The 72,089-nt window shown below is 36.8% G+C and overlaps 1 protein-coding gene across 1 annotated transcript; it reads left to right on the forward strand.

Annotated features, from left to right (window-relative positions):
• Positions 1-150: 150 nt before the first annotated feature.
• Positions 151-618, forward strand: LOC123572905 (thymosin beta-10). The gene has a single exon (XM_045390558.3). It carries the CDS (start codon positions 209-211, stop codon positions 341-343), a length of 135 nt encoding a protein of 44 aa, XP_045246493.1. The 5' UTR covers positions 151-208; the 3' UTR covers positions 344-618.
• The last annotated feature ends 71,471 nt before the right edge of the window (positions 619-72,089 follow it).

Below are 72,089 nucleotides of genomic sequence, written 5' to 3' on the forward strand. Positions count from 1 at the left end.
CTTTTCAAGCACTTATCACCTTCAAACATACTCTCTTTGTTTGTTGTATTTACTGATCATTATCTTTTTCTTCTCTCTGGATAGTAAGCCTCCTGAAGGCACAGATTTTTAAAAAATTTTACTTATTCTAAGTGTTTAAAACTGCAACGCGAGTGGGAGCACCAGGATCCCGGGCTCGGAACCCGACTACACGGATTGTTTTAAGAAAATGGCAGACAAACCAGACATGGGGGAAATCGCCAGCTTCGATAAGGCCAAGCTGAAGAAAACGGAGACGCAGGAGAAGAACACCCTGCCGACCAAAGAGACCATTGAGCAGGAGAAGCGGAGTGAAATTTCCTAAAATCCTGGAGGATTTCCTACCCCCGTCATCTTCGAGACCCCAGTCGTGATGTGGAGGAAGAGCCACCTGCAAGATGGACACGAGCCACAAGCTGCACTGTGAACCTGGGCACTCCGCGCCGATGCCACCGGCCTGTGGGTCTCTGAAGGGACCCCCCCAATCGGACTGCCAAATTCTCCGGTTTGCCCTGGAATATTATAGAAAATTATTTGTATGAATAATGAAAATAAAACACACTTCGTGGCAAAAAAAAAAAAAAAAAAAAAAAACAAAAACTGTACCATATACATAGTTTAAGTATTCAATAAACTCTTATTAAATGATGAAATAAATACTGAAAGTATATAAATCTAAGAACTGCTCAAAAAACAATTGATGTTGTTGACCATTATCTCACTGTAACCTGACTCAAAACAAAGAAACATCATATACTTATAGATCTGACTAGAAACTTAGAATTCTGAAGATGTTTTCCAATATATTTTCTCAGTAGAGTGCATAAAAATATTATGAAGATGGCCAGATGCAGTGGCTCACACCTGTAATCCCAGCACTTTGAGAGGCTGAGGCGGGCGGATCACAAGATCAGGAGTTCAAGACCAACCTGGCCAATATGGTGAAACCCCATCTCTACTACAAATACAAAAATTAGCTGGGCGTGGTGGGGGCGCCTGTAGTCCCAGCTACTCAGGAGGCTGAGGCAGGAGAATTGCTTGAACACGGGAGGCGGAGGTTGCAGTGAGCCAAGATTGCACCACTGCACTCCAGCCTAGGCAACAGAGCAAGACTCTGTCTCAGAGAAAAAAAAAAAAGAAAATTATGAAGACAATAAATTGATTCGGCCAGATAAAGACAATGAGGCCAATGAGGTTAACAAAAGTGTACACAGGTCAATGTACCTGCAGTCGTGCAACCGGGAGAAACTCCAGGTCTCCTGACTCCTGGTTCTTTTGTGTTTTCACTGGAGAGGTAGTAACCAAAATGTGGTTATTTTGATCTGTACCTCAGATTTTTTTAGCACAGGTCTGATCTTGAGGTAGGCTTCCAATGAACACATGATCATCTTTCTATGATAGGTGCCAGGCGAGGTGTCAGAGCCCCAGCATCGAGAAACAGTTGAGTCACGGGTTGGTAAGAAGAATGTATTGATAACAGTATAGGATTGAAAAAGAAAAGTTTATTAGAAAGCAAGAATGCCACAAAAGTGCAGTGGGGAGCCTCAGTGAGAGAGGACTGAGCTCGTGGAGGTGGATTTTTTTCTTATTGGTATTTATGGACCTTAAAATGGAGCTGATAGATAATTTGCATAATAAATTATTACATTTGTAGACATTTCGGTGCTATAATGTCAGCAAGAATTGCAAAATGAGTTTTGGCATGAAATTCCGGAGGTGTTACTTATAAAAGCTGAAAGAGGCCTGGAACCAGGTGCCAACTTAAGATACTAGGGAAGTTTAATTACTTCTAAAGTCTCCATGATGGACTGTTTGGTTGTCACCAGGTGGTCTTTGCTCCCTCTAAATTCTTCATATAAGGAGTTCGGTGTCTCTGGGACCTGTTCAGCGGTCACCAGGTGATTTTCGCTCTCCTCAACAGCTAGCATTATATTTCATCCAACTATTCAAGTTCAAAATCCAGCTACTCTTGTGTTCCTCTTTCATCCACATACTCTCTACCACCGCCACTTACCCCCACCACACACACAAAAACGTTTAATCAGTAAAGTCCTATTACTATCTACTAAATTTATTTTGATTGTATTTTTCTCAACTCTTCAATTTCTCTAATTCAGAAAACAGGCATGTCTCTTCTAACTCTCTAAAAAAACCTTCTCGCTCTTTTCTCCTTCCTTCCTGTTAGAATAAAGGAGCTGTATGTATTTTTTCCAATTCAGGATAACTTCCTCTGTGTACAAGATGGGTTACACCCCTATTTCTAAGTACCTTTCCCTAGTGTATATCCCTTCTTCTTCCCAGTATCTTTTTCTCTCCGCTGATCCTTCCTATTGGCTTTTAAACTTGTGTCAATTCTTCCTTTATTACAAGATAAAATAAAGTAAAATAAAATATACACTCCTTTTGAATCTCCACCCTTTTCTATTTACTGCCTTATCTTTTTTCTTGACAAAGTTGTTTATACACTGTAACCGCATTTTATCACTTTCCATTCTTTTCTGAACCATCTCCAGTCTGGCTTCTGCCCTAATCTCTCCAATAAAGCAGCTTCTGCTACTTTTCACTCACAATTTTTGCATCAAATTTGAATGAGTATTTTCCATTTTTCAACTTAGTGGATTTCTTAAAACTTTGCTTAAACATTGAAGAGATACAAAAAAAATGTATAAAGGCGATTTAATACCAGTGTATCCAACACACAGCTTAAAAAAATAAATTTCTACCATGGCATTTGAAATCCCCATGACTTCTCCCCCTGTCCACTCCTTTTCAAACTTTCCTCAGGTGCCTCTTCAAAATATAAAATAAAATATATCAAAGCAGGAAACCTAGTAAATATTAATTTATAAAGGCTTATTTTCATTGGACCGCTATAAAGAATTTCTTGTTTTTGATGATCATTTTAAATTAAGTAATTGTATAGTGTTTTTATTTTTTAAACACTTTGATCAATAATATGTCTGTATGCTTTTGAATTAAATAATAATTAGTGTTGCAAAAGCTTCAAAATATGTATTCTTATTGGCTGCTACTGTGCAACAAGTATTTTATTTAAAAATCTATCTAGTTAACTTTGAGTGAACCTGTTCTCAGGCCAGATGACAAATAAGGAGTTTCTTAATATATTAATAAGGGACCACTCTCAAGAAAACAATTTCCATTCTTCCTATTTTTAGAATACAGTTTTCCCTGATGATACTGAAATTCTGGCTTAATTTTATTTCAAAACCATTTATATCCCATTCTGTTTGTATGTTACCAAACATCTGGGATAAAAAAATGGAAAAAAAAACCATATTTTTTCTTGAATTCAGAAAATTATCACTTTATAAATCAAATTGTCAAATAAAATGCACAGGGTTTCGCAATATATTTGGTAGGTTTTGTAGAAATTGTTGCCTTGGAAAGAAATAGCAAGGCAATTGTGATGATTAATTGTATGTGTCAACTTGACTGGGCCAGAGAGTGCCCAGATATTTGGTTAAACATTATTCTCAGTGTGTCTGAGAGGATGTTTCTGGATGAGATAAACATTAGAATCAGTAGACTGAGTAAAGCAAATTGCCTTCCTTGGTGTGGGTGGGTGTCATTCAATCCATTGAGGGCCTGAATATAATAAAATGCTAAGTAAGAAAAAATTCTCTCTGCCTGTCTTTGAGCTGGGATATTTATATTCTCCTGCCTTCAGCCTCAGACTAAGACTATAAGGTGTCTCCCATATCTCAGATCTTCTGACTTCTCCCATGTCTCAGGTCTTTTGACTTGGAGTGGAACTGCCATTGGCTCTCCTGGGTCTGAATTTCTCAGCCTTCATAATTGTGTAAGCCTATTCCTCACAGTAAATCTTTTATATACCTATATACAGTATATCCTATTGACTCTGTTTCTCTGGAGAATCCTGAGTAATACAACAATGCACAGAAAAGTTATATAGTTTAGTACATTAATCAGGTTTTCCTAGATTATTCTATACTAACAAAGGTTATTTCTATGGTAAAAAAGACTTCAAAATCTTAATCATTTACAACAATAATAGTTTGTTTGTTTGTTTATTTATTTATTTTACCACAATTCCTATCCATGATGGCTTAATGGAAGCTCTGCTCCACAAATTCTCCATTTTGAACCCTGGCACCTACCAGGTCATGCTGGCCTCATGGGAAAATAAAGAATCTATGTAGTTACTCTTCAGGCTTCTGCGAGAAAGTGATATATGTCAGGTTCATTCACATTTCATTGACCAAAGCAAGTCACATGGCCAAGATTGACTTCCATGTTTCAGGGAGGTATAATTCTCTCATAAGAAGGGGCAGTAAATAATAGAAAACAATAAGGAAATCTTATAAACCTAACCTAATATAGAAGATTATGGTTAGTGCTTCATTTGCATAAGGGGATTTGGAGTCAGTGTCTTCCTTTGAGGCTGAATCAGAGAAGTGGATTCAAATGATAGTGCAGTTTCTAATAGTTAACTTGTTATTAATAAGTAATGTTTGTTTAATGTGAGTTGGCCTTGTGCTAGTGAATTCCACTTAGTATCAGTACTTCTAATAAATATGTTTCTATTTTTTAGATGAGGACATTGTGGCTTAGAAATATTAAGTCAATTGTCCAAGCAAATATAGAAAATGAGTGATAGAGTTTGAGATTACACCCAGGAAACCCATTAGCAGAGGCTATTTTTTAAACTTGTATGAACCTTGGCAAGTCATATAAACAAAAAAATAAGGGAGTTAAGCTAGATAATTTTTTAAGTTCTAAAAACTATATTCCTGGCACACTAATACATGTATTTTTATTTTTTGAGACAGAGTCTTGCTTTGTCACCCAGGCTGGAGTGCAGTGGCATAATCTCGGCTCACAGCAACCTCCATCTCCCAGGTTCAAGTGATTCTCCTGCCTCAGCCTCCCAAGTAGCTGGGATTACAAATGCCCGCCACCATGCCCAGCTAATTTTTGTATTTTTAGTAGAGACGGGGTTTCACCATGCTAGCCAGGCTGGTCTTGAACTCCTGACCTCAGGTGGTCCGCCCACCTCAGCCTCCCAAATTGCTGCAATTACAGGTGTGAAACACCGCGCTGGCCCATAATACATACTTTTTAAGTAAATGAATTTTGAATTTATATGTTAAATACATCTCTGATTAATTATAAAAACAAAAGCCTCTCTTTATGTAATCTGCTATAATGCATCAGAAAGATGCTTTATGTAATCTGCTATGATGCTCAGAAAGAAACTTAATAGGAATTTGTGAGAAAGCATAAAGATTTACTAGGGTTAGTGCATCTTTTATAAATGTCAAACCCTAGCATGCTTCTAGGCAAAAGGGAGGCACCCAGTCAATCTTTATGGAATAGAATGAGTGCATGAGTTAATGAGTGAATGCATGATGGAAAAAGTGTCCCGTTTTGTGTCCCAGATCAACTTCCTGAACTCAGTAATTATCAGTGAGTTAATCACTACTTAATGACATTATTTTTCTGATTATAGAAGTCTTCATTACTGATGAGGTTAAATATTTGTCCCTGCCCAAATCTCATGCTGAAATGCAATCACCAGTGTTGGAAGCAGGGCCTGGTGGGAAGCATTTAGGCCAGGGCAGATCCCTAGTGGCTTGATGGTGTCCTCGTGCTAATTAGTTGAGCACTTGTGAGATCGGGTTGTTTTAAAGTGTGTGACTCCTCCCCTCACTCTGCCTCTTGCTCCTGCTCTTGCCATGTGACAGGCCTGCTCCTGCTTCACCTTTTGCCATAAGTAAAAGCTTCTAGAGGTCTCCCCAGAAGCCTAGCAGATGCTGATGCCATGCTTCCTGTACAGCCTACAGAACAATGGACCAACCAAGCCTCTTTTCTTTATAAATTACCCTGTCTCAGATTTTTTTATTTTAATAGCAACACAGAAGCAGCCTAACATAATTACAATTAGTTTCTTAGGCCAAACTAACAGTATTCCACACCAATATATGTATGCTTAGAGAATACCAGAATTATTATAAATGAGAGTTTTGCCAAATGCATACATAATTACCCTTTTCTTACATCCAAGATGCATGTATTCTGCTGTGCAATATTTAGTACCATAAAATATGAATATATTGGCTGGGTGCGGTGGTTCACACCTGTAATCCCAGCACTTTGGGAGGCCGAGATGGGAAGATCACCTGAGGTCAGGAGTTCAAGACCAGCCTGTCCGACATGGCGAAACCCTGTCTCTACTAAAAATACAAAAATTAGTCAGGTGCAGTGGCATGCGCCTGTAATCTCAGCTACTTGGGAGGCCGAGGTAGTCGAATTGCTTGAACCCAGGAGGCAGAGTTTGCAGTGAGCCAAGTTTGCACCATTGCACTCCAGCCTGGGCAACAAGAGTGAAACTCTGTCTCAAAAAAAAAAAAAAAAACAAGCAAACAAAAAACAAACAAAAAAACATGAATATATTGAAGAACTGATAGCCATCAACAGCAGTATTACTACAGTAGTCATTCTTTATCAGTTCCTAGAAAATAACTGAACACTAAGAGGCTGAGAACAGGTTGGAAAAAGAGAATCTTCCTGGAAAGCTTATTTCTGATAGCAGCAATTATTGCAAAACCAAGAGTCTGATGAGAAAATGCATAAAACAAAAAAAAAAATTTAATCTGCAAGACATATAACATAAAATGTACATAAAATTAAAGAAAATATACTTTCTTTTATACAAATTATATGTATATATAATTTTGGTATAATTTAGGTATATATTTATATATTTTATATATACAAATAAATGTATTTCATATGTATATACTTTTTATATATTATAGATAAATACAAAGTATTACCATAGGAACAAACAAAAGAAAAAATGTAATTAAAGAAAAGATAGCCCTTTATAACAGCATCTATGGCAGTTTAAATATTTGTCCCCCAAAATTAGTATGTTAAAATCTGATTGCCAAGTTGCTGATATAGGAGATGGGGCTTCTGGGAGGTGATTTGGTCATGAGGGCTGTATCCTTACCAAGGGGATTACTGCCCTTATAAAGAGATTCTAGAAAACTAACTAGTCATGTCTACCATGTGAGGACACAGCAAGGAGGGGTTGTTTATGAGAAAGTGGGTCCTCACCACCTATCAAATCTTCCAGAACCTTAATCTTGTACTTCAGAGCCTTCAGAACTGTGAGAAACAATTTTCTCTTGTTGATAAGCCACCCAATGTATGATCTTTTGTTATAGGATGCTGTCTATCCAAAGATAACAAATATTTTGGAGTCTAACAAGAGATATAAAATACTTCCATAAATAATAAGTCATATTAAGATATATTAAAAACATAAATGGTAGGGAAATAAATTATATTTAAGAATGAAGAAATTTGTTAAATAGGTTGGTTTGTCTGAAAGTCAGGGAAATACAAATTAAGACCAAAATTCAATGCCACTTTATACCCATTGAATTGGTAAAAATTAAAAAGTGTAACAATACAAAGTGCTGGAGACATGTGCATTCACAGGATCTTTTAAACTTGCTGGTGGGAGTCTAATATTTTGTACGCATTTTGGAAAGCAATTAATTTTGTGTCCTACATTTAATTACTTATGTAATCTATAATCAATTATGCTCTTAGGCTTAAATAGAAGAGAAAATCTTGCATATATATCGTAGGAGATAATAATAACATTTCTATAACAGTACTGCTCAAAATAGAAAGAAATGCCAAACGGCCATCAAGTAAATGAATTGACTAAAATACACTAAAACAATGTGGTATTATGCTCCACCTAGACATAACATTTCAATGACGTGGATAACCCTAGCAATATGAAATCATGTAAAAACTGAAAGCTTGAAAACATTACTTACAGGAGGATACCCTGTTTCAAGCTAAAAATAAAAGCTACTGACATGACACTGTATACTCATTAGGCATATGTAAAGAAGATTTAAAAAAGATAAAATCATATTAAAGGAAAGCAAGAAGCTTTTGGTCAAGATGAAAAAACAGACACTGAATGTACATTGTCTCTAAATATAACAGTAACAACTGCAAAACAAATGCACACAAAACATTATAGCACTTCAAAGATAGTTAAAATACCAAGTCTCAGAGACAAGAAACGAATATGAACTCTACAATCATGCCATGAGTTCTACCAGATGCTTTCAAGCCATAGTGTAGGAAGGAGAAGCTCAGATAGCACTAGGTCATCTCTCCGAGTTGAGGGAAGCAAGCTGGGACTCTAGTGAGGTCAAGATGGCTTGACTTCATGGAGCAGAGTATGGACAAGAAGGGAGGTACTAGAGAAAAAGTTTCAGAAATCTAAAAAGAGATCTTTTTTGAACATTCAGCTGAGAACTGATTATCAAACACTTGTGAGGAAACTACATGAACCCAGAAAAACACAAACTGAAAGGATTTGAGAGAACAGTGCCAAGCACTGCTACCATGGAAAACCTCATAATTCAGAGGGCATTGCTCAGAGGATACAGAAGGCTCTTGCCTCACTAGTGAGGGAACGTTAGCTTTAGGAAAATGCAGCTCTGGTTTCACTTAGCAGCCCTTAAAAACAAGACCCAAAAGGATCAAACCGCTTAGAAATAACTTAAACATGTCCAAGAATAAAACTTGATAGTATGTGTAGGAATACAAAGCTATACTCGCCCAATAGTGTAAGATCCAAAATGTCTGACATCCAATTAAAAACCACCAGACATACAAAAAAGAAGTAAAATAAAACCAAAATCATTCAATTGAGACAAACCCAGAAAAGACATTGATGGCAGAATTAGTAGACAAGGATGTGAAAACAGTTATTATGACTGTATTCCATATGCTCAGGAAGATAAAGGAAAGATTAAACATATTAAGATGAGAAGAGATAAGGAAAGATAAAAAGAAAGGCACTCATTAAACTTCAGGAAATAAAAATTGCAATGTCTAAGATGAAGAGTATGTTGAATGAGAATGTGTGCAAAAAAAAATTGCAGATGAAAACGTTACTGAATTTGAATGCCTAGCAAAAGGTATTTCCAAAGTGAAACATATAAAGAAAAAAAGACTGAAAAAAATGAACAGAGCATCTGTGATCCCAAAAGGGGGAATGGTAGTATTTGAAAACATAATGGTCAAAAATATTCCAAATTTGGTGAAAATTATAAACCAACTGTAGTAGTTCATTTTCACGTTGCTGATAAAGACATACCTGAGACTGGCTAATGTATAAAGTAAAAGAGGTTTAATGGACTCACAGTTGCACATGGCTGGCGAGGCCTCACAATCATGGCAGAAGGTAAAAGGCACATCTTACATGGTGACAGAGAAGAGGAAAATGAGAGCCAAGGGAAAGGGGAAACCCCTTATAAAACCATCAGATCTCCTGAGACGTATTCACTACCGTGAGAACAGTACGGAGGAAAACCTCCCCGTGATTCAAGTATCTTTCACCCGGTCCCTCCCACAATACATGGAAATTATAGGAGCTACAATTCAAGATGAGATTTGGATGTGGACACAGCAAACCCATATCACCCTCAGATCCAAAAAGCTTATCTATCCCTAGTGTACCCTTTTCCCACCCCCACAAACACTAAATATGATGCAAATTCTATCAAGAACCAATATATTCAACTTGCTTAAAATCAGAGACAATGCAACATTTTTAAAGCACTCAGTGAAAAAGATATGCTAAACACAGAAAAAAACTCATGAGACTGACAGCAGACATGTTTTGGAAATATTGCAAACTAGAATGAAAACAGTGAAGTAACACCTTAAAGTACTGAAGGAAGAACTATTAAGCACAGAATTCTTTTTCATTTTTTATTTTATTTTAAGTTCTGGGATACATGTGCAGAATGTGCAGGTTTGTTACATAGGTATAACTGAAGCACAAAATTATTTACTGAATGAAAATATCTTTCAAAAATAAAAATCAAACACTGTTTTAGAAATTTAAAAAACAAAGAGAATCAGAATCAGATGTGAATGAGAAGAAATGTAAAGAAAGTTCTTCAAACAGAAGGAAAGTAATACCAGAATATATCAATAATTACATTATATGTAAACAATCTAAATATACCAATAAAAAGATGGGTTAGGTGGATGTAACGAAAAACATGACTCAACTGTATAATGTCTAGAAAGGAGTCACTTAAAATATAACATAGGTGAGCTGAAAGTAGATGCAAAAAGATATATCTTGCAAATGTTAATCAAATGAAACAGGGGTACTTATATTGATAGCAGATAAAGTGGAGTTTAGAGCATAAAAAATAGCTAGAGACAGAGAGGAACATTATATTATGATAAATGATCAACTACCAAGAAGTATAAAATAGCAGTTGTCAATGTGAATGCACCAACAGAGTTGCAAAATACGTAAAGCAAAAATTGATTGATAGAAATGAATGAAGAAATAGCTAAGTCCATAATTATAGCTGGACATTTCAATATCCCTTTCTCTAGAATAACTAGATAGAAAATCAGCAAAAGTCTAGAAGAAATTAACACCATAAACCAGTAGTATTTAATTGACTATTATAGAACATTCCACTAAAAGAACAGTAGTATACAACTTCTTTTTTTTTTTTTTTTTTTTGTAAATAATAAACAGTTAACTCTCAGTTTTAATGGAGGAACATAAGGATAAATAAATAAGACAACAATAACAAAAATAAAAATTAGTAAATATATATGACTTGTCAACAGATCCTGGCATTTTGTGAATTATAGAGTCTTCTTTCTTTCCTGAGGGACAAGAAGGCAGTCATTTTGAAATCCTGAAAAAAATGTATTTATGTTTCTCCATTTAATTGTATTGCTAACACCTAAGTGCATTTTTATTTATTTTTTAACTTATTTTATATATATATTAAATTTTACTTTAAGTTCTGGGATACACACATGAATATGCAGGTTTGTTATATAGGTATACATGTGCCATGGTGGTTTGCTGCATCTATCAACCCATCACCTGGGTTTTAAGCCCCACATGCATTAAGTATTTGTCCTAATGCTCTCCCTCCCCTTGCCCCCCACCCCCTGACAGGCCCTGGTGTGTGATGTTTCCCTCCCTGTGTCCATGTATTCTTATTGTTCATCTCCCACTTATGAGTGAGAACATGCGGTGCTTGGGTTTCTGTTCCTGTGTTAGTTTGCTGAGAATGATGGCTTCCAGGTTCATCCATGTCCCAGCAAAGGACATAATCTCATTCTTTTTTATGGCTGCATAGTATTCCATGGTATATATGTGCCACATTTTCTTTTTTGTTGTTGTTGTTTTTTGTTTTTTATTACTATTATTATTTTTATTATACTTTAAGTTCTAGGGTAAATGTGCACAACGTACAGGTTTGTTACATATGTATACATGTACCATGTTGGTGTGCTGCAACCATTAACTCATCATTTACATACGATATATCTCCTAATGCTGTTCCTCCCCCCTCCCCTCACCCCGCAACAGGCCACAGTGTATGATATTCCCCCATCCTGTGTCCAAGTCCTCTCATTGTTCAATTCCTACCTATGAGTGAGAACATGTGGTGTTTGGTTTTCTGTTCTTGTGATAGTTTGCTGAGAATGATGGTTTCCAGCTTCATCCATGTTCCTACAAAGGACATGAACTCATCCTTTTCTATGGCTGCATAGTATTCCATGGTGTATATGTGCCACATTTTCTTTCTTTTTTTTTATTATTTATTTATTTTTTATTATTATTATACTTTAAGTTCTAGGGTACATGTGCATAACATGCAGGTTTGTTACATATGTATACTTGTGCCATGTTGCTGTGCTGCACCCATCAACTCGTCAGCACCCAACTACTCGTCATTTACATCAGGTATAACTCCCAATGCAATCCCTCCCCCCTCCCCCCTCCCCCTTCCCCATGATAGGCCCCGGTGTGTGATGTCCCCCTTCCCGAGTCCAAGTGATCTCATTGTTCATTTCCCACCTATGAGTGAGAACATGTGGTGTTTGGTTTTCTGTTCTTGTGATAGTTTGCTAAGAATGATCGTTTCCAGCTGCATCCATGTGCCTACAAAGCACACAAACTCATCCTTTTTTATGGCTGCATAGTATTCCATGGTGTATATGTGCCACATTTTCTTAATCCAGTCTGTCACTGATGGACATTTGGGTTGATTCCAAGTCTTTGCTATTGTGAATAGTGCCGCAATGAACATACGTGTCCATGTGTCTTTATAGCAGCATGATTTATAATCCTTTGGGTATATCCCCAGTAATGGGATGGCTGGGTCATATGGTACATCTAGTTCTAGATCCTTGAGGAATCGCCATACTGTTTTCCATAATGGTTGAACTAGTTTACAATCCCACCAACAGTGTAAAAGTGTTCCTATTTCTCCACATCCTCTCCAGCACCTGTTGTTTCCTGACTTTTTAATGATTGCCATTCTAACTGGTGTGAAATGGTATCTCATTGTGGTTTTGATTTGCATTTCTCTGATGGCCAGTGATGATGAGCATTTTTTCATGTGTCTGTTGGCTGTATGAATGTCTTCTTTTGAGAAATGTCTGTTCATATCCTTTGCCCACTTTTTGATGGGGTTGTTTGTTTTTTTTCTTGTAAATTTGTTTGAGTTCTTTATAGGTTCTGGATATTAGCCCTTTGTCAGATGAGTAGATTGCAAAAATTTTCTCCCATTCTGTAGGTTGCCTGTTCACTCTGATGGTAGTTTCTTTTGCTGTGCAGAAGCTTTTTAGTTTAACGAGATCCCATTTGTCAATTTTGGCTTTTGCTGCCATTGCTTTTGGTGTTTTAGACATGAAGTCTTTGCCCATGCCTATGTCCTGAATGGTACTACCTAGGTTTTCCTCTAGGGTTTTTATGGTATTAGGTCTAACATTTAAGTCTCTAATCCATCTTGAATTAATTTTCGTATAAGGAGTAAGGAAAGGATCCAGTTTCAGCTTTCTACTTATGGCTAGCCAATTTTCCCAGCACCATTTATTAAATAGGGAATCCTTTCCCCATTTCTTGTTTCTCTCAGGTTTGTCAAAGATCAGATGGCTGTAGATGTGTGGTATTATTTCTGAGGACTCTGTTCTGTTCCATTGGTCTATATCTCTGTTTTGGTACCAGTACCATGCTGTTTTGGTTACTGTAGCCTTGTAGTATAGTTTGAAGTCAGGTAGCGTGATGCCTCCAGCTTTGTTCTTTTGACTTAGGATTGTCTTGGAGATGCGGGCTCTTTTTTGGTTCCATATGAACTTTAAAGCAGTTCTTTCCAATTCTGTGAAGAAACTCATTGGTAGCTTGATGGGGACGGCATTGAATCTATAAATAACCTTGGGCAGTATGGCCATTTTCACGATATTGATTCTTCCTATCCATGAGCATGGTATGTTCTTCCATTTGTTTGTGTCCTCTTCTATTTCACTGAGCAGTGGTTTGTAGTTCTCCTTGAAGAGGTCCTTTACATCCCTTGTAAGTTGGATTCCTAGGTATTTTATTCTCTTTGAAGCAATTGTGAATGGAAGTTCATTGCTGATTTGGCTCTCTGTTTGTCTGTTACTGGTGTATAAGAATGCTTGTGATTTTTGCACATTAATTTTGTATCCTGAGACTTTGCTGAAGTTGCTTATCAGCTTAAGGAGATTTTGGGCTGAGACAATGGGGTTTTCTAAATATACAATCATGTCATCTGCAAACAGGGACAGTTTGACTTCTTCTTTTCCTAACTGAATACCCTTGATTTCTTTCTCTTGCCTGATTGCCCTAGCCAGAACTTCCAACACTATGATGAATAGGAGTGGTGAGAGAGGGCATCCCTGTCTTGTGCCAATTTTCAAAGGGAATTTTTCCAGTTTTTGCCCATTCAGTATGATATTGGCTGTGGGTTTGTCATAAATAGCTGTTATTATTTTGAGGTACGTTCCATCAATACCGAATTTATTGAGCGTTTTTAGCATGAAGGGCTGTTGAATTTTGTCAAAAGCCTTTTCTGCATCTATTGAGATAATCATGTGGTTCTTGTCTTTGGTTCTGTTTATATGCTGGATTATGTTTATTGATTTGTGAATGGTGAACCAGCCTTGCATCCCAGGGATGAAGCCCACTTGATCATGGTGGATAAGCTTTTTGATGTGCTGCTGAATCCGGTTTGCCAGTATTTTATTGAGGATTTTTGCATCGAGGTTCATCAGGGATATTGGTCTAAAATTCTCTTTTTTTGTTGTGTCTCTGCCAGGCTTTGGTATCAGGATGATGCTGGCCTCATAAAATGAGTTAGGGAGGATTCCCTCTTTTTCTATTGATTGGAATAGTTTCAGAAGGAATGGTACCAGCTCCTCCTTATACCTCTGGTAGAATTCAGCTGTGAATCCATCTGGTCCTGGACTTTTTTTCGTTGGTAGGCTATTAATTATTGCCTCAATTTCAGAGCCTGCTATTGGTCTATTCAGGGATTCAACTTCTTCCTGGTTTAGTCTTGGAAGAGTGTAAGTGTCCAGGAAATTATCCATTTCTGCTAGATTTTCTAGTTTATTTGCGTAGAGGTGTTTATATTATTCTCTGATGATAGTTTGTATTTCTGTGGGGTTGGTGGTGATATCCCCTTTATCATTTTTTATTGCATCTATTTTATTCTTCTCTCTTTTCTTCTTTATTAGTCTTGCTAGCGGTCTGTCATTTTTGTTGATCTTTTCAAAAAACCAACTCCTGGATTCATTGATTTTTTGGAGAGTTTTTTGTGTCTCTATCTCCTTCAGTTCTGCTCTGATCTTAGTTATTTCTAGCCTTCTGCTAGCTTTAGAATGTGTTTGCTCTTGCTTCTCTAGTTCTTTTAATTGTGATGTTAGAGTGTCAATTTTAGATCTTTCCCGCTTTCTCTTGTGGGCATTTAGTGCTATAAATTGCCCTCTGCACACTGCTTTAAATGTGTCCCAGAGATTGTGGTATGTTGTATCTTTGTTCTCATTGGTTTCAAAGAACATCTTTATTTCTGCCTTCATTTCGTTATGTACCCAGTAGTCATTCAGGAGCAGGTTGTTCAGTGTCCATGTAGTTGAGCAGTTTTGATTGAGTTTCTTAGTCCTGAGTTCTAGTTTGATTGCACTGTGGTCTGAGAGACAGTTTGTTATAATTTCTGTTCTTCTACATTTGCTGAGGAGTGCTTTACTTCCAATTATGTGGTCAATTTTGGAATAAGTGCGATGTGGTGCTGAGAAGAATGTATATTCTGTTGATTTGGGGTGGAGAGTTCTATACATGTCTATTAGGTCTGCTTGCTGCAGAGATGAGTTCAATTCCTGGATATCCTTGTTAACTTTCTGTCTCGTTGATCTGTCTAATGTTGACAGTGAAGTGTTGAAGTCTCCCATTATTATTGTATGGGAGTCTAAGTCTCTTTGTAAGTCTCTAAGGACTTGCTTTATGAATCTGGGTGCTCCTGTATTGGGTGCATATATATTTAGGATAGTTAGCTCTTCCTGTTGAATTGATCCCTTTACCATTATGTAATGGCCTTCTTTGTCTCTTTTGATCTTTGATGGTTTAAAGTCTATTTTATCAGAGACTAGTATTGCAACCCCTGCTTTCTTTTGTTCTCCATTTGCTTGGTAAACCTTCCTCCATCCCTTTATTTTGAGCCTATGTATGTCTCTGCGTGTGCGATGGGTCTCCTGAATACAGCAGACTGATGGGTCTTGACTCTTTATCCAGTTTGCCAGTCTGTGTCTTTTAATTGGAGCATTTAGTCCATTTACATTTAAGGTTAAGATTGTTATGTGTGAACTTGATCCTGCCATTATGATATTAACTGGTTATTTTGCTCGTTACTTGATGTAGTTTCTTCCTAGCCTTGATGGTCTTTACATTTTGGCATGTTTTTGCAATGGCTGGTACCGGTTGTTCCTTTCCATGTTGAGTGCTTCCTTCTGGGTCTCTTGTAAGGCAGGCCTAGTGGTGACAAAATCTCTAAGCATTTGCTTATCTGTAAAGGATTTTATTTCTCCTTCACTTATGAAACTTAGTTTGGCTGGATATGAAATTCTGGGTTTAAAATTCTTTTCTTTAAGAATGTTGAATATTGGCCCCCACTCTCTTCTGGCTTATAGAGTTTCTGCCGAGAGATCTGCTGTTAGTCTGATGGGCTTCCCTTTGTGGGTAATCCGACCTTTCTCTCTGGCTGCCCTTAAGATTTTTTCCTTCATTTCAACTTTGGTGAATCTGGCAATTATGTGTCTTGGAGTTGCTCTTCTCGAGGAATATCTTTGTGGTGTTCTCTGTATTTCCTGGATTTGAATGTTGGCCTGCCCTACTAGGTTGGGGAAGTACTCCTGGATGATATCCTGAAGAGTGTTTTCCAACTTGGTTCCATTTTCCCCCTCACTTTCAGGCACCCCAATGAGACGTAGATTTGGTCTTTTTACATAATCCCATACTTCTTGCAGGCTTTGTTCATTTCTTTTTCTTCTTTGTTCTTTTGGTTTCTCTTCTCGCTTCATTTCATTCATTTGATCCTCAATCGCTGATACTCTTCCTTCTAGTTGATCGAGTCGGTTACTGAAGCTTGTGCATTTGTCACGTATTTCTCGTGTCATGGTTTTCATCTCTTTCATTTCGTTTATGACCCTCTCTGCATTAATTACTCTAGACATCAATTCTTCCACTTTTATTTCAAGATTTTTAGTTTCTTTGCGCTGGGTACGTAATTCCTCCTTTAGCTCTGAGAAGTTTGATGGACTGAAGCCTTCTTCTCTCATCTCGTCAAAGTCATCCTTCATCAAGCTTTGATCCGTTGCTGGCGATGAGCTGCGCTCCTTTGCCGGGGGAGATGTGCTCTTATTTTTTGAATTTCCAGCTTTTCTGCCCTGCTTTTTCCCCATCTTTGTGATTTTATCTGCCTCTGGTCTTTGATGATGGTGATGTACTGATGGGGTTTTGGTGTAGGTGTCCTTCCTGTTTGATAGTTTTCCTTCTAACAGTCAGGACCCTCAGCTGTAGGTCTGTTGGAGATTGCTTGAGGTCCACTCCAGACCCTGTTTGCCTGGGTGTCAGCAGCAGAGGAGGCAGAAGATAGAATATTGCTGAACAGCGAGTGTACCTGTCTGATTCTTGCTTTGGAGGCTTCCTCTCAGGGGTGTACTCCACCCTGTGCGGTGTGGGATGTCTGACTGCCCCTAGTGGGGGATGTCTCCCAGTTAGGTTACTCAGGGGTCAGAGACCCACTTGAGCAGGGAGTCTGTCCCTTCTCAGATCTCAACCTCCGTGTTGGGAGATCCACTGCTCTCTTCAAAGCTGTCAGACAGAGTTGTTTGCGTCTGCAGAGGTTTCTGCTGCTTTTATTGTTATCTGTGCCCTGTCCCCAGAGGTGGAGTCTACAGAGACAGGCAGGTTTCCTTGAGCTGCTGTGAGCTCCACCCAGTTCGAGCTTCCCAGCGGCTTTGTTTACCTACTTAAGCCTCAGCAATGGCGGGCGCCCCTCCCCAGCCTCCCTGCTGCCTTGCCAGTAGATCACAGACTGCTGTGCTAGCAATGAGGGAGGCTCCTTGGGTGTGGACCCTCCTGGCCAGGTGTGGGATATTATCTCCAGGTGTGCCTGTTTGCTTAAAGTGCAGTATTGGGGTGGGAGTTACCCGATTTTCCAGGTGTTGTGTGTCTCAGTTCCCCTGGCTAGGAAAAGGGATTCCCTTTCCCCTTGCACTTCCCAGGTGAGGCGATGCCTCGCCCTGCTTCAGCTCTCGCTGGTCGGGCTGCAGCAGCTGACCAGCACCGATTGTCCGGCACTCCCTAGTGAGATGAACCCAGTACCTCAGTTGAAAATGCAGAAATCACCGGTCTTCTGCGTCGCTCGCGCTGGGAGTTGGAGACTGGAGCTCTTCCTATTCGGCCATCTTGATCCGCCCCCGTCGCCACATTTTCTTTATCCAGTCTATCATTGATGGGCATTTGGGTTGGTTCCAAATCTTTGCTATTGATACCCCTTCTTTTCAAGTGCCCCTGGAAAGTGTACTAAGATGAGTTATATATTTTGGATTTCTGTATATAACAATTGTATTACTATATCAATACAATTATAGTATAATTCTATATACTAGCAATAACCATATGTTCACCAAAATTAACAATGCAGTATGATTCACAATCAATCAAAAGTGAAATATTGGGGGGGGCGGAGCAAGATGGCCGAATAGGAACAGCTCCAGTCTCCAACTCCCAGCGCGAGCGACACAGAAGACCGGTGATTTCTGCATTTTCAACTGAGGTACTGGGTTCATCTCACTGGGGAGTGTCGGACGATCGGTGCTGGTCAGCTGCTGCAGCCCGACCAGCGAGAGCTGAAGCAGGGCGAGGCATTGCCTCACCTGGGAAGCGCAAGGGGGAAGGGAATCCCTTTTCCTAGCCAGGGGAACTGAGACACACAACACCTGGAAAATCGGGTAACTCCCACCCCAATACTGCGCTTTAAGCAAACAGGCACACCAGGAGATCATATCCCACACCTGGCCGGGAGGGTCCCACACCCACGGAGCCTCCCTCATTGCTAGCACAGCAGTCTGTGATCACCCGGCAAGGCAGCAGGGAGGCTGGGGGAGGGGCGCCCGCCATTGCTGAGGCTTAAGTAGGTAAACAAAGCTGCTGGGAAGCTCGAACTGGGTGGAGCTCACAGCAGCTCAAGGAAACCTGCCTGTCTCTGTAGACTCCACCTCTGGGGACAGGGCAATAACAAACACAGCCGAAACCGCTGCAGACGCAAACGACTCTGTCTAACAGTTTGAAGAGAGCAGTGGATCTCCCAACACGGAGGTTGAGATCTGAGAAGGGACAGACTCCCTGCTCAAGTGGGTCTCTGACCCCTGAGTAGCCTAACTGGGAGACATCCCACACTAGGGGCAGTCTGACACCCCACACCTCACAGGGTGGAGTACACCCCTGAGAGGAAGCTTCCAAAGCAAGAATCAGACAGGTACACTCGCTGTTCAGCAATATTCTATCTTCTGCCTCCTCTGCTGCTGACACCCAGGCAAACAGGGTCTGGAGTGGACCTCAAGCAATCTCCAACAGACCTACAGCTGAGGGTCCTGACTGTTAGAAGGAAAACTATCAAACAGGAAGGACACCTACACCAAAACCCCATCAGTACGTCACCATCATCAAAGACCAGAGGCAGATAAAACCACAAAGATGGGGAAAAAGCAGGGCGGAAAAGCTGGAAATTCAAAAAATAAGAGCGCATCTCCCCCGGCAAAGGAGCACAGCTCATCGCCAGCAACGGATCAAAGCTGGACGGAGAATGACTTTGACGAGATGAGAGAAGAAGGCTTCAGTCCATCAAATTTCTCAGAGCTAAAGGAAGAATTATGTACCCAGCGCAAAGAAACTAAAAATCTTGAAAAAAAAAGTGGAAGAATTGATGGCTAGAGTAATTAATGCAGAGAAGGTCATAAACGAAATGAAAGAGATGAAAACTATGACACGAGAAATACGTGACAAATGCACAAGCTTCAGTAACCGACTCGATCAACTGGAAGAAAGAGTATCTGCGATTGAGGATCAAATGAATGAAATGAAGCGAGAAGAGAAACCAAAAGAACAAAGAAGAAAAAGAAATGAACAAAGCCTGCAAGAAGTATGGGATTATGTAAAAAGACCAAATCTACGTCTCATTGGGGTACCTGAAAGTGAGGGGAAAAATGGAACCAAGTTGGAAAACACTCTTCAGGATATCATCCAGGAGTACTTCCCCAACCTAGTAGGGCAGGCCAACATTCAAATCCAGGAAATACAGAGAACGCCACAAAGATACTCCTCGAGAAGAGCAACTCCAAGACACATAATTGCCAGATTCACCAAAGTTGAAATGAAGGAAAAAATCTTAAGGGCAGCCAGAGAGAAAGGTCGGATTACCCACAAAGGGAAGCCCATCAGACTAACAGCAGATCTCTCGGCAGAAACTCTACAAGCCAGAAGAGAGTGGGGGCCAATATTCAACATTCTTAAAGAAAAGAATTTTAAACCCAGAATTTCATATCCAGCCAAACTAAGTTTCATAAGTGAAGGAGAAATAAAATCCTTTACAGATAAGCAAATGCTTAGAGATTTTGTCACCACTAGGCCTGCCTTACAAGAGACCCTGAAGGAAGCACTCAACATGGAAAGGAACAACCGGTACCAGCCATTGCAAAAACATGCCAAAATGTAAAGACCATCGAGGCTAGGAAGAAACTGCATCAAGTAACGAGCAAAATAACCAGTTAATATCATAATGGCAGGATCAAGTTCACACATAACAATCTTAACCTTAAATGTAAATGGACTAAATGCTCCAATTAAAAGACACAGACTGGCAAACTGGATAAAGAGTCAAGACCCATCAGTCTGCTGTATTCAGGAGACCCATCTCACACGCAGAGACATACATAGGCTCAAAATAAAGGGATGGAGGAAGATTTACCAAGCAAATGGAGAACAAAAAAAAGCAGGGGTTGCAATACTAGTCTCTGATAAAACAGACTTTAAACCATCAAAGATCAAAAGAGACAAAGAAGGCCATTACATAATGGTAAAGGGATCAATTCAACAGGAAGAGCTAACTATCCTAAATATATATGCACCCAATACAGGAGCACCCAGATTCATAAAGCAAGTCCTTAGAGACTTACAAAGAGACTTAGACTCCCATACAATAATAATGGGAGACTTCAACACTCCACTGTCAACATTAGACAGATCAACGAGACAGAAAGTTAACAAGGATATCCAGGAATTGAACTCATCTCTGCAGCAAGCAGACCTAATAGACATGTATAGAACTCTCCACCCCAAATCAACAGAATATACATTCTTCTCAGCACCACATCGTACTTACTCCAAAATCGACCACGTAATTGGAATTAAAGCACTCCTCAGCAAATGTACAAGAACAGAAATTATAACAAACTGTCTCTCAGACCACAGTGCAATCAAACTAGAACTCAGGACTAAGAAACTCAATCAAAACCGCTCAACTACATGGAAACTGAAAAACCTGCTCCTGAATGACTACTGGGTACATAACGAAATGAAGGCAGAAATAAAGATGTTCTTTGAAATCAATGAGAACAAAGATACAACATACCAGAATCTCTGGGACACATTTAAAGCAGTGTGTAGAGGGAAATTTATAGCACTAAATGCCCACAAGAGAAAGCGGGAAAGATCTAAAATTGACACTCTAACATCACAATTAAAAGAACTAGAGAAGCAAGAGCAAACACATTCGAAAGCTAGCAGAAGGCTAGAAATAACTAAGATCAGAGCAGAACTGAAGGAGATAGAGACACAAAAAACTCTCCAAAAAATCAATGAATCCAGGAGTTGATTTTTTGAAAAGATCAACAAAATTGACAGACCACTAGCAAGACTAATAAAGAAGAAAAGAGAGAAGAATCAAATCGACGCAATTAAAAATGATAAAGGGGATATCACCACCAACCCCACACAAATACAAACTACCATCAGAGAATACTATAAACACCTCTACGCAAATAAACTAGAAAATCTAGCAGAAATGGATAATTTCCTGGACACTTACACTCTTCCAAGACTAAACCAGGAAGAAGTTGAATCCCTGAATAGACCAATAGCAGGCTCTGAAATTGAGGCAATAATTAATAGCCTACCAACGAAAAAAAGTCCAGGACCAGATGGATTCACAGCTGAATTCTACCAGAGGTACAAGGAGGAGTTGGTACCATTCCTTCTGAAACTATTCCAATCAATAGAAAAAGAGGGAATCCTCCCTAACTCATTTTATGAGGCCAACATCATCCTGATACCAAAGCCTGGCAGAGACACAACAAAAAAAGAGAATTTTAGACCAATATCCCTGATGAACATCGATGCAAAAATCCTCAATAAAATACTGGCAAACCGGATTCAGCAACACATCAAAAAGCTTATCCACCATGATCAAGTGGGCTTCATCCCTGGGATGCAAGGCTGGTTCACCATTCGCAAATCAATAAACATAATCCAGCATATAAACAGAACCAAAGACAAGAACCACATGATTATCTCAATAGATGCTGAAAAGGCTTTTGACAAAATTCAACAGCCCTTCATGCTAAAAACGCTCAATAAATTCGGTATTGATGGAACGTACCTCAAAATAATAACAGCTATTTATGACAAACCCACAGCCAATATCATACTGAATGGGCAAAAACTGGAAAAATTCCCTTTGAAAATTGGCACAAGACAGGGATGCCCTCTCTCACCACTCCTATTCAACATAGTGTTGGAAGTTCTGGCTAGGGCAATCAGGCAAGAGAAAGAAATCAAGGGTATTCAGTTAGGAAAAGAAGAAATCAAACTGTCCCTGTTTGCAGATGACATGATTGTATATTTAGAAAACCCCATTGTCTCAGCCCAAAATCTCCTTAAGCTGATAAGCAACTTCAGCAAAGTCTCAGGATACAAAATTAATGTGCAAAAATCACAAGCATTCTTATACACCAGTAACAGACAAACAGAGAGCCAAATCAGCAATGAACTTCCATTCACAATTGCTTCAAAGAGAATAAAATACCTAGGAATCCAACTTACAAGGGATGTAAAGGACCTCTTCAAGGAGAACTACAAACCACTGCTCAGTGAAATAAAAGAGGACACAAACAAATGGAAGAACATACCATGCTCATGGATAGGAAGAATCAATATCGTGAAAATGGCCATACTGCCCAAGGTAATTTATAGATTCAATGCCATCCCCATCAAGCTACCAATGAGTTTCTTCACAGAATAGGAAAAAACTGCTTTAAAGTTCATATGGAACCAAAAAAGAGCCCGCATCTCCAAGACAATCCTAAGTCAAAAGAACAAAGCTGGAGGCATCACGCTACCTGACTTCAAACTATACTACAAGGCTACAGTAACCAAAACAGCATGGTACTGGTACCAAAACAGAGATATAGACCAATGGAACAGAACAGAGTCCTCAGAAATAATACCACACATCTACAGCCATCTGATCTTTGACAAATCTGAGAGAAACAAGAAATGGGGAAAGGATTCCCTATTTAATAAATGGTGCTGGGAAAATTGGCTAGCCATAAGTAGAAAGCTGAAACTGGATCCTTTCCTTACTCCTTATACGAAAATTAATTCAAGATGGATTAGAGACTTAAATGTTAGACCTAACACCATAAAAATCCTAGAGGAAAACCTAGGTAGTACCATTCAGGACATAGGCATAGGCAAAGACTTCATGTCTAAAACACCAAAAGCAACGGCAGCAAAAGCCAAAATTGACAAATGGGATCTCATTAAATTAAAGAGCTTCTGCACAGCAAAAGAAACTACCATCAGAGTGAACAGGCAACCTACAGAATGGGAGAAAATTTTTGCAATCTACTCATCTGACAAAGGGCTAATATCCAGAACCTACAAAGAACCCAAACAAATTTACAAGAAAAAAACAAACAACCCCATCAAAAAGTGGGCAAAGGATATGAACAGACATTTCTCAAAAGAAGACATTCATACAGCCAACAGACACATGAAAAAATGCTCATCATCACTGGCCATCAGAGAAATGCAAATCAAAACCACAATGAGATACCATTTCACACCAGTTAGAATGGCAATCATTAAAAAGTCAGGAAACAACAGGTGCTGGAGAGGATGTGGAGAAATAGGAACACTTTTACACTGTTGGTGGGATTGTAAACTAGTTCAACCATTATGGAAAACAGTATGGCGATTCCTCAAGGATCTAGAACTAGATGTACCATATGACCCAGCCATCCCATTACTGGGGATATACCCAAAGGATTATAAATCATGCTGCTATAAAGACACATGCACACGTATGTTTATTGCGGCACTATTCACAATAGCAAAGACTTGGAATCAACCCAAATGTCCATCAGTGACAGATTGGATTAAGAAAATGTGGCACATATACACCATGGAATACTATGCAGCCATAAAAAAGGATGAGTTTGCGTCCTTTGTAGGGACATGGATGCAGCTGGAAACCATCATTCTTAGCAAACTATCACAAGAACAGAAAACCAAACACCGCATGTTCTCACTCATTGGTGGGAACTGAACAATAAGATCACTTGGACTCAGGAAGGGGAACATCACACACAGGGGCCTATCATGGGGAGGGGGGAGGAGGGAGGGATTGCATTGGGAGTTATACCTGATGTAAATGATGAGTTGATGGGTGCAGCACACCAATATGGCACAAGTATACATATGTAACAAACCTGCACGTTATGCACATGTACCCTACAACTTAAAGTATAATAATAATAAATACATTTTAAAAAAAAAGTGAAATATTTAGGTGTACATTTAGCAGAACATGTATAAGATTTGTATAATAAAAATTACAAACACTGATGAAAGAAATCAAAGGAGATTTAAATAAATAGAGAGACCTATTATATTAGTGGATTAAAAGACTCAACATAATAAAGATGTTAATTTTCCTCAAATTAATATACAGTTTTAGCATAATTTTAATCAAATCCCAGGAAGATTTTTTGTAGATATAGACAATATTTTTCTAAAATTTATATGAAAAGGCAAAGGACTTAGAACAGCTAAAACCATTTTTAAAGGGAGCAAAAAGAAATCAGTCTACTCAGTTTTATGTCACATTATATAAAGGCAAAGGAATACATCCATAGATAAATGGAACAAAATAGAGAACCCATTAGAACCACGCAAATACGTCCAACTTATTTTTGTCAAAGGTGCAAATGTAATTAAATCAAGGATACATAGCCTTTTCAAAAGATAGTGCTAGGGCAATTAGACATCCATGGGCAAAACATTACACTTAATGTAAGTCTCACGTTTCACAAAATTTACTTCAAAAAGGATCACAGAAAAAAAATATAAAATGTAAAACTATAAAACTTTAGGAAAAAACACAGATAATTTTTAGGATTCAATGTTAGGCAAGGAATTCTTAGATTTGACACCAAAATCATATAAAAGTGAAAGAAATGACAAATTGAACATCAAAACTTACAGACTTTTGCCCTGGAAAACAGACTTTGAAGAAAATAAAAATACAAGAATCACACTGGGAGAAAATATTTACAAACTACATATATTACAAAAGACTAGCATCTGTAATATATAAAGATCGCTGAAAACTCAACTGCAAAAAATGAACAATCCAATTAGAAAATTTGCAAAAATATGAACAGACATCTCACCAAAGAGGTAAAATAGGTGGCAAATAAGCACAAGAAGATTGAAACAAACACTTAGCCGAGAAGACATATGGATGACAAATAAAAACATGAACATCATTTGTCATAGGGGGAGGCAAATTAAAACCACAATGATATAGCATACACATCTATTAGAATAGCTAAAATAAAAAAATTAGTGGCAACATCAAATGTGAGCAAAGATGCAAGAATCTGGATCACTAATGCATGGTCTGTGGAAGCTATTCTTTATTACTTGAAACAACATGGATGCCTTTCAATGAGTGAATGGTTAAACAAACTGCTGTACATCTGTAACATAGAATACCATTCATTATTTAAAAACTAGACTTTTGATATAGTCAATAACCTGGATGAATCTCCAAATAGTTATGTTGCATGAGAAAAATCAATCCCAAAAGATGATGTACAGTTTGATTTATATAACAATCTTGAAATAACAGAATTACAGAAAATAACAGATTAGTGATTGCCAGTGGTTAAGGGAGGGGTAGGTGCAAAAAGAAGACGTTGTGACTACAGAAGATCAACATGAGGCTTATTTGTGCTGATGGAAATGTTCTGTATCTTGACTGTATTAGCATCTCTATCCTGGCTATAAATTTTACTATAATCTGGCAAGATGTTACCACTAGAAAAAACTGGGTGAAGGGTACAAAATATCTCTATTATATCTTATAAGTATATATAAATCTACAACATTCTAAACACAAAAAGTTTAAATAATAACAATGGTATTTAAATTACACAAAACATAAGTAAATAGTATAAATCTTCCAATTAAAATTACAATGGTATTTAAATCAAACAAAATGTAAGAAAATAGTATAAATCTTCCAATTAAAAGAAATAGATTGTCAGGTTAGATAATATAGTGAGACCCAACTACATAGTGGTCACAAGAAATACACTTTAAATATAAAAACATAAATGAATTAACATTTTAAAATGGAAAAATATATGTCACTCTAATCCTAATCAAAGAAAGCTGAAGGGGCTATGTAATATCAGACAAAGTATTTTTCAAAGCAAAGATTAAAGATGTTTATTATATAATGATCAAAGGGTCAGCTAATCAAGAAGACATAAAAATTCTGAGTTTTTATGAAACTAATTACAGACCTTCAGAATATATAAGGCAAAAGCTGATAGAAATGCAGGAAGAGATGGGGAAATTCGCAAATACTATCAAAGATTTCAATATACTTCTTTCAAGAGATTCTTGAGCAAGTTGATAGAAAATGAACAAGAACATAGATTAGAACAATAATCTGAATAAAATTACCTTAATATTTATAAAATACCCAATGAACAGAAAAGTACACAGTGAATATAATATATACAAAAAATACTCTGGGTTACAAAACAAGTATTAATTTATTTAACATGATTTAGGTCATACAAGGTGTTTTCTAACCACAATGAAATCATATCAGAAATCAAAAACAGAAACATAGTGAAATATTCTCTAAATAATTAGAAACTAAAGAACGTAATGCTGAACAACTTGTGTCAACAAAGAAAGAAAAAGGGAAAATAGAACGTATTTTGAGTTGAACAAGAATGGAGACACAGTATAGCAAAATATATGTTGGCTGACATTAAGAAAATATTTAAGGGAAGTTTTATATTACAAAATGCCTATATTGAAAAGAAGACAGAGAGATGTCCAAACCATTACCTCTGTTTCCACCTTAAGCAAATAGAACAAAAAAAGGAACAAATTAGATCTAAAGTTCTTAAAAGTGATAGTAAAATATTTATTACAGAAAAAAAAATCACTCAAATAGAAGCAGAAAAACAAAAAGTTTGTTAACAGAGAAGATGGAAAAAAAATGAGAAACTTCTAGTCAGACTGATCAGGGGAAAACAATTGAAGTTATCAGTATCAGGAATGAGAGAAGTGCCATCACTTAGATTCTGCAGATATTAAAAGATTAAGGGAATATTATGATCAATTTTATGCAAATAAACTTGAAAATATAAATGAAATGGACAAATTTCTTGAAAGATAGAAACAACCAGGGCACATTTAAGATGAAACAACATGAAAAGTCCTTCATCTACTGCAGAAATTGCGTATGTAGCTAATAGTCTTCCCACAGGAAATTCCAGGCCCAATTAGACCCAATGTTGTATTTTAGCAAATGTTTAGAGAACAAATAACATTGGCAAAACCAGAGACATTACAAGAAAATTACAGTCTTGATTTTTGCAAATAAGTCACGGAGACACACACACACGCAGACAGAGTGAGAAGAGACAGAGACAGAGAGAGAAGGAGAGGGAGACAGAGAGTAATCAATCAAGTGGGGTTGACTGCAGCAATGCAAGGTTAACTGAATATTTGAAAATCAATAAAAATAATTCATTGTTATTAACAGACTCAAAAAGAAAATATATGTAATCATCTCAATTGAGGAAGAAAAAGCATTTCACAAAATCCAACATTAATTCCTGATAAAAATGCATGGCAAACTAGAAATAAAAGTTAATTTCTGCTTGATAAAGAACATTTATGAGAACCCTGTAACTAAAATTATACTTAATGAAGAAATATTAAACATTTTCTCCCTAATATCAGGAATACCAATAAAAACAACAACAAAAAACTTGAATTTTAAAAGCATTTAAAATAGCAGCAAAAATATGCAATATATAGGAATAAACTTTAAAAAGTGTGAAAGATATATATACTGAAAACTACAAAATATTGCTGAGAAATTAAATAATTAAATAGATGGAATACTGTGTTCATAGCTGGAAAAATTCAATACTGATAGGTTTTAAATTATCCTGAAAAGAGTTCCATGTATTAAAATATTTGAAATCAAACTATCAGCAGGGTTCTCTTTGTAGAAAATGGCAAACTGATTATAAATTTCATATGGAAATTCAAAGAACCTAGAAGAATCAAAACAACTTTTAAAAGAAAAAACATCTTCAAAAGACTAATATCTGATTTCAAGTCTTAATCAAAAGTAATCAAGGAAGTGTAGTGTTGTCATCAAGATAGACAAGTAAATCAATAGAACAGAATAGAGAGTCCCAGAAGAGCTGGGCCCAGTTTATACTATAAATTGATTTCTGACAAAGGTGCAAATATAGTTCAGTGGAAAAGAACAGATTTTCAAAGAATAGTGCTGGAACAATTGGATATTCACTTGAAAAGTGAACTTTGATCTATACACCCCAGAAAAATAAATGGATCATAGACCTAAATGTTAAATTTAACCTATAAAACTTCTAGAAAAGATAAACAAAATAAAATCTTTGTGACTTTATTCAAAGATTTTTTAAACATATACCAAAAGCATTATCCATTAATGAAAAATTAACTAATTGAACTTCATAAATATTAAGAACTTATACTCTTTGAAAACACTGTCAAGAAAATGAAATGGCAATCAGAGCATTGGAGAAAACATTTGCAAATAATGTGATCTGACCAGAGATTTGTAAGCAGAACATATGAAGAACTCTCAAAACTCAAAAAGAAAATAAACAGTTCAATTTTTAAAACAAGCAAAGATTTAAACAGACATTTCACCAAAGAGGATATACGAATGGCAAATAGGTAGATAAAACATGTTCAACATCATTTACTTATTAAGGAAAAGCAAATTAAAACTGCAATGAAATAACATTAAACACCTATTAAAATTTGTAAATGTTAAAAAAACTTATAGCAAAGGCTGACTAGGAAGTGTATCAGCTGGAACATTCAAACACTAATGGGACTGTAAAATGATACACATGCTTCAGGAAAGAGCTGGGCGGTTTCTTTAAAAATTATACCTATCATACTATTTAGCCATTCTGCTCCTGGGAAAATTCCCAAGAGAAGTGAAAGCCTGTAGCCATACAAAGACTTGTACACAAATGTTCATAGAAGCTTTCGTTATATTAGCCAAAAATCTGAAGCAATTCAAATACCCACCCACAAGTGAATGGATAAATTGTGGCCTGTCCATATATTGGCATACTACTCAGTAACAAAAAGGAATGAACATTGATACACACAACAAAATGGATGAGTCCCCAAAGCATTATTCTCAGTGAAAGAAGCCAGAGGAAAAAATCCAATATATTTTGTTTGTTTACATTTATACTAAACTCTAGAAAATGTGAGCTAATCTATACTGACAGAAAGTAGATCAGTTATTGCCTGAGGATCAGGGAGTGGTCCAAAAAGGAACAGGAAAAAAGGATTATAAAATTACAGTGGGGCATGAGGAACTTCTGGGGATGATAGTTTGTGTTGATTATTGCACATATATTTGCATGTGTTTATATGTACACACATAAGTAAATGTCAGATTTCACTAAATTGTACACTTGAAACAAGTGCAGTTTATTGTATGTCAATTACATCTCAATAAAGCTGTTTAGAAAATAAAAGCAAGAAAAGAATAAATACACATTTTGGATGATGTTTATCCCACTACAGAGATTGAAGTATATGCACTGCAGGAAGACCTAATGGCCAGCTGTATTTTATTGTTGAGATTTTAGCTTTTCTGTTGAGTGATGTGTTCATGGGTGTTGATTATATTATTAAAAATAAAATAAATAAAACCAGGGCAGAATAATCCAATAATGAGAATGTATTTTAAAGTAACGGTAATGTTTAATAATTCTATTTTCTATACCTCTCTTCCAAAAAGTGAATTATAATAACAATATTTTTATAGGGTCTACTCAAATGTTATTAAACATTCATGATAAATTACAGTAACAAGTTCTATAATATCTTGGAATTGAAGACTATTTTTAGTTCTAGCTCCAGTTCTGATCCAAATAAAAATAAAGATGTACCTAGTTTCCTCAAAGATATGCTTTTAAGCATTTTAGCTGTTCTACTTCAGGATGTTTTTGAATTTAATAACTCTAGTTCACAGAGAATGCCACATGAAAAATCGCTTGTTAAAATGGGTTGTAGGATGCTCTCTCTCACCTATCATTTAAGCCTTTTCATTGTGCATTTGGACATGAAACAACAATCTAGCCTGCCCAGGGTGGTTGTTACTGCCTTGAATTTGGAAAAGGTGGAAAGATGTTAGCCTTGTATTGCCTTATTTTATTTATTTGTGGTGAAGGGTGGAGTGATGTGTGGACATGATGTTTTTCCAAGGTTTCTGGCAACCATTACACCCTCTGACCATGATCTCAACTGGAGGACTTGAGCCAATTATTTCCCCACTGGTTTTTCTTCTCTAATATATGGGCTTGTAACAGGCCTTAAATCATGGTTTTGTAATGTATTTAAAGCTATGACTGTAATAGTCCTGAAAGGCTCAGCTTTTGCTAGAAAGATAATGAAATAAACTAGATAATAGCTACAGATTCTTCAAAACAGATGCTGGTGGAGCCTTTTCTTATTGCACAATTCCAGGCAGAAAACTCACATAGAATACAATCTGAAAGTTGCCCCTGGAGTTGTATAATCGTTCAGCCCTTGAAGGTGAGAAACAGATGAAGAGAACAATTTAAGATACAGCAAAGTCAGTTTCTATTCTGTTGTATACATTCTTAAGTTTTGTACTCTAGAAATAAAATCAGTTGTTGGTTATATAAGGGATCATTACATAAGGTTTTGATTTTATCAGATTATTTGATTCTTTTAGTAAAATCACTTCCTAACAACTTTTGAACACACACACTTAACTTACTGTTCATACTCAAAAATACTCAAAATCTTACATAAGAAATCACATAAATAAATTTCTATTTTGTATTCATCAGGGCTATCACTTTTTCTTCCCACAGTTGTGAAAATAACACATGACTAAACAAAGCAAAACAAAAATGAAACAAAACAAACAAAAACAGCAGTTGAGAACAGAGCTTTGAGGTGGGGCACAAGAGGTTTATAATACACTCCAACTCTGCCTTCTCCCTCATCATCTATGCATATCCAGTTCATTACAGAGTCTTCAGGATGATAGCATGCCTTGATCTCCACAAAAGTCACAATGGAAGAGTGTTGGGGGAGTAAAATATAGTTTCCTCTGCTAATGCCAGCCCTGTGTCATAATTAATATCATCATTTCTCTCCTGTGCCCCTCAGTCTTCTACTTTTTACCCACCTCCAATTAGTACTTTGGCTTTGGTTGATTTTGTGGTTGGAACATTCAGTTCAGTTTTACCTGTTACCCTGTGGTTATTGCAAATTCCAGTTTCCAGTTATTATCAGGCATGGAACCATCAAGAATCCCTTGGTCCCTTAATGTATCTCTTCCTACTAAGGGTTATCAGGGTGATCAGATAATCACTAATGTATAAAATTCCTTACTTGCCTGTTAGTACACCAGAAGAAGCAGCCCCAAATAAGCAGGTAGTTCCTAGTTTCCTCAATTTCACTAGTATTTTTATCTCATCCCCTTGCAGAAATTCCTCCTTCTTCTAACTTTTGCCTCAAGGAGAATCCCACTGGAATCCTGGAGGAGATCTTTCTCAAATGTAAAAGGGAAAGTAGGCCAAGTAACTGTTGTCTATGGAGATATGTCATCCAGATTCCCTTTCAGGAAAAACTTGACGCACAGCTATGAGAAGTGAGGTCAACAGGCAGCCTCAACTTTAGACAGGGTTGGCTGCAACTCCAGACAGCTGCTTCATTTAAGGCCATGCACTCTCCAGGACAGCCTACTTGTGGAGACCAAGCAAGATAAGGGTATAAAAGTCCAGCTATTTTGGTCTTAATGGGATCCCACATACTATTGCCTTAGACTAAGATGAATAAGGTGTGACAATGGGCACATGGCCAGAGCAATATTTGGTTCTGCCATATGCAACATCACCCGGAGTAGCCAGTTAATAAGTTCTGGAAATGGATAACGGGGATGGTTGCACAACAACGTGAATGCACTTAATACCACAAAACTGTGCAGTTAAATTGGTTATAAAGGAAAGTTTTATGTTATGTATAGTTTACCACAATGTTACAAATCAAGGACTTATGTTGGTAAAAGTATGTAGGATCTTAAGGCTCTTTTAGAATATAGAATCGAATTCAAAATATAGATAGCCACTTAAAATTCAGCTATGGTGACAGGTAGGGGAAAACTTTTTGCAGAACTGGGGTAGTATGTTCACATGCACAGTATGTGAAACTGAACTATTTGTGTAACTGGACCTTTATAGCAGTGTATCCCCAACAGCTAAAATACATGAGCCTGAGAACTCAGGAATTGAAATATGATTAACTTCGCTCACCATCACTCATATTGACTCATTTGTGTAATCTATGCTTCCCATTTGTGCAACTTATGGGAACCAAAAAATCTGATAAAATCAAAACCTTATGTAATGATCCCTTAAATAACCACCAACGACCAAGAAATCTTGCCTCTTGGTAGTAGAGTGGGAGTGGAAGAGAAAGAATTTCTGCAATGAATGGCAGTCCCCACTGCTATAGTTGGTTTCAGGGCCACAATTGACATTCATAATTTTCCATTTCCACTATCCATTCTAGATACTCCTTAATTGAAGTTACCATCTCTGTTGTCCTTGGAAAACTATCTGCTAGTATAATGCAGATCCACATCTGTGGGCAGCTTGAGTCCTTGGTTACCATCCCAAGCTAAGGTTGCTCCAACTGCCCTTTTAAAGGCACAGTTGGGCAAGAGAGCACCAAGATGTGTCCAAATGGATCACCTGGGTTCCAGTTCCATAAATATTACCCCCCACCCCAATTTGTAATACTGTCTTTGCTTCATCCTGTTGATCAGGGTCAATTATTCATATAAAATGACAACACTTTGTCTTGCATCTTGATTCCTGTACACACAAAAGTAAAAATATGCCCAGATGGCAACCAAAGCTTATCATTCAGTGGTGCTCTTGCTATGTCCCCTGCTGAAAGTACACTCCTTGATGACCAAGATCTCTAACCTACAGGTCCTAAAATTGTAAGAATGGGAAAAGTCAATTCTTCTCGTGGCTCTTGGTGAGTTGTAAATGCGTCCACCACTGCATTGACTTCCTGCTTTCCAAGACCCATGTAATCTTCATATTTGGGACATGGAGCTATGCAGAAGTTTTGGTTCAACATATGGATGCTGTCCTGTAGAATGGAACTGTTCCCTCCACGTTGACCCATCAGTTGCACCTTTATATTTATTTTATTTTTATTTTTTTGAGATGCAGTTTCACTCTTGTCACCCAGACAATAGTGCAATGGCATGATCTGAGCTCACTGCAACCTCCACCTCCCAAGTTCAAGCAATTCTCCTGCCTCAGCCTTCCAAATAGCTGGGATTACAGGCGCCCGCCACCACTCCCAGCAAATTTTTGTATTTTTAGAGACAAGGTTTCACCATGTTGACCAGGCTGGTCTCGAACTCCTGACTTCAGGTGATCCACCCGCCTCTACCTCCCAAAGTGCTGGGATTTCAGGTGTGAGCCACCGCACTTGGCCCAGTTACACCTTTAGCAGGCCATTTTCATTCTCTATTAAGCCAGCGTTTGGGTGGCCAGTATGGAGCACAAAGAATGAATTTCTTGATTTGGGGCTCACTCTCACATTTCCTTTCATATATAGTGAGTTTCTTAATATAACATGATATTATGTGGAATTCCATGTTGAATACTGGTGCTGGAAAAGGAAACTGTACCTGAAAAAATGAATTCTAAGAATAAAATGCTGGCTCTCTCGGGATGGAGGAAACCAAGTGTAGTCAGTTTCCATGAAGGAGTCAATTGATGTCTTAGAGGCACAGTGCCACATCGTGGGCTCCATGCTAGTTTTTGCGGCTGAAAGGTTAGATAGTGAACGTGAGCAATTGTAGCTCAGCCTCGGTAATTGAGAGTTCATTCTGCTGGGCCCATGTGTAGTGCTTGTCTTGCTGTCATGGTCACTTCATGTGTTCATTATGCCCGCTCTGGGATGGCAGATCACAGAAGCTGGCTGATGTCAACTGGCTGCACCATATTTTATAGTTGGCTGTTTAGTCCCTTTTCTGTGGTGGATGTTGTCTGTGGGTGTTTACATGTCATACATAAATCTATAAATCTACACACTTGATGCTCATTGCCATATATTATTTATCTATTTGCCTCAACTCGGACCTCATTGTCTATTATTTTTTCATCTTTTTCCTTCTAGGCCTTAGACTAATCACTCAGGCCATTTGCAACCATAAATGTACTAACTTCAAGTAACTTCTCTTTGCACATAAAATGGATGACCAGGTGCATTCCTATAGCTCTGCCCATTGGGAAGATTTTTTTGTCACCATTATCTTTCAAGGCTATCTCTGAATCAGCCTACTGTATATTGCAGCTGTTACCTATTTGGGACTAGCTCTCACATAATAAGCTGACCAATGTATAAACCAAAATAGTATTTTTCCCACTCTTCAGTTAATTATTTAGAATCCCTATACAAACATAGACGTGAACTAAGAGAGAGGCAATGATGCAAGAGTGGAACACATGGGGTACTAGAATGAAATGAATGTGTTTTTGTGTCTCTCACAGGTCATTTTCAAGCTTAATTTTATGAACAATTTGAGGTTATGGGCATTGATTTCCTTCAAGTCCTTTAACTTAATTTAAATACTCTGTCAAGTTTCTTCTAAAAGATATATTATTAAAATGCCAAAAGAAAAATAACCAAAGAATAAAATCTACCTAATGGTCTTTAGGCAGCAAAATTTTGAATTGTACCCAGGGAATCATATGCTAGATTAATACTGTGCACATAAGTTTAAGAGTAAGTAGGATAGTGAGAAAATTCTTGAGTGTATATAATACAAATACATGCAATGCACTAAAAGGCAGGCTTGCCCATCTTGAGTACTGGTAGACATTTATAGTAGACACGTTTTAGGTACTGACAGGCACTTAGGATATAATAACCAAACTGACTTTTTTTTTTTTTTTTTTTTTTTTTTTTGAGACGGAGTCTTGCTCTGTCCCCCAGGCTGGAGTGCAGTGGCGCGATCTCGGCTCACTGCAAGCTCCGCCTCCATATATTGGGTGCAATTGAACAAAATGCTAGCAGAAAAATATCATTAGGAGTTTCTATGTTGTTCATTTTTTTTCTTTTTACTTTTGCTTTAAACAAACTTTTTAATTCTCATAAATCATGGGAAGAAGTGCTAATGGGCTACTTTAAACATACAAAAAATTATTGAGAAGCAGGAAGAGCTAGAAGTGCTAAATTATGGTAGAAACTTGATTCACCCCTAAAAGAAACCTATGGGTTTATGCAGATAAATGGCCATGAAAATACACATTTTATTAAAATAAGTGGTTCACAAAACTTTATATTTTCTTTACCTTTTTCTATAAGGTATAATTCTATTTCTCCAAAGATGATATACAAATGGCCAACAAGCATATAAAAAATGTTTAACATCACTAACCATTAGGGAAATGCAAGTAAAAACACACATTGAGATACTATCTCATACCCATTAGGATGGTCACTATCAAAAATAAATAAATAAATAAATAAATAAATAAATAAATAGATAGATAGATAGATAGATAAAGTAACAAGTGTTGGTGTGAATGTGGAGAAATTGGAATACTTGGAGACTCTTGGTGGGAAGTGAAATTGTTCAGACACTATGAAAAACAGTATGGCAGTTCCTCAAAAAACTTAAAAATAGAATTGTTATGTTGTCCAGACAGTCCACTCTGGGTATATATCCAAAAGAATTAAAAGAAGGATCTCAATGAGGTAGCTGTACATTCATGCCCATAAGCAGCACTATTCAGTAGCACAATTCACAATAGCCAAGAGTGAAAGCAACCTCAGTGTCCATCAATGAACAAATAGATTTTAAAAAGCAGTGTATACACACAATAGAATATTATTCAGCCTAAAAGAGGAAATAAATTCTGACACATGCTATAACATAGATAAGCATTAAGTACATTATAGATGAAATAAGCCAGTTAGAAAAACATAAATACTGTATAATTCCACTCATATGAGATATCTAGAGTAGTCAAATTCATAGAGACAAAAGGTAGAATGGTGGTTTCCAGGGGCTGAGAGGGAAATGGGAAGTTAATATTTTATGAATATAGAGTGTTAGTTTTACAAGATGCAAAAGTTCTGGAGATTGGTTGTACAACAATGGGTCCATACTTAACACTAATGAGCTGTACACTTGGAAATGATTAACATGGTACATTTTATGTTCTGCATTTTTACCATAATAAAATATTTTAAATATATAATTGTATTTCTTTGTGAATTGGATGACAATTATTATTCATTGATGTGTGGCCATAAAGCACATGCATTTGGAATAAAGATAGCTACTTACCCAAGAGGGACATTGGAAAACACTGGATCTTGATTTTCACCATTCATTGTTTACCCCCAAGTACATCAATCTCCCTGAAGTTTCTCATCAAAATTTCTTTTGATAGAAATATTAACGTAAGTAAAAAAGGAACTTGCATCTTTAACTACAGTTCACCAAATTTTGAGGATAGAAAAAATTTGCTTTTTCAAATATATAAATTGTTTTTAAGGAAAAAAACCATGAATTTGTAAATTGCAAACACTTTATTTAACATTCATAGAATACAAACTCACTAAGTATGTGCTGAGCTTATGGATCAATGTTTTACAACTACAATCTAGACAGATTTTCTGTCACTGATCACTGTACTGGCCAATCCCAAATGATGTAGGGAAAAAGGTAAGAACAAGTTAAGACATTCTTGTGGCCTCTTCGAGCTGTTTAGCAACTTCAACATAACACAAAGGAGAGTCTAAACAAAGCTACAATCACAATGTAGGTTAAAACTCGTGGTTGGGCACAGTGGCTCACGCCTGTAAGCCCAGCACTTTGGGAGGCCGAGGCGGGTGGATCACAAGGTCGGGAGATCGAGACCATGTTGGCTAACGCGGTGAAACCCCATCTCTACTAAAAATACAAAAAAAATTAGCTGGGGATGGTGGCGGGCGCCTGTAGTTCCAGCTACTCGGGAGGCTGAGTCAGGAGAATTGCTTGAACCCGGGAGGCGGAGGTTGCAGTGAGCCGAGATCAGGCCACTGCACTCCAGCCTGGGCGACAGAGTGAGACTCTGTCTCAAAACAAACAAACAAACAAACAAACAAACTCGTTACTATATGCTACTGATAAGGATTAGCAGCACTTTTTGAGTGCTGAGTTTCAGGCACTGTGCTGAACTAACTGTACGTAACGTATTTCAGTCTTCATGACCAACTTCAGGTTAAAAATTATCAGTACTACTTTACAAAGAGAGTAGCTGAGATCAAGTGGTTGATTAAAATACTCGCAGTTACATTGAAGCTGGGACTCTAGATCAGATGTAAATAAATTTGAATCCCATATCACTGATGAATGCTACACAATAATTTCTTTAGTTAATGTGGTATAAAATAATTGCTAGTGAAAATAATAATTACAGCTCTTATTACCAAAAACTTACATTGTTCTGAGATTTTGTTCTGTGTCAATTTCATTTGAATTTCACAAGAAAACTATGGTTGATACTACCAGCGTCTCCCTCTTATTGGTAAGTAAAGTAAAGCCCAGAATAAAGCCAGTCTGACAAGTTGACACAATCAGTAAGTAGCTGAACTGAAATTAGACTTCCAAACTTTTACTCTTGAACACTACTCAGAGTTTCCTAGTAGTAGGGGCTTAATATCAATAAATACTAACAATAAATGATCTGGGGTCATTTTAATGTTCCACTTAAAAAATAACTTTTGGAGCTTTCACATTCTGATTTATACTATGATGAACGTAGGACTTAAAAGTCATTCTCATCCACCTTCACCAACGAACCAACCAAAAAACTAAATAAACTGAAAATGAATGACTTAGATCCATCAGAATTGAGCTGGACAAACCACTAACCTTAAAAACCAACCTTAAATATTGGAGAAACAGGCAAATACAGAGAATATATTGGCTTCCTTGAAGATGAAGCCTCTGGAACCAGTAATTCATAATAACTTGGACAGTTCTTGGAGACTTACTTCAGACTATTTGGCAGAGAGAAGATTTTGAGGGCCAATTCCCCGGGGCCCCACACTTTTGTGAATTTTGCTTTCAGGAGCCCCCCAAACTGCTCTAGGTAAAGATTTATAAATGGTTCAGCCAGTGGGATGAAAAACATAACCATTCTGAAATATCCTGAGGAAAAGTAACCATTTAAAATAATCCAGAGCATTCCCCACAACAGAAGCCCACCTAGCAAGGGAAATAACTTCACCAGAGCATTGACTTAGGGAAATAAATTACCCAAATCCAGCCCCCTCTAGCCTTGCTGCCTCTCATAAATGGAAAAGCAGGCAAGAAGTACTTGTGAAGGTCACAGCCAAGGAGCACAAATCCATTATAAGACTGAAAAGACTGAGACTTAATCATAAGGTTATACACTGCTTCACCTTTCCTACCCTTGTTCACCATAGAGCTCTAGTATAATAACAGCGTTTATGATTTTCAACATTTCCTTTTGATTCAAGCCTCAGACTCTATTTAAGAAGGAGATTCTAGGGAAATCCAAAAACAGCAAAGAGACAAAAACAAGCACAATAGAGGCTATTGAAGCCTATGACAACTACAGCTACAGAAAACAGTAAACACAGGTGAGCTCTTAGGCAAATAAACATAAAATCTCACACTAAAGGCCTACATACCTTAGTTCCTATTACCCAATACATTATTTATAGTTTACAACAAAAAATTACAAGGCATGCTAAAAGGAAAGAAAAAATGAGCTAAAGAGACAAAGCAAACACCCAACCCAGTGAATATTTTAAAATTATCAGACTGTAAATGTAAAGTAACCCTGATGAATATGCTAAGGAATCAAATGGTGAAAGTAGAATATGTGAGTAATGTAAGCAGAGAAACGGAATCTCTAACAGAATCAAAAGGAAATATTGAAAATCATAAACACTGTCACAGAAATGAAGAATGCCTTTGATAGATCATCAGTAGGCTGGACACAGCCAATATGTTAACAGAAACTTAGCCAAATTAAAAAAAAAAAAGAAAATTAAAAATGGGGTAGAATATCCAAATACTGTAGGACAATTACAAAAGGTATAACATACATATAATGGAAATACTAGAAGGAGAAAAAAGAGAGAAATAAGCAAATACTTGAAATAATAATGATTGAGTATTTTCCAAAATTAAGGTCAGAAATAGAACCACAAATGCGGGAAGTTCAGAGAATGCCAAGCAGAAAAAATTTAAAAGATATACATTGTAGCATATCATATTCAAACTGTAGAAAGATCAAAGGCAAAGAGAAAATTGTAAAAGAAGCCAGAAGGAAAAACAAAAGAAAACAAGAACAACAGCAAACAACACCTTACCTATAGAGAAATAAAGAAAATTGTTATATTGGACTTATCTTCGGAAACATGCAAGCAAGAAAAAAAAAATGAAGAGAAATATTTAAAGTGTCCAAAGAAAATAAAAAGCAAAACACTGGCAGATTAGGATTCTGTACCCAATAAAATTATACTTTGAAGGTGAAGAAGAATAAAGAGTTTCTCAAACAAAAACTGAGTGTAATTGCAGCCATTAGATCAGTCTTGCCAAAAATGGTAAGAGAAGTTCGTCAGAGAGAATAAAAATAATATAGGTCAGAAACTTGAATCTTCTTAAAGAAGGAAGTCCAGAGAAGAAATCATAAAAAGGTAAATACATGTTTTATTTTTCTTATTTCTATCTGATGTAACAGATATCTGTTCACAGTAATAACAACGTTATTTAAATATATGTATGTGTATATGTATTCACACACCCACAGCATATAGATAAGTAAAAAAAAAAAAAAAATGGCAACAATGTTATAAGAATTGAGGGAAGAATTGAAAGTGTTCTGTTGATTTATATGTGCACTATCTTTGAAGCAGAGTAGTTTTTTTGAAAATAGACTTGCATAGTCTTTGTTCACAGAAGACATCATTGTTTATGTAGAAAATATCAATGAATTAGCCCTCTTCATAAAAATCCTATAACTAGTAGGTGATTTTAGCAAGACTGAAGGTACAAGGTCAGTATGCAAAAGTCAATTGCTTTCTTATATAGTAACAATGGACAACTAGAATTTAAAATTTTAAACACACCATTTGTATTAACACCAAAAAAGAGAGACACAGAATATATAGAGAGAGGATACTATACCTATTAGAGGAAATCTACAAAACTCTGATTAATCAAAGATCTTTAAAATTGAAAAGATATTCCATGTTCATGAGTAGACACAAAAAATGTTTAATATGCCAATTTTCCTCAAATTGATCTATAAATACAATATAAGCCCCATCAAAATCCCAGCAAGTTATTTTGTGGATGTCAACAAATTGATTTTCAAGTTTATAAGGAAAGAGAAAAGACCTAGTGTAATCAACACAGTACTGAAGAACAAAGTCAGAAGGATAACACTATCTGACTTTAAGACTTATAAAGCTACAGTGTTCAAGATAGTATGGTATTGGTGAAGTAATAGACAAATTGATAAGTAGAGCAGAATAGAGAGCAACACAAATATTGCCAACTTACCTATTTCAAAAAAGCAAGGACAATTTAATGGAGAAAGAATAATATTTTCAACAAATGGTGCTGGAACAATTTGATATCTATATGCAAAAATATGAATCTAGACATAGCCTTACACATTGCACAAAAATTAATACAAAATAAATCTAAGTGCAAAACACAAAGCTATAAAACTTTTAGAATATAGCATTGGAAAAAACCTAGATGACCTTGGGTTTGTCAATGAGCTTTTAGATATAACACTAACAGTGTGATTAAAGAAAAAAAAAATGATAAATTCGACTTAATTAAAATTCAAAAGTATAAATGATAGTTCTGAAAAACTTAACAGTATTGGCTCATTAATTGTAAGAAATGTACCAAATAAATGCAAGATGTTAATTATAGGAAAATCTGTGTGTCTGGGATGGGTGTGGGATATACTAAATTGTATGTACTTTCTGCTAAATTTTTCTGTAAATATATAAGAATTGAAAAATAAATTTTATTTAAATAAAATAAAAATAAATTGTATGGAAAAATAAATTTTATTAAATATGTTTAAAATTTATTCATTTAATTTCCTCACGCAAAAGCAATATGTTAATTTTAGGACACTCACAAAAAAACATAAACAATAGAAGAAAATATTTATAAACACGTGTTATATATGCATAGTTTTATTATTTTTAATGATATTTTACAAAATGAATTCATAGGGTATATACTAATTTTTATTAGCCTTTTTAATTTAATATCATTTTTGCGATCATTTCATGGGTTGTTAAATATTTTTCCAAAACAGTATAATTTTGGACATTTATATTGTTTTTGTATTTTACTCATAATGAACAACAACATACTGAATGTCTATGTATTTTAAATTATTACCTTGAGTTAAGTAAGAAAATGCATGTTACTAGAGGTATAATTACTATATCTAAAAAAATTTACAACTGTAATGATTTTAGCTTTATATTGTCTAATTTCCTGCCAGTTAAACTAACTTCTATTTCATTAATAGTAAATGAGAGATCAGCCACATTCAGCCCTAACCAACATGGAAATTTTCATTTCTTTTGAAACCTCTCTCTGATTTAGATATTATAATAAAATAAAACCCAGATAATTAAGTTATTAGGTAGCTTGGTCATGAGTCTTTCTACTACAGCTTTCAGGAAAACCTCTTCAATTAACTAGCTTTTGAATATGAAGCTCAGTATTTAAACATCAAAAGCATAATAGAAAAATTTACCCAGAGTGTTCCAGCACTCATCACACATTCTTATTCTCTGGAGGATCAACGATTCAGCACCTTTCTCTTTTCAACTTGGTTTCTCCTATTCTTTAACTTGATGACTTCTACTTTCCTTAAGAAATAACTTTCAGTATTGACCCAAACTGCATGAGTGAATATGCATTATTTATGGGAAGTCTGATAACTAACTAACGTGCACTCCACCTACCAAACTGAGAGCAATATACAGTGCCCCACAGTGATGAAACTCATTAGAAAATGCAGAGAAACTGGTATTAAAATCGAGAAAATCTAATAAAAATTTACATTGGATTACATAATAAAAATGAAAATGATATTCAGTGAGAAACTAAACCTTAGTCTAAGCTTTTCAGTAGGATTGATAAATTAGAATGAAAATAGGAAAGAAGCTGTCAGGCTTCTGAGCCCAAGCCAAGCCTTCGCATCCCGCATCCCCTGTGACTTGCATGTATATGCCCAGATGGCCTGAAGTAACTGAAGAATCACAAAAGACGTGAAAATGCCCTGCCCCCGCCTTAACTGATGACATTCCACCCCAAAAGAAGTGAAAACGGCCGGTCCTTGCCTTAAGTGACGATATTACCTTTTGAAAGTCCTTTTCCCAGCTCATCCTGTCTCAAAAACTCCCCCACTGAGCACCTTGTGACCCCCACTTCTGCCCACCAGAGAACAACCCCCCTTTGACTGTAATTTTCCTTTACCTACCCAAATCCTATAAAACGACCCCACCCTTATCTCCTTGACTTTCTTTTCGGACTTAGCCCACTTGCATCCAGGTGATTAAAAAGCTTTATTGCTCACACAAAGCCTGTTTGGTGGTCTCTTCACATGGACATGCATGACGGAAGTGACAAGAAAAACATGTTAGATCCTCTTTGTACTGGCAGTTTCTTTTTTAATTTTTCTTTTTCTTTTTTTTTTATTTGAGACGGAGTCTCGCTCTGTTGCCAGGCTGGAGTGCAGGGGCGCGATCTCCGCTCACTGCAACCTCTGCCTCCCAGGTTCAAGTGATTATCCTGCCTCAGCCTCCCGAGCAGCAGGGACTACAGGCATGCACCACCACGCCCAGCTAATTTTTGTATTTTTAGTAGAGACAGGGTTTCACCATGTTAGCCAGGATGGTCTTGATCTCTTGACCTCGTGATCCACCCGCCTCGGCCTCCCAAAGTGCTGGAATTACAGGCGTGAGCCACTGCACCCAGCCCAGTTTCTTTTCTTAAACTTTTACTTTAAGTTCTGGGGTACATGTGTAGGTTTCCTTTGTAGGTACACTCACGTCACAGTGGTTGTACAGATTATTTCTTCACCCAGGTATTAAGCCTAGTACCCTTTAGTAATTTTTCCTGCTCCTCTCCCTCTTCCCAGCCTCTATCTTCAGGTCAGCCACAGTGTCTGTTGTTGTCCTCTATGTGTCCATGTGTTCTCATCATTTGGCTCCCACTTAAAAGTGAGAGCAAGTTGTATTTGGCTATTTGGTTTGCTGTTCCTGTGTTAGTTTGCTAAGGATAACGGCCTCCACCTCCATCTATCTTCCTGCAAAGGACACGATCTTGTTCTTTTTATGGCTGCATTCTACTGGAAGTCTTGCTATAAAAATACTCTATTCAATACATTTGCACATGCATACACACACACACACACACACACACACACACATCCTCGAAATCCCAAATAACTGTCTCTATCAATTTTGTATCCATTGTTTAACAAAAACTATTTATATCTTTCCTTGATCAAATTTTAAGTCTTAGATAAGTACATGATAGCAGTTTTAGATCAAGATGGCTTAAAGATTTACATAACTCCATAATCATTTATTCTCCCATTATTTAATAAAACTTTATTTTTTGAATTAATTTCTTTTTCCTCAGTTACTCTTTTTTAGTGACTGTATGTTCAGTCTCTAGTTTTCAGAATGTATTCTATGAATTCTATTTTCAATGAAATCGCTAAGATGCCATGGATGATTGACTCAGAGTATTACTGCCATCAAAAAACATGACTCTCATTACCTTCTTTATTGAGAATTCATTCAAAAGACTGCACCATGTCTTGTATCATACAGAACCTTGCAATATTTACAGAACTATGTTGGTGGATGAAGGAGAGGAAATTTAATTCAGAAAGGCCCTTAAATAGATAAATACCCCCACTTCTTTGCTTGTGTTTCTAAGGTTTAATTATTGAAATTAAAACTAGAATGTGCATTGCAACTTCCATGGTTTCTTGGATATTTACATGTGGCTGCAGCATTCTTACTGCCCCAAAAGAACTTTCTTTCTCGGGCTCCATTTATTGATAGACATTTAGGAAAATGATAACTGGGCAACTCATAATCATTTATAGAACTAGGTAACCAGCACAATAAGCTTGAATAGTCTTACATGTTTGAAGCTTCATGTGCTTCAAGAAAAAATGATCGAATGGAGGATCATCATGGCAGACGGGAGGCAGGGCTAGATTGCAGCTCTAGACTGAGCGGTGTGCAGAGGCTCGCATTGTGAACTTTAGCTCCAGATCGACTGCAAGAACAAACCAGCAATCCTGAGAGGACCCACAGACCCTCTGAAGGAAGTGGGCTGCTCCTGCAGGACCCAGGGGACACCCCAAATTCTGTGAGTGCCCCAACTGTGGAAGTGGGAAAGAGGACCCTCCTCTCCCAAACACACACCCCCACTGGAGAAACTGAAGGGTGTTTGCGGGAGAAATGTCCAAGTTTACCTGGAGCTGAGTCAATTTAGAGAGCCAAGCAAAATATACGGGTAGAGGAAGCAGCAGAAAGGCCCTGGGAGCTCGCTGGGTCCCCAAGCAGGCCATTCCTGCCTGGCACCACAGGGATCCATCAGGAGGGTGGCCAGAGGAGCAGCAGGTAGAACTCTACAGGGAGAAGAAACTCTCTAGCTGAACGTTGTAACAATTTGAATAGGGCGAGAAGCCTGCCGGCCAGAATTCAGAGGAAGAGGCAAGGTGTGTATGCAGGTGGGAGGCGGGGGTAGCTTGGAGCAAATTTTCAAATCCCTCTCGCCCATCACCTGGAAACAGACTCAGGGCTGTTGTAGGGGGTACGGTAGGAGTGAGACCGTCCCTTCACTTTGTGTGAGAGCTGGGTGAGGCCTGTAACTGCTGGCTTTCTTCCACTTCCTTGACAACCAGCATGACTCAGCAGAAGCAGCCATAATCAGTAGGTATACAACTTTAGTGACCTGGGAGTCTCACCCCCATTCCACACAGCAGCCACAGCACGACCTGCCCAAGGAGAGCCTGAGCTCAGACATGCCTAACCGTACCCCAACCTGATGGTCCTTCTCTATTCACCCTGGTAGTGGAAGACAAATGGCATATAATCATGGGAGTTCTAGCGCCCTGCCCATGGCTGGTCCCTCTGCATACTACTACAGCTGATGGTCTCTGGAAAGTACCACCTCCTGGCAAGAGGTCAATCAGCACTAAAACAGAGCACTAAACCACCAAAGCTAAGAGCCCTCATGGAGTCCATTGCAACCCCGCTCCCCACCCCCACGCTGCCCCCACAACCATCTCCACCAGAACAAGTGCTGGTACCAACAGCTGAGAGACCCACAGATGGTTCACATCACAGAACTCTGTGCAGATAACTCCCAGTACCAGCCCAGAGCCGGGTAGACTTGCTGGGTGGCTAGACCCAAAAGAGAGACAACAACCACTGCAGTTAAGTTCACAGGAAGCCATATCCCTAGGAAAAGGGGGGAAATTACTACATCAAGGGAACACCCCGTAGGACAAAAGTATCTGAACGACAACCTTCAGCCCTAGACCTTTCCTCTGACAGAGCCTACCCAAATGAGAAGGAACCAGAAAACCAACCCTGGTAATATGACAAAACAAGGCTCTTTAACATTCCCCAAAAAATCACACTAGTTCACCAGCAATGGATCCAAACCAAGAAGAAATCCTTGATTTACCTGAGAAAGAATTCAGGAGGTTAGTTATTACGGTAATCAGGGAGGCACTAGAGAAAGGCAAAGTCCGATGCAAGGAAATCCAAAAAACGATGCAAGAAATGAAGGTAGAAATATTCAAGGAAATAGATAGCTTAAAGAAAGAAAAAAATTTCAGGAAACTTTTGACACTTTTAGAAATGCAAAATGCTCTGAAAAGTCTCAGTAATAGAATTGAACAAGTAGAAGAAAGAAAATTATACACCAACAGCGACCAAACAGAGAATCAAATGAAGAACTCAACCCCTTTTATGATCACTCCAAAAAAAGAAAAAAGAAAAAATACTTAGGAATATACCTAACCAAGGAGTTGAAAGAGCTCTACAAGGAAAACTACCAAACACTGCTGAAAGAAATCATAGACAACACAAACAAATGGAAACACATCCCATGCTCATGGATGGGTAGAATGAATATTGTGAAAATGACCATACTGCCAAAAGCAATCTACAAATTCAATGCAATCCCTATCGAAATACCACCACCATTTTTCACATTATTAGAAAAAACAATTCTAAAATTCATATGGAACCAAAAAAGAGCCCACATAGCCAAAGCAAGACTAAACAAAAAGAACAAATCTGGAGGCATCACACTACCTGATTTCAAACTATACTACAAGGCCATAGTCACAAAAACAGGGTGATACTGGTATAAAAATAGGCACATAGACCAATGAAACAGAATAGAGAACGCAGAAATAAACCCAAGTACCTACAGCCAACTGATCTTCAACAAAGCAAACAAAAACATAGTGTGGTGAAAGGATACCCTTTTCAACAACAAATGGTGATGGGATAATTGGCTAGACACATGTAGGCGAATGAAACTGGATCCTCATCTCTCACCTTATACAAAAATCAACTCAAGATGGATTAAGGACTTAAACCTAAGGCCTGAAACTATAAAAATTCTAGAAGATAACATTGGAGAAACCCTTCTAGATATTGGCTTAGTCAAAGCTTTCATGACCAAGAATCCAAAAGCAAATGCAATAAAAACAAAGATAAATAGCTGGGACCTAATTAAACTAAAGAGCTATTGCACAGCAAAAGGAACAGTCAGCAGAGTAAACAGACAACCCACAGAGTGGGAGAAAATCTTCACAATCTGTACATCTGACAACTGACTAATATCCAGAATCTACAACGAACTCAAACTAATCATAAGACAAAAACAATCTTATCAAAAAGTGGGCTAAGGACATGAATAGACAATTCTCAAAAGAAGATCTACAAATGGCCAACAAACATATGGAAAAATGCTCAACATCACTAATGATCAAGGAAATGCAAAGCAAAACCACAATGACATACCACCTTACTCCTGCAGGAATGGCCGTAATCAAAAAATAAAAAACAACAGTAGATGTTGGCATGGATGTGTTGATCAGGAAACACTTCTACACTGCTGGTGGGAATGTAAACTACTACAGCCACTATAGAAAACAGTGGGGGGATTCCTTAAAGAACTAGAAGTAGGACTACCATTTGATCCAGCAATCCCACTACTGGGTATCTTCCCAGAGGAAAAGAACTCGTTATTTGAAAAAGATACTTGCACATGCATGTTTATAGCAGCACAATTTACAATTGCAAAATTGTGGAACCAACCAAAATGCCCATCAATCAATGAGTGAATACAAAAACTGTGGTATGGCTGGGTATGGTGCCTCATGCCTCTAATCCCAGCACTTTGGGAGGCCAAGACAGGCAGATCACCCGAGGTCAGGAGTTCAAGACCAGCCTGGTCAACATGGTGAAATGCTGTCTCTACTAAAAATACAAAAATTAGCCTGGTATAGTGGTGGATGCCTATAATTCCAGCTACTTGGGAGGCTGAGGCAGGAGAATCACTTGAACTTGGGGGGCAGAGGTTGCAGTGAGCTGAAATCATGCCACTTCACTCCAGCCTGGGCAAAAGAGTGAGACTTTGCCTCAAAAAAACAACAACAACAACAACAAAAAAAAAAAAAAAAAAAAAAAAAAAAACAAAACTGTGAGAGAGAGAGAGAGAGAGAGAGAGAGAGAGATGATGGAATAGTACTCAGCCGTAAAAAGGAATTAATTAACACTATTTGCAGTAACTGGATGAGATTGGAGACTATTATTATAAGTGAAGTAACTCAAGAATGGAAAACCAAACATGATATGTTCTCACTGACATGTGGGAGCTAAGCTATGAGTACACAAAGGTATGAGAATAATATGATGGACATTGGGGACTCGGGGGGAAGAGTGTCAGGGGGTAAAGGACAACAAATATAGTGCAGTGTATACTGTTTGGATGATGGGTGCACCAAAATCTCACAAATCACCACTAAAGAACCTACTCATGTAACCAAATACCACCTGTACCCCAATAACTTAAGGAAAAAAGAAAAAGATCGGTGTCCTACTCCTGGTATAACAAAGTAATTTCATACAGGACCCAATCCTTATGCATATGAGAACCACGAACAGGTCAATTTCAAAAAAACCAGTCAGCAACAGCAGATGGGTTTTGGGAGGGGTAAAAACTTGGAAGAAAGGATAGCTTGTATGATTTTCTATTTGTTAAGGTTTTAGTCAAAGTGAGCTGCACACAAAGCAGCTAAAACTTTGAAAACATGATTGTGGATCCTGATAAGCAAGAGAACTGAATTTGAGACAATTAACAGATGCATAAAGTACAGGGGATCAAGTAAATGTGAGGCTAGAAAAAAACTAAAGACCAAATTTTTTTGTATAGACTCCGCCCAAATGTGTTTCACTGCTCTTTGTTACACTTTCACACCTGCTAATGACAGACTCCAGCAAAGGATAAACAGACTAGACTAAACTGAGATTTGAGATAAAGAATTTTCAGTTGAATTTCTACACGTTAAATGCCTGTTAAAACAATAAAAAGAACAACAAAAAAATTAAAAATTTTACAAATGAAAAAAGCAAAGTGCTAAGACTCCGTAACTTAATACTCAAAATACAATCTGAAATCATTCTACACATGAAAATCCAAAAATATTTGACCCATTTGGAATAGAAAAGACAATCCTGAGATAATCGATATTACAATGAGCAGATAAATATTTTTAACAGCAATTATACAATATTCAAGAATGTAAGAGAAATTATGCTTACGATGAATAAAACAAAAGTAAATATCAGCAAGGAAGAGCAACTATTAAAAAAGAAACCAAATGGGTATTTTATAAGCACAACATACAATATCTGAAATTTTGTAAAAAGTGAACTCTTTCCTGGCTAACATGGTGAAACCCCATCTCTACTAAAAAATACAAAAAACTAGCCGGGCGTGGTGGCGGGCACCTGTAGTCCCAGCTACTCAGGAGGCTGAGGCAGGAGAATGGCATAAGCCCGGGAGGCAGAGCTTGCAGTGAGCTGAGATCTGGCCACTGCGCTCCAGCCTGGGTGACAGAGCGAGACTCCGTCTCAAAAAAAAAAAAAAAAAAAAAGTGAACTCTTAACGAATTTTACAGAAAGTAAACCAAATCAATCAATCAAGTGATAAAAATTAAATAAAAAAGAATAGCTCTTCAAGAACATATAGAACTATAGGAAAAGATCTAACATTGATAAAATGAGAGGCCCAGAAGAAGACAAGAGTAAGAATGGGGTGGGACATATTTTTAAGAAAACAATGTTCAACATTTTTCCAATTTGGTGAAACATGTAAAGATTCATAATATTTTGCAAATATCAAGCAGAATAACTGCGCAGAAAACCATGCCTAAGGCACGTTAAGTGAAACTACAAATGCCAAAGATAGAAAAAATCTTGAAAGCAGACAAAAAGCACCCCAGCATATTATCTACAGAGGAAGTCATTTGAATTAACACTGATTTCTTATGAGAAAATCTGCAGTGAAGAAAGCAGTGAACCAACATCTTGAAAGCAATAATAAAAAACAAACTCAACTCTGAATCCTATAACCAGCAAAATTACCTTTTAAGAATTAAGATGAAATAATTCCACTTTCTAAAAAGAGAAGAAAAACTAAGATAATTTATTTCCAACAGACTAGTACTGTAAGAAATATTAAAGGAAATTTTTCAGGTTAAACGAAAACGATACATAATAAAAACTCAGGACTTGAGGAAGGTATGAAGAGCATTGGATATAGTAAATATCTAGGTAAATATAAATGATTTTTCTTCCCTTTAATTAAAAAAAATACAATGATTTAAAACAAACATTATTACATTGTCTCTCGTGGGGGGTTACAATTTTAAGTGTTTGTGATATATATAACAGCTATAATAAGAAAGATGGTTAGAAGTTTTCTACACATAATGTGAAATGGTACAGTATTAACACTAAATACACAGAAAAATTAAGAACGTATATTATAATCCCTAGAGCCACCACTAAAAATTAATGTAAATGGTGAAGTCAAAAAAGCCTATTGTAACATTAAAACAGAATACTAATAATACCAAGCTAATCAAGTAGAATGTAGGAAAGAAAGATCAAAAAAATGGAAATAAGTAACATAAAACGAAAAGCAAAAGGGTAGAACTAAATCACAACTATATCAATAATCATATTAAGTATTAATGGACTAAGCACTCCAATTAAAAGTCAGTGATTATCAGAAAGGATTAAAAAACTGAGAGACGTGACTATCTGTTATCTCTAATTGATTCCCTTTAACTACAAAGACAGAGATAAGTTGAAAATAAGTCAATGTAACAAGGTTTGTCATGCTTACAGCAAGCCTAAGAAGGCTGAGCTGGCTATGTTAATAAGAGGCAACCTACTCTTTGAGAGAAAAATATTTCCAGAGGTAATGAGTGATATTTCATAATGATAAAATGTTCAATTTATCAGGAATAAATAGAATTATATAGGTTTATGTGCCTAATACCAGAACTTTACAACATATGAAACAGAAACTGACAGTATTTCATAATCACAGTTGGAAATTTTAACATCACTCTTGTCTATTAATAGAATGCCTAGACCAAGAAACAAACGAACAAAAAATCAATAGACAGATTGCTTCAATAACAGTGTCAATTGCCTTGACCTAATTGAAATTATAGAATACTGCATTCACCAAATAGAAAAAATATATGATTTTCATGAGCATATGGCATGTTCACCAAGACAGACCCTATGTAGAAATATAAAGGAAGTCCTCATAAATTGAAAATAAATAATATAGAGTACATTCTCTGGTGAGAAGGGATTAAAACTAGACAAATCTTTGGATAATTAAAAATATTTTCTAATCAAACACTACACTTCTATATGACCCATGGGTCAAAGAAAAAAAATCACAAATTGAAAATTATTTCAAACTGAATTGTAATAGTGGTTCAGCATATCAAAATTTGTGGGATATAGCTTAGTCTGTGATAAATGGGAAACTACAGCTTTAAATGCTTATGTTTGAGATGAAATAATGATCACTCTGTATCAGAGATAAAGGAGAACTCTTAAGAGAATGAAGTGAATTTTAAGTTCCCTAATGCCATAACAGATAATCTGATGTTTTGGGGAAAATGGTTACTACTTAAACTTAGACTTTTTATTTTTTAAGTATTTTCTCTTGGCCTAAAAAAGTCCCAATATTTAGCTAACTAGACAAATTTGGATTGAGTGTACCTGTTTTTTCATTTCTTTCTTTCTTCTCTATCCCTCATCACTTGATTGTAGGTCCTTGATTGGTGGTACCTGAATATAGGAGGCTAAATTAATCTTTAGTCACTTTCAGTGTTCTTCTTCTTCTAGTATCTATACCAGTACTGACATAAATACATCACTTTCATAGAATTTTCTGAAGATTAAATTGTAACAGCTCTGAAGGATTGAGGTGGGCTATTCCTACGGGCATTTCTCACCAAAGTCAAATTTCATCTGAAGGAGTAACTGTGAAAATGTGTATCTGGTTCACAGATACCTTTCAAGTGAAGCTAAAAGTCATGTTTAAGGCTTTTATATTTTAAGGTGGTTTTCCAGCTTTAATCTTTTAAACTACTTATTTGAATGCCTGGGTTTAGTTAATTCAGAATGAGAAAGAGATTGTGTATGATCCTCATATCAATGTTGATGTCTGAGAGTAGGGACCCACCCTGGACCTGACCGAAGAAGTATCATTTTAGCATTACAGCAACCAGACAAACTCCTAGAGGTGAAAAAAATTAGGTTGGCATTTTTTACAAGCAAGGCATTGCAAGGCATTATATTAGTGGTCAATAAGTTGTGCTTCTTTCCATGATCTTATTTGGTAAAGAAATACAGTGTATGACATACATGTAATTTAAATTTTAGTGGCCATTGTATAATAGACACATTTAATTTTAAAAATATCACTGGTGTTTTGGAGTTTGTGGGAAAACATGCCGCATCTTATGTGTGTGCTAAATTTTATCTCATGTAAATTACGATGTTAGGTATTAAGATATTATTATTCTGTGATCGATTATGGGAAGTCTTTTAAGAGATCATTGTCCTATCTGTTGGAGAGAAGGAGACAAATCTACAGGATTTTTAGGGCTATGTATTAATCGCCATCATTTTATAAAGTAATGCTAATACCATGTCTCTCTCATGATGGCAAGTTGTATTGGGGATATCAGCAAAACAATTGTTGTTTAAAAATAATATTTGATTAAGGTAAAAAAAAAATCTAGGAAGACAATATTCTAGACAGGAGAAAACAAGATGAGGTCTGGCCCCCATAACCAAAATTTAAATAAGGGTATAAAATAAATCTACACCACCTTTTCTGGCAACAGATTTGCCATGGTCATATCAGAACTTGACTAATTTTAGTATCCTTTCTCTCTTTCCCTTTTTCCATTTTTTCCCCTGGATGTGAAAGGATTAGTAACTGTGGAAATCATTACAGGAAGAGGGGGCAACCAGTGAAGCAAAATCCCACGGGGAGTAAATCAGAAACTGTCTTTAGAATTGATCCTTGTGAGTTGGATATTTTATCTCTTGAATGTTTATTTTCTCAAATAATATAGGTAGATAATTTTGGAAAATCTTTTACTAGATACTATTTTCATAAGAGAACACTTATTTTTATATTGTATATTTATTTTATTATTATTTTATTTATTTTAAGAAATTAACATAAAATGCGATTTTTAATGTACTTATTTTTATTAATTAGTTTATTTATTCTAAAAATTGGATAACTGGGGTGAAGAGAGTGGAACATAGTTAACACGTCCTTTAATATTAAGCTTACTTTATACATGTTCTAAGGGTTATACATGTATTAATCATCACACACACACACACACAACCTGTAATATTTTAAAGTAGATAATATTAGCCCGCTAAATTTACAGATAAGGAAACAGGTTCAAAGAGATTTGAAAGTGACTCGTCCAAGAATAGATGAATAGTAGATGGCAGAGTTGAAATTTGCTCTTGGGCACTTTAGCTCAGAGCCTGAATTCTCAACCACTATGTTATATTAAGGGAATGTCCTTCATGAATTAAGTATTGACATCGTATGAAAAGCCTGACAGTAATATCCAACTCTTGGTCTCAATAAACCAGACTTCAGATTCCTCTGTTCAGAAGATCTCTGTTAACAAGTTGTGAGTCTTATGAGGAAATCCATCTCTGCATTAATTTTAGCTCCCCAAAAGGAAGGAGTGATTTGAGTAAATGATCATTAGATATTTGAGTGCATAAAATTCCATGATTCTAAAAACAATTATCAATACAACATCATCTAGATTTTCTTTTGATTGTTTATTATTTAAATATTTCACATTTCTGGCTTTGCATTCATAGACAGAAAGAGTAAACAATAATAATAAATTTAGACTTTTCTTCTTGTGATGATCCCACAAAAATTTTCTGAGAAAGGAAACAAAATATTAACAAAAAAATGGTTGAATTATTGTGGTTAATTTATTCAATTGATCCTATATTTGCAAATAATAAAAATTTCAATATATAAAGTAATATACTAATAGAAATAGATATATTCACAAGAAACATTTATCACAATGACATTGAACAATATGCATTATTTTATTTATGACCAGTGTGAATTTTTGGTGATTTCACACTGACGCTTATCGTGAATGGAGAGAAAATTCTAGCAGAAGCAAATGAAGGTGAATTACAGAAGCACATATATTTAAATGCCAAAGCCCATTACAAAGTTATTTTCCCAAAGTAAAAATCTATAACATTTTCACATTGTATGCAGTTTTAAATTATCTTTGTTTTAATGTGAAATAGTGGATTATTTTGACATACATGTTTTGGTAAATCGAATTGCCTTTGATATTTCAGTTTGCAAGATTTCACTAAGGAATATTTGACCTTATGCTGTTTTATGTGCCTAAATATATCTATCATATTGAATCATGGTGAACCATATAATTTGACAAACACAGTTTGTTTCCTTTTTTCTGTCACAAATTTCTCCAAAATCTTGTTAACCATAGAAAATCTTCTTTTCTTTTTTATACATAAATCTCCTAGTTGCTCCTATACTTTTGAGAAACTTCTCTTGATACACAGCATTCAAAAGCATGTGGCAAAGGAAGTGACATAGGCAAATATTATTTTTATGCTATCTTTTTAGCAGACAATTGCCTGCTAAGGGGAAAATGATCCTGATTAATAAAGAAATTTCTAAAAACATTCCAATAGGGGGATTCAACTTAGGGGAATTTCAGTTGAAGCGATTGAAATACTCAACATACCAAAACATATTTTTTTTTTCCAGCATTGTCCTGATGCTATTTGTTCTGTCATGGAGTGGGGTTTACCTGCTACTTTTGCCGTTGTTATCAGTATCCAAGCATTTTCCCTCCCACTTCCTCTCTGGGCAGTTCTCTGGCCCAGCTCAATTAAAGGACAAATCCATTGCAGTCTGCAGCCTAGGAATTATAATGAAGTCAGCTGTCAAACTCCTATCTCACAGCTGCCCCTCTGTGAGTAATCTGATGGCCACTTGTCAGCTGTTTCACCCAGTCAAGCACAGACAAAGGGCCTCTGATGGCCTCCTTTATTCTCATCAATCTACATTGAGGCAGATGTTGAAATCCCAACAGGAAAAGGTATAATTTGATTTAGCATTCAGAACTGCCTCCTCCTATTGATACATCAGATCTTTGTGAACTAGATATTCTTTTGTAACCATGAGGCAAATGACTTCACTGTTTATTTATTTTCCTCATTCTGCCATTGAAAATAATGCTTTAGAAGGATATCTGGGGATACAGAATATTGCTCTGTGGAACATACCACAGTACAATAAATTACTGGATCTCTCAAGGTGGAAGGAATCCAGGTGATTTTGATTTTTAAAAGAGATTTCTATAATTTTGTAAATACTCTAAAGCGAGTCAAAAGAATCAAAGAGCTGTGCATTCATTGTTTTATTTTTTTTTTCTATCGACAAGGATGGATATTAGAAAAAAAATAGATTTTTTCCCAGATTAGGCAGAAGATCAAAGTGCAAGATTTGATTGAGAGAAATGAAGTAACTGATATTAATTATACTCTTTAAGTTTTCCATTCTCCAACCAAAAGATTGTAAGGAAGTTAGCTATTTTCTTAACGCAGCACTTCCTTTTTTGTAAGAATAACTTAAATCAATATACATCCTATTAAATGTACTCAAAACTGTTGAAAATATGTGATTTTGATGACACGATTACTATCACTCTCTGACTACAACAGTTATATTTCCTACCTTCTTGAATAAGACAAATAAACTGAAAACTATCTAGCTTCCAACAAAATAGTTCGTCTTCAGATTACTGAAGATCTACAATTCCCATCCCTAATACCTGCCTCTAAGTAATAAATGTTTCTTGATGATATTCAAATATAAAGTTCATAAAAAGTATTTACTGAAGACATGATTATAAAAATGGTTTGGGGAGCCAGCCCACTTATCTTAATATCTGCTTTTAAAACGGGAACAGAAATATTCATGGTTGCATATCTGGGGTTCTTTTACACTGAGAATTAGTGTCTTCTGCAACCCAGCTTCTATTTATTAATGAAATCACTTTCACCTCAGGCATTGTTCTTTACATTAATTCTGACTCTAGCTGTCAGAATGTAAACTTTATTCTTTTTAGTAGCTCTTTTAAAAGTCAACATAATTAAAATTATGAAGTAAAAAAGCAGGATATATTTTTCCTGCATATCAAATTAATGAAAGTCATTTTTCAGTAGCTTGGAGTACCAACTTTGCAGTGTAAAACATCCATGTTTCCAAGAAGAGAGTAATGTTGTAGATTGAAGTTCCATTCCAAGTATTTTAATTGCTGACATTGAAAGAAACACAGAGAGATAATATATGATTGTAAGAAGATAAGGCCAAATCTTTGGTGGTAAAACATTCCATGACATTTAATAAGAAAATTCACTTTGAAGCCAGTACTAGAAAAAATGAGTGATAGAAATCATGGTGTTTTGAAGAATTTATATTTAATACTACAGTAATGTTTCCTTATGGAAATGATTTCTATAAATGCTTTCCATGTCTGAAGATCGAGATGGGATATGTGTATGTGTGTGCCTATGCACCCAAGCGCTTTAAGGATGACAAGAGTTCGCTGCACAAAGAGAAGATGAGGACATAATCATTCTGCCATCCCTGGTAAAATCAATATCTGAGTGTCTTTTGTCTGGCCCATGAGCACAGCCCTGAAGTTCATTTGTTCTAGGAGAAGAGTAGGCTATCGTAAAGATAAGAATGAAAGCTCATACCTGCGTGGGGTTTGTGTGTGAACATGGTGGTAGGATGCAGGAAGGCAGACTGGCCCTTGAATTTCTATCGTGTATTGTCCTAATCTTCGAACAAACAGAGGAGATCCTTAGACTCTGAGATAGCTGCTAGAAAAGAAGTTTATACAATGACTTCTTTTTGGAAGAATTGCTTATTTTAAAAATATTCAGGTAGCTCAGCTTTCTTCTATATGAATGATTTCCAAAGTCAGTTTGGGGACGGATGGGAATCACCTTTTAGGGTGTATGTGACGTCAAAACTATTGTCATAATAATATTAAAATGCTATTTGCCCTTTTTCATTCTATTTTCCCATGAGTACAAAGTGGAGTTTTCCAACAATGAATGAAATGTGCATTGGCGTATAGTGTTTTTAAATTCTTTTGATATTATTTCTAATATAATAAATATCAATGAATATAACCCACATAAGCAAAAGCTCCTTGCTCAGTAATTCAAAAGAGTGTTGCAATGGACTGAATTTTGTCATGCCCCCCCGCCCCAAATCCATATGTTGAAGCCCTAAGTCCTAATGTGACTATATTTGGAGATAGGATTTTTAGGAAGTAATTAAGGTTAAATGAGGTCATAAGAGTAAGGTCCTAATCTGTTGGAATTGGTGGCCTCATAAGAAGAGGAGAAGATCTCTTTCTTTCTCTCTTTTCACAAGCACAGAGGAAAGACCTCATTAGGACACAGTAAAAATGTGGCCATCTAGAAGCCAGAAAGAGAATCCTCACCAGAACTTGACACCCTGATCTCAGACTTCCCGCCTCCAGAATAGTGAGAAAATCAATTTCTGCTGTTTAGGCCACCACATTTCGTTATCATCTGTCTGAAGCACAAGGAGATTATGACAATTTAAATGGGTCGTGAAAATTCTAAGAACCACTGATCTGTATCAATAAAATGATGATACTGGAGTCCCCTCTAGGCTCAAAGAAGAAAACCAAAATCCATGAGCACATGGGCTGCAAATATGACTTTGAACAAAATAGGTAACACACTGTGCTGAAAAATGCTTTAAAATGCTACAGTCTTTGTCATAATAATGAGCTATGAGATAAATCTATAATACCTCTCCACTTACTCCAAAATTCTTAGCTCTGCATTCAAAGCCCTATGCTTGGGGTCACAATCTACTCAGTCAAGAGTATCTCCTACTATCCTCTTCTTTAAACCGCTTCTTTAGAAAGGAAACCTCAAATTTCCTTGGATATGCATTGCTTAATCTAGTCTCTGCCACTGTGTTCATGCAATATTCTCACTATATGTTTCGGGTTGTTTCTTTCAACTTGAATAACTTTCATCACTACCATCTTATGATGTGCATTGTCACAAACTGTCTTCTGAGGAATTCAGCAGCCACAGCACTATGTATGTATGTATGATGTATGTACGCATGTATGTATGGGTTAGTATTACAAATCTAAAACATAGTCCTGCATTTTTAAAGAGGCTCATATAAGTAACATTTTGGGACCAAAAAATCTGAGAAAATTAATCTTTTTCTACAACGCACTATGCATTACATATATGTTTTAAAGTACCGCTCTTCATAATCTAAAACATGTTCCATCACAAAGTACACTCACGTAATTGGGAAAACATTTCCCAACACATGCTTTTCTCTTTTGCATCTGTATTCTCAATGCTCTCTACAGTAAAGCCTGTGCCATCTATTTACTTGTGGTGGTGAGTGTAGGGCTATGCAAAATAATTTTTTTTTTTTTTTTGAGACAGAGTCTCACTCTGTTTCCCAAGCTGGAGTGCAATGGCGCAATATCCGCTCACTGCAACCTCCACATCCCAGGTTCAAGTGATTCTCCAGCCTCAGCCTCCTGAGTAGCTGGGATTACAGGTGCCTGCCATCTCGCCCAGCTACTTTTTGTATTTTCAATAGAGGTGGGGTTTCACCATGTTGGTCAGGCTGGCCTCAAACTCCTGACCTCAGGTAATCCACCCGCCTCAGCCTCCCAAAGTGCTATGATTACAGGTGTGAGCCCCCGCGCCCAGCCACAGAATAAAATTTTTAAATGTGAAGCAAAATTATAGAGTTTAAACCTAGAAGTATATTTTTAAGATCAAAAAAGATTTTTCACACTGTTATGTCATCTCCTGTAAAATAGAATGAGCCCAAAAGTTTATGTCACATAATTTAGGTACTTCAGTGCTTTAGTTTTCAGTATATTATTGAGTTTACTTGGAGATTTAGTAAAGAAGGCCTGGCTATGGTTTATCATAACGGTAAATCTATTACTAATAAGGATCTGAGACTTGAAGAGGTTATGTATCAAGGTCAAAAACTCTAATATGCTAGAGTTGCAATTTAAATACAGACATTCTAATTCCAGAATCCATGCTTATAACCTTTCTCCTAAATAGCCTTTGCCAGAAGAAAAACAGAGTAAAAGGGAAAATTTAGAAGAGTGGTATTACTTAAGAAGCCCTCAGAAAGTTTTGTTGATGGAGTCAAAACCAAAATGTTGCCACAAGTGTGTAACACTTGACCCTCTCCTAACAAGAATTTGGTCAATTAGTTAAAGCAAATATTATTATTCTCATCTCACAGATAATGAAAATGAAATTGAAAAATTTTAAGGACTTGCTGAAGGTTAAAATGTTAATGGTTGAGTCTCAACTAAACCTGAATCTTCTGATTGTGGACTCAGCACTGTAAATATGGAGAGGTCAAGATGGAGAACAGACACTGATCTTGATTTTGTGTGGGATATACTAGACTGTCCTTCAAATATTTGTGTAACTTTTAGATTTGAAAACGCAACTAAAGAAGATTTCCGATTGAAGCAATTACCACACTAGGATCTCCTAGAGAACAAGTCAATACATTTTTTTCTGTAAAGGATCTTCAGAAAGTCAATATTGTAGACTTCAAAAGCTAGGACAGTCTCTATTGCAACCACTTAACAATGGCTTTGGAGCCCCCAAACAGCCAGATACAATTTGTCAACGAATAGTCATGGCTGTGTTCCAATAAAACTTCATTTACAAAAACAGACAACAGGCAGGATTTGGCCTGTCGGCTGGAGTTTGCTGACTCCTGTTCTAGAAGCTGATTAATACATTGCCGTTAGTTCCCTACCAACTACTGCATATAAGTTTTCCTTTAATACTTGTGAGTGGACAGATTAAGATTAAGTAAAATGTGATAAGATTAACCTTATTGTTCATTCAATGAATATTTATTGAGCATCTACTCTGTGCCAGGCACTTTTTTAGGTGGTAGGGAAAAAAATGTTAAAAGACAGACAAGGTCCCTGCTCTGGCAGAGGTCATAATATGCACCATAAATTAATATGTTTAATTTATGTATGTAAAGATTAATACAAAATTAAACACATAAACATAGATAATTACAGAACAGAAAAGATGTAATACGAAGGAAATAAACAGAAATACATGTTAGAGACTAGTTGGGTGGGTGGGTGAGTTTTGCAGATGGAGTATTTTAGGCATCTTAGTGATTGACATCATCTGTAAGGAGGTCACTTGTAATCTGCAACAAGAAGGCAAAGTTCCATGGGAAGGGTGTTCCCAGCAGCACACCCCTCAGCCGAAAAGGTCTTGGTAGACTCAGTGACAGAAAGGAAGTTCGTGTAAAAGTGAGAGGGGAAGCTGACTGAGCTTTTGGATTGGTGGGGACTTGGAGAACTTTTCTGTCTAGCTAAAGAATTGTACGTGCACCAATCAGCACTCTGTGTCTAGCTAAAGTACTGTAAATGCACCAGTTAACACTCTGTAAAACGGACAATCAGCACTCTGTAAAATGGACCAATCAGTGCTCTGTAAAATGGACCAATCAGCGCTCTGTAAAATGGACCAATCAGCGCTCTGTAAAATGGACCAATCAGCAGGATGTGGGCAGGGCCAAATAAGGAAATGAAAACTGCCCCCCCCAACCCCCACCCCCGCTCTGGCAGCAGCAACCCGCTGGGGTAGCCTTTGAGGCTGTGGAAGCTTTGTTCTTTTGCTCTTCACAATAAATATGGCTGCTGCTTGCTCTTTGGGTCTGCATGACCTTTATGAGCTGTAACACTCCCTGCCAAGGTCTGTGGCTTCATTCTTGAAGTTAGCGAGACCACGAACCCACCGGAAGGAAGAAACTCCGGACCCATCTGAACATCTGAAGGAAAAAACTCTGGACACAGCATCTTTAAGAGCTGTAACAGTCACCGCGAGTGTCCCCGGCTTCATTCTTGAAGTCAGCGAGACCAAGAACCCACTGGAAGGAACCTATTCCAGACACAAAAGGATGTCAGGAAAAGTGCAGAGTATGGTACGAAATGGAGGAGGAAAGGTAGGTGAGAGGCCAGGTTTTGAAGACCCTTGTTGCGACTTTGTGTTTTATTTTAAGGATATGGGAAGCCATCAAAGGGATTTAAGATGGAACATGGCACGTTCTGAATTTTGTTCTTAAAAAAGCTCACTGTGGTTGCTGCATGAATAACAGATTAGGGGAAAGCTATGGTTAAAAGTGGATGAGCAATAGTAGAATTTGCAGAAGTTCCAGAAAGAGAGGGGGATGGGTTGGACTAGCATGGTAACAGTGGAAAAGAAACAGTAGAAAAACGTGAGATTTACGTTGAAGATACATTTCACTCTTGCTAAGGAGATTCATGGGAAGAATTCTGGCTTGAGGAAACTCAGTAAATGGTTTTTGCTTACTGAAATGAGGCAGAAGAGATTTAGGGAGATGGTAGATGCAAGATTTCAGCTTGGAAAATGATAAGTAAGTTTGTGATGTTTATAGGACATCCAAGTAGAGTTGCATATGAACAGTTGGGCAAGCGCATCTAGAATGCAGAGACTAGGTTAGAGCTGGAAATATCGATTTAGGAGGAAGAGACCTCTTTAGGTGGTTTCTGAGGCTATGGGGGCAGAATGGAATGTTTTAAGAGTTCATGCAGATACAGCAGGCAAGAGGAGATGTTAGCACACTTGGGGCAGCACAACAATGGAGAAACATTTTGAGAAAAGACATTAGTTAAGGAGATGGAGAAGGAAATGCCAGAGAGGTAGGAGGAAAACCAAGAAAGTGTTTTCTCAGAAGTCGAAGAAGCCAGTGTAGTATCATTACCCCTCCTTAGAGGTTAGCCCCTATGGCAAAGGCTGCTGAAAGCTATGTCCAGTGACTATAGTGAAATGTATACTTTAATTGCTAACTTTAGGGGTCATTGATAACCATAAAAAGAACATTGGTATGGTAAAGAAAGAAGAGGAGCTGGGAATGCATGGAAGAGAGAATAGAAGGTGAAGAAATGAGTTCAGAAATTGTCTGTGAATAGAGAATTGATGTTTAGGAGGAAGATGCCAGGAACCAGGTCGGTTGGTTTGTCTCATGATGGGGAATGTTGGAGCATGTTTATATTATGATGAGAATGATCTGGGAAAGAAAGATAAATTTTAGCTATGTAGATGAGCAGATCCAAAGGCAGAGACTAGACAGAGAAATATTTGTATGGCATTTATATAGCATAATCTCCGTTTAGAAATCTGTGTACAGCTTTTTTAAAATGCCGTTTTGAAGTTTGTTTTGAAATTTGGGATGAGTGAATCATAAGAAAGAAAAAGTTTGTTTTGCACAATATTGATAAGTAAAATAGATTTAAGTTTCAAACCACAGATGAACAGAGTGAAATCAAAAAGAATAATAACCATACGTGCTTGAATGAGAAAATGAAAATAATTTGATACTATCATGGTGCATACTGCAGCATTATAAATACTGACAAGTAGTTTTATAAAGTACTGTAAAATCAGCTTGTTCCCTAAAAAGCGAGATATCATCTTCCTCCTCAAACAGAAATTGTGTTTATACTTTTAATTTATTTTTCATATACACCTGTCACATCTATATTTGAATTAGGACAAATTAGAGAGAAATACTCAGAGCTATTTAAATGGGTCCTAAGGAGGTAGATTTTATGCCAATATAAATTACAATTATTACGCTGATGATCAATATTTATGTTGCCTCTGCCAGTTGTCTGAGCACTTTCTGTGGCATTCTAAATGAGGGGGCTTATTTATAGGACTAGCTATCTGCAGCAAGCCATCGAGTGAATCACAATCATAATATCATGACACTAATGCAGGCTGAACCATGACTGGTTTCCACCTGAGTGATGATATAGTTGTGGATGGCCCCATTTCAGCCGAAGTGGAAGAAAGCCATTATTTTTATTTACCAGTTATAGTATGTTGTTGTCACCTTTTTATGTGAAAGCTTTGTTTTCCAGGTGAACTGAGGAAGAAGATCATTGAGACATTGACAGGTAATGTTTTTGTTGTTACTATTGCCATTCTAATTAACTAGATAAGATGCTATTTGGGATTTTTGTACGTTTTTTATTCGTTTAAAAATCCATTTGTCTTGCTTGTTATCAAATCAGGCCAGATACATGTTTTTAAATTGCTCACGTTTGACCAATTTGAGATTCTCAAATCTCAAGGATTTTGAGAGTGAGGAAGATCTGGAGCCCAACATGGCATCACCCTGTAGTGTGAAGATGGCACAGCAGATAAGGGTATAAAGAGGAAATAAAGAAAGGACTTGCATTAAGCCCAAATTGTTGAAATCAGGCCTTAGAGTCTCAGGCCTAACCAGTCACAGAGCATATTTACTTGTAGAAGTAAGGAATTAGGAAGATGATGGGGAAATCATCAGAACATTGTTTCTTTTAGGCTCTCCCTTGCACTTTGCTTATTTTTGAAAACCCATCTATATGCGTCATTGCGAGTAACTGAAAGGACTTTGTATCTCAAGCATATAGATATAATGTTGTGGAAAAGCACGTACAATTTATCATCAGAACACATAGATTTGAAAATCAGCAGCAGCTTGATTAGATTATGTGTTAGATGTGATCGCTTAGTTTCTTCCTGATAAATAACTTCAGTTTCTTCATAATGAAGATGGGTAGCATCATAATGCTTGCTTTATAACAGCTCAGGTTGCAGATTCACACACCCTGGTTTTAAACTCCAGCCCTGGCGCAGACATGCTGCCTGACCTTGGAAAAGTCACTTGACATCTTTGAACCTGAGCTTGTTCAACAGAAAAAGAGAACTCATATCACCTTGCTCATGGACCTGTGATTGATTTTGCAAGGGATTAAACAAGGTAATAGATGTAAATTGCTGAACATTGTATCTTCCAGGGAATACTCAGTAAATATTAACTTTTTTCTAATTCTATAGATTTCTGCCAGTTTAGGAGCTACCACTTTAGCTCATTTTTTCTCAGTCTCATGAGGTAGACTTAATAATATACCATAAAGTACTTTGATAGATTAGAATACTAGGGAGGTGGATTGAGCCCCCAAATATAGAGAATAGCCTGGTGCAAATGTTGCATATGTGTTTGAAAATGAAATAAAATAGAACACAAAAAGAGGATTTTTAGTATTAAAGTAATACAAACTCAATGTAGAAAAGCTTTATGTTATTCTATTTTGTATCCTGCAAAAGAATATATGGAGTACATTTTTTCACTATTATTTTTTTACTGAGCATAAAAATTTTTAACGCTGTGTATCCTTGGATTAATTTTCACACTGCTATAAAGAAGTACCTGAGACTATGTAATTTATAAAGAAAAGAAGTTTAATTGACTCCCGCATGACTGGGGAGGCCTCAGGAAACTTACCATTATAGCAGAAGGGGAAGCAGACACATCTTACATAGCAGCAGATGAGAGAGCGAGCAAGAGGGGGGAAAACTGCCTTACAACACCATCAGATCGTGTGAGAACTTACTCACTATAATGAAAACAGTATGAGGGAAATCACCTCTATGTTCCAGTCACCTCTTTCCCTCAACATGTGGGAGTTACAATTCAAGATGAGATTCGCATAGGGACACCAAGCAAAACCATATCAATCCTGAATACTCATTCTTATTCTCCCATTGTTAAGTTTTCTACCTAAACTTGCTATTACAATAAGTATTATTGAGTGGAAATTACTGTTTATATGTATGAGTACCTGTTAAGGATTAACTCTTAGAAGGGATGTATGGGATCATATGTATAAACATGTTGAATATTATCAGTTTACCTCCTAGAAAACTGTCAATTTTGGTCTTCTACTAATCTCAAAGAATGTATTTTTAGGTTCAGACATAAACCCCTAGGGTCAAATATAGTCTAAAGGTATAGACTGAAGGAGAGAAAAGGTAGAAGGAATTGATGTGTGTTAACGACATTACCTTTCCCCTTAGCAGTACTTCAGATTAATTTTAGCCACTTCTGCAAACATAGTTCACATCTCTTTTACTGTATGATCCTGTTCACTTAGCTTGTCCTGGTCCATACAGAGATAATAATTTCAGAAGAGCTATTAGAAGTGTTCATAAGAGTTCCTATTTATGTCTCATAACTAATACTTCAAGTCGTAAATAAAGCCTCTCTGGGAAGACTTCCATGGACGGTTTAGGTCAGTTGCCCCTCCTCGGTGCTCCCATGGCACTATGTTTCACTCCTACCATTTCACTGTTTTACAGTTGTTCTCAGGATTGTATTTCCCTACCAGTAGTTAAGTTTTCTGAAGGCAGACAAGGCAGGAAGGCAACAATTGGTTGTCTGTCTTGTTCCTTTTTATATTTTCAGGACCTGTCATGAACTAGGTTCTCACATAGCTGTTGAATGAAGGGAAGAATAAATAAATATCTGGATGAACGAATAAATGAAGTTATATTTAACCTCTTTCATGTTGGAAGCATAGAATTGTAGATGTCAATAACTCAAAAGTCACCTAGCTAGTTAAGTGGTGATGGTCATATGACTAGAATGAGTAAAATAATGGCATTTTATTGGCAAAATAAAATCATCTGATGCACAATAACAATTCTAGTTTGAAAGAAAAAAGTCCCTTTCTGGACTGGAAAAATACATTGAATCCATTGAAGTCTAGTTATATCTAATACCTTCTTAAATGATCTGATGATCTGATTTATACTTCCCAACAATTCTTAAAAATATACTAAATACTTGCATGCTGTTCTCTTAAACTTATATTCCTATAAATAAACATTGAAGTTTTCAGTAATACTTCTTAGGTAAATGCCTACATCTACATTATTAATTAGTATAGAAAATCTATCTGAGTCCCCTAAATGTACTTATTCCTATGTATCATAGACTTTTATTTATATTTGTTTTGGTGGCTAAAAAAGGGAAATAATGATATTTCTAAGGAGACTCAGAAATCATTTTCTAGGTTCTTTGGAGTTATTTTCTATATTTGAAGTGTATTTAACTGAGAACTAATCAAAAAATAAAACCAAGCTAAAGTCATCAAATAAACCCCACGTTCAATTTGTACTTTGATTCCTTAAACTAGCAGAAGGGAAACTGTTTCTAAGCTCAATGACTCAGAGTTTCTGTTAAAAGAAATCCATTTGTTGGCTGGGCAATGTAAGAAAATATGAACACTTTTAAAGAAAAGATGAGAAACTGATGGAGTTCTAACCAAAAGATAATTACAAAAAAAACCTAATCAAAATAAAGTAAAATTCTATATTTATCAAGGCACTGAGCCGAATTGGCTACAGATGTAGTTATGGCAGCAGATTGGACATTGATTGCACTTCCCAGCAGGGAAGAACAGTGAGAAAATTACTGAACTCAGGTTTGATTTGCTCTTGTGCTCTAACTTAACATTCTTTGCAATGGTGGGGTGGATAAGGCTAAAAAACTTCTGACCAGATGCATCTAAATGATGTGCTACAAAAGCTATACTCAGTGATCCCATCAGATTTGTGATTGTTTTCAAATATAATTGTGAAATTAACTTCTTTATGTTCAAGATCATTAGCAAAGTCAGATTGACTACTTTCATCTCTTAATGATAACAATAGGCAATAAGAAGTATGAGCTGTATCATAGTGATTACAACTGTCAATTGTTTACTGCAGATCCTCAAATAACGTCTTTTTGTCCAATGTAGTTTCCTTATATCGTTGATGAGAAAAGTATTTATTTCCGGCCTGGGCCATCGTCCATCAGTGTGGAGTTTGCATGTCTAAGTAGGTTTCTCTGGTTCCTGCAGTTTCCTCCCACATCCCAAAGTTATGCATGTTAGGGGAACTGGCATGTCTAGAGGGTCCCAGTGTGAGTGAGTGCAGGGGTGTATGAGTGTGCCCTGCCATGGGATGACAGCCTGGCCAGTGCTGGTTCCTGCCCCGCTCCTGAGCTGTGGGGAAAGGCTCCTGTCACCCGCAACCTTAAATTGTAATAAGCCCTTGGAAAATGAATGAATGAGTGAATGAAGACAAATCATTTGTGAAATAAAAATTCATGAAGTATATAATAATCGTACAAAGGCAAAATGATGTAGTACATTAGCACTCAGCAATCCTACAATATTTGTGATTGTTTTTTAACTGCCTAGTGGTAGGTGGTACACCTTACAGCTTTTACTTTGCAAACATTAATTCCGTGACTTAATCCACAGGACTATGACTGCAGTAACTAACTGATTCACCACTAATTACAAACTAGGCAAATCATTATCTTACTTGTTTTTATTCGTCTTCATTAAATGTGTGTATAGCTCATACCTCAATGTTTAATATTAAAAGTGTTCTGGGTCTTTAAAAATGACCAGAAATCTGCCATAGGAACCTAACTCTTATTTATATCAATTAGCCTATAGTAAAATTCACTCTGTTTTATGTTGTGTCATTTAAAGTTGCAGTTTTCAATAACCTGTCTATGACATTGAGGACTTACTGGATTGTTACATTCATGATCATTCCAAGGCTTCTCATAATCTCTTTGAAATTATGGCAAGAATAATATGAATAAATTAGAAAAGTTTGTATATGAGCATTTAGACAAAAATGAGAAGTGAAACTTTTATTGTGATTATAATGTTAAATTTATAAAATTCACATTACCTTTTCTATCTTCTTATGTTTTGGCAGTGACACTGTCAGGGAAACCAAGAGCCAAGGAACTCATGACTATTGAGGTCAAATATAAAGCAGCAGTAGGATCAGGAGTGCGTAGTCACCAGGAGAGAGTCTGGAGATAGGGGAAAAGTTTAGAAACAAAATCCATGATTCAACTTATAGCTATAAAGGAGGCTATTCTGTACCATGAGTATGCTAAAATATTGAATTATCTGTTTAATGCTTTTATTATTGAATTTTTAATTATATAAGCAACACATACAAATTAGAAACTACAGGTAAGCATAAATAAAATGTATATCACCTGTTTTACATTTTGCAGTATAGATTTCTAACTTTTATAATGTATTTTAACACTTTTGCCCAAAAGTAAGATCATACTCCAGGTGTTATTTTGTAACTTTCCTTTTCTTGTGTTTAACTACTTATTTCTAACTACTTCTTTTTAAGTCAGTACATGTACCTCTATAAAAAGTATTCCTAATAATTTTATAAAATTCAATTATGTTTTTAGCTCATCGCTTAAAAATCAATTTTCTATTGCTGTTTTTAATGTTTTGCTATTATAAACAAAGCTATAATAAAGCTTTGTGTGCTGTGGGTTCTGTGCAGTCATATTTTTGGTAAATATTTCTCCATGTAGAATTGTTGGGCAAAAAATCTTATATATGTGTGTGTGTGTGTGTGTGTGTATATATATATATATATTTTTTTTTTTTTTTTTTTGAGATGGAGTCTCACTCTGTCACCTAGGCTGGAGTGCAGTGGCGCGATCTCGGCTCATTGCAAACTCTGCCTCCTGGGTTCAAGCAATTTGCTGTCTCAGCCTCCCAAGTAGCTGGGATTACAGGTGTGCACCACTGCGCCCAGCTGATTTTTGTAATTTTAGTAGAGACGGGGTTTCACCATCTTGGCCAGGCTGGTTTTGAACTCCTGAACTTGTGATCCACCCGCCTTGGCCTCCCAAAGTGCTGGGATTACAGGCATAAGCCACTGTGCCCGGCTCTTATGAATATTTTTAAGGCTTTTGATACTGTATTCAAATTGTTTCCCAGAAAAGTGAAGGCAATCTAGACTCCTACAAAAATGTATATTAGCACTGTACCTTTACCTTTCCCTCCAAAACCTAACTACACTGGGCATACAGTATTTTTAAATTTCGAATATTATATGCCAAGTATTTCCTTTTGGAAATTTTGTTTGCAATGTTTTCTAGTGAATTTGAACATGTGAACTTTAAAAAAAAAATCTACATGTACACATGTACAATTTGTATACTACCTCCTCCTGACACTAATGATCAGCTCACTAACATTATCATTTTATCACAGTGATTCATAGTGATATCTTAAGTAAAAGAGAGCAAGAAAATCTTGCAAAGCTGCTTGAGGCTTAGGCTTAGAATCCGCAGTCCATCAGGACTGCCTCATGCTATTAATGACACCAAATTATGTGCCCAAACCAAACACAGGAGGCAGAGAAGTACACTCCACTCACAGAGGGAGGTCAACATTTCCTGGAGGAGGACATGTTTACTGGGAGGGATGAATAATTGGAGCCAATGATTTCATCTACCTCCTTCATTGTGGTGGTTAAATTTAATTGGGTGGGTTTCTTCTATACATTTTATAGAGTTACAGTGCCCTTATCATCATTCTTTTGACCAGATCCCACAGCTAGCCAGAGGGTAGGAAATCCAGGTATTATTAGGGGCCCGAGTGGCAGAAAATACAAAGCGCTTGACAGTGGTAGTACCTATAGTCAACTGAAACATCCAGTCTGCCTAAGGACAAATCAAACTGAACTGAAACAGAACACCACCAGCAACAACAACAGAAACTCTTGCTGACCTAATAAGCATCTTTGTGGGTGGATTTGATTTGGGCCCCAAGTTTGAGACCCCTGCTCAAGTCAAACACCTTGATTTTACTATACCCTAATTTGCCGACAGGAGTAGTCTGGGCGGAAATAATGGTAGAATTTTCTTGTTTTACCCAAAATTTAGTAATTTATCTTAAGCACTTTATTGAAATGTAGTGAATTTACAGTATGCCTATTGCAAATGTAGTGAAAATTGATTTAAGATTCATCTCTTGGCCCGGGTGTGGTGGCTCATGCCTATAATCCCAGCACTTTGAGAGGCTGAGGTGGGTGGATCACTTGAGGCCAGGAGTTGGAGACCAGCCTGGCCAACATGGCAAAATCCCGTCTCTACTAAAACTACAAAAATTAGGCATGGTGGCATGTGCCTGTAATCCCAGTCACTTGGGAGGCTGAGGCAGAAGAACCGCCTGAACCCAGGAGCTGGAGGTTGCAGTGAGCTAGGATCACGCCACTATACTCCAGCCTGAGTGACAGACAGAGACTGTCTCAAAAAAAATACTACTACTAATAATAATTATCTCTCAGATTCACCAATATATCTTAACATGTTCTTCGGTAAGAATGCAATTTTTAAATGTAATTTTTAAAACTCACTGAAACTTGTGGCACCTGTTTTTAGTGAATTGAAAGCAAATATGAATAAACTTTCCTTATGGGATTAGATTATATTCCAGGGAGTAGAGTCATGTCTCAAAGTCAAAGATATCCACAGAGAGGGCATTTGTCTCTCGTCCCCCAACCCCAGGGCTTTTGTGTGGAGAATTTTCCTTTTTTTCTTATTCTTTTCTATCATTATTTTTTGGCCCACATTTGTGCATTTCCAGCTGACTCTCATCTGTGGGCTATATTGTAAAGCAGTTAGGTTTTTCTCAATCCAGCCAACTGGATGAAATCTCAACTTTCATCTACTTAATTCTTCTTTAGAACCTTTCCAAAACAGAGGGAGGTCTAAAGCTTGCTTTTATTTCTGTCATGCTTATTCGTTAATAACTGGAAGGAGAAAACTTTATGACAAAATCAGTACTCATTTAATTTACAAACCAAAACTTTGTCTTCAAAAGTACCTCCGGTTGTATCAAATACTGCACACAGTGGCAGTATTAGGGCTTAACGGAGAGCTCAGTTTCCTGATCTGACTAATGAGTTCGTTGTCATGCCACTCACAAACTGTTGTAGCATTGTGTGAGTTAACCCTTCTGTGCCTCAATTTGCCTATCTGCAGAATCAGAATAATAATAGTATGTATCTCATCTGAGTATTCTGAGAATTCAAGAACACGGTAAATGTTAGCTATTTTTCATCCACTAATAAGTCAAGACTACTGGTTGCTCCATGGCTCCTGGGAGAATAGAAGCAGGCTTGTGTCATAACAGGAATGGGCTCTGTTCTTGGCCCACCAACAAGTTAGTTGGACTTCACCTCCTGTCCCTCATTCATATCACCATTTGGGCTGATTGTCCTCCCAGAAGAATGAGGGATTTAGACTAGATGATTTTTAACATCTCTTCCAGCTTTGCACCTTTTATTATGAGACATAGGATGATGGGGGCTCTCTTTTCATTACAGAAATAAAATTAAAAGACAGAACTCTTCATTTGGGTCAAAGTTTTTTGTTTTTTTTTGGTTTTTTTTTTTGAGATGGAGTCTCGCTCTGTCACCCAGGCTGGAGTGCAGTGGCCCGATCTCGACTTACTGCAAGCTCTGCCTCCCAGGTTCACACCATTCTCCTGCCTCAGCCTCCTGAGTAGCTGGAACTACAGGCGCTTGCCACCATGCCCAGTTAATTTTTTTTTTTTTTTTTTTGTATTTCTAGTAGAAACGGGGTTTCACCATGTTAGTCAGGATGGTCTCGATCTCCTGACCTCATGATCCACCCGCCTCAGCCTCCCAAAGTGCTAGGATTACAGGCGTGAGCCACCACGCCCGGCCCAAAGTTTTCTTGGTTTGGTTTGACTGAAGATTTGGGCTTGGTAAGGAGGGTACAAAAATTCTCTTGACCACAAATCTATAGTAAAAATGTTAGTCTCACTTAAACCTAAGAATAAAAAATAATCTGTGAAAAAAAATTTCAAGTGGTTCTGGACTCAGGAAGGAAAGAATCTTCATGCTGATCAATTCTTAGCAGACACCTGTTTCTATTATTAATAGTTATAACAGATTATTCATTCTAGTCTCAAAATGATTTTTAATTGTTTTATGGTGAACTCTCAAAATTTTAGTGCCTATATAGACCAAGAGCTATACCTCTCATGCTATACGTCATTTGGTCAGTTAATATTCTTTGAATAAGATGACAAAATAGTAAATATTATAAGAGAATAAGTTACATACAACATCTATACATTCCTATTAGATTGTCATGGAATTAAACACTTGTTTTATTTAAAAATAAGAATTGACTTCCAAAATTACCTCCCTATTTTATGAAACATATATTCTGTAGTAAGGGAACATACGCTACAGTAAAGATACAGCTTTCTGAAATCTTACAATATTCAAAATGCATACAAGTTTCATATGGAGAATTTATAAGCAGCTAGCAGAAAGGACAGTGAAAACAAAATCCCAGAGCGACTTCACTAAT

Source organism: Macaca fascicularis, chromosome 4 (genome assembly GCF_037993035.2).
Source record: "Macaca fascicularis isolate 582-1 chromosome 4, T2T-MFA8v1.1".
In the NCBI taxonomy this organism is placed as follows: domain Eukaryota; kingdom Metazoa; phylum Chordata; class Mammalia; order Primates; family Cercopithecidae; genus Macaca; species Macaca fascicularis.

Coding starts and splice junctions, on each gene's coding strand:
- LOC123572905 (XM_045390558.3), top strand. CDS start 209: ATGGCAGACAAACCAGACATGGGGGAAATCGCCAGCTTCGATAAGGCC.